The sequence below is a fragment of the Neofelis nebulosa genome, chromosome 11, assembly GCF_028018385.1.
Source record: "Neofelis nebulosa isolate mNeoNeb1 chromosome 11, mNeoNeb1.pri, whole genome shotgun sequence".
Taxonomy (NCBI): Eukaryota; Metazoa; Chordata; class Mammalia; order Carnivora; family Felidae; genus Neofelis; species Neofelis nebulosa.
The window spans coordinates 21,010,378-21,082,466 of record NC_080792.1 but is presented as its reverse complement, the minus strand read 5'-3'; the positions used below and the strand labels follow the sequence as shown (position 1 = coordinate 21,082,466).

The following is a 72,089-nucleotide window of genomic DNA, read 5'->3' as shown; positions in this document are numbered from 1 at the left end:
TACAAGCTGCTGCCATTGCCTCAAATGGTCAGGTTTTCAGGATGCCAAGTCCCAGCTCCTCTGGAGTTGACATAAATATTATGGAAGCAAAAAATTATAGTCATTTGCAGGGAAATCATGTGTTTAATTGCCAAGCGAAGCAGAGGAAAAATAGCAGAAGCACGCATCATGTATCAGTTAATGTGAGCGCATTATTGCATGTTGCAAAGGGGTCTAAAAGGACTTTTCAATAGCAAAATGAAAACAAAACTATTCTAAAAAATGCCATCTGTGAAGCCTCCAGATATATCTGACTGGCTCATTTCCTTTCAAAAATAGTCCCTGCATTCCAAAAGCTGTTAATAATGAATGGAAATAACCACGGAATAAAAATGGACCATGGCTGATGGAGTGGGACTTCACGTAAGAAGTTGCTGTGGAAATAAACATGGGGAGGAATATTCTGCAGACACCTTTTGTGCAGATATTTCAATGTTTGCTGTAGGTGGCACTTTAACACAGCATAAGACTCCTCAGATCTTACACACAGGTAGATTATTTAACAATTAATATCAAACTCAGAATTTTATTTTCAAAAATTTACTTCTAAATAAATATTATTTACTAAAACATTTATTGATTCCCCCCCTCCTATTTCCCCCTTTTATATTTGGTGGACTTATCATTATGGGAAAGATAATTGATAATCATGTAAAGTTTTATAGGAGGCCAAAAATTAACTTGGAAATACTGTTATTATATTTCTGTATTGGATAGACAACCAATGAGCACAGAAAACTTAATCTAATAATATGTAATGTGTTGTATTCCCCTTTTTAAAAAATTACTAAATCCAGGAGCACCTGGGTGGCTCAGTCGGTTAAGCATCCGTCTCACAGTTGTGAGATTGAGCCCCATGTTAGGCTCTGAGCTAGGCATGGAGCCTGCTTAGGATTCTCTCTCTCTCTCTCTCTCTCTCTCTCTCTCTCTCTCTCTCTCTCTCTCTCTCTCCCCCACCTCCTTCTCTGTCTTCCCTCCCTCTACCCCTTCCCTGCTTGCTTGTGTGTTCTCTCTCTCTAAAAAAAAATTACTAAATTGAATACTTCATCTATTATGCTAAAAGGAAAGATAAAGCTCTTACAGGTTCTATCTCTGCTGAGTGATCAGCATAGTATAGAGGGCAAGGTCACAGACTCTGGAGTCAGATTTTCTGGTTTTGATTTCTGTTCTGCCATTTACACTTGTCCAAGTTCACATGTTGATAATACTTATATATACACCCTAGTGTCTTCGTCTATAAAATAGAGGTAACACCAGTACCCACCTTGTAGGTGTTGGGAATTACATGCATGGAGCCCTTAGTCTGTTCCCTGACATATATGAAGTGCTCAAGAAATATAAGTTCTCACTATTATTTAAATAGCAGCTGCAAATACTAGCACATAGCCAGAGGCTAAGAGATGCTATTTTTTGTTGTATAATGATTTTTAGGTAAGGTGGTAAAAAGAGCTGCTGTATTCTGAGATTCTACTACTGTTTCTGAGTCCCTTATTTTATCTTATATAAGCACCACAAGAAATGTAGGATAGGATGTAGGTATTTTCATCCCATTTTATAGATGAGGAAATTAATGTTATTAAGGCTATCAATCATTCATGCCTTTTGAAGTTAGAGAGGGAGGGAGCCAAACCATAAGAGACTCTTAATAACTGAGAATAAACTGAAGGGTTGATGGGGGGTGGCAGGGAGGGGAAAGTGGGTGATGGGCATTGAGGATGGCACCTGTTGGGATGAGCACTGGGCGTTGTATGGAAACCAATTTGACAATAAATTTCATATAAAAAATCATGCCTTTTGAAACAAAGTAAGAACTAGTGTTTATTGAGTGATGGCTATGTGCCAGGCACTGTTCAAGCAGTTTAAATTATACTCTTTCTCTGTCAGTCCTCACAGTAATTTAGGAGGTAAGTATCAATATCTTAATATCAGTATTTGCATGTGAAGGAACATAGGCTCAGGGAGATTGAGGGACTTGTACAAAAACACATAACTAAAAGGTGGCAGAAGTAGGATTTTATTCCATCAGTTTGACTTCAGAATCCTTGTTCTCAATTAATATGCTGAGAGAAAAAACAAAGGATTCACAGCCATGTAAAAAAGAGTTGGTTACAATAAAAAAATAAGATAAATAAATGACAGAAAAGTGGGCAAAGTATGTAAACAGACGGTTTACACTGGAAGAAATAACAAATGGCCAATATCCCTATGATACTGCTATTACCAGTTTCTCTAAAAAAGACACACACATTTAAATTACAGTGAGATATGTTTTTTCACCTACCAGATTTGCAAAATGTGAAAAGATTAATATCATTGTTGACACAAACTCAAAGAGGTCAGTTTGGTAGAACCCATTAAAAATGGGACTGTACATAACCCTTCAATCTAGCAATTCAACTTAATAGAAATCTACTCTAAAGAAATAGTCACACAAATATATATGGATATTTGTACAAAGATGTTCATTGTATCATTATTCGTAACAGTGAAGAATCCAAAACAACCAAAGTGAATGCCTTCATAAATTATCATTTTTCCATACTGCTGAATACTATATATCCACTCAAATACAGGAGTGAAATAGATCTAGATGAAATGTTGTACTATAAAGAAGTCTGCAACATTCCATGCATAGTAAAAACCACGTTGCATTGTGTTATATATTTAGTATAATTAAAATTTGGGAGGGAAAATCCATTCATTTACCTTCTATATATTTATGTTCCTAGAAAAAAATCCTGGAATAAAATACATAAAATATTAACATAGTTATGTATGAGGAGTATTCATGAAAATTTGTGATGAGAGAAAGATTTTAATTTTACTTTAATGCTTTGGTATTATTTAAATACATGATAATGTGCATGCCCCATTATAACATAGATAGTGAAGTAAAAGTATGATGTAAAAATAAAGTAAAAACTAAAAAGGGAAGTAAGAACTATACCAAATGTAGATAGCTTGAAATGGCAGAACTGTAATTCAAACCAAGTCCTGTGTGACTCTGGAGTTGGTGTTCTCCACTTATGTCATTATTCAGGAAAACACGGAGCATTACTGAACACCACTACTGCTTTTCTGTATATTATATGTCGTTATACATAATTTGTTTTCCTAGAGACTCACATATTACAGCTTGTCAAGAAGGAGATAAAACTTTCTTTTCCACCATATTTTCAATTCTAGGTTCATATGAGATTTTGACCATGCAATGGAGTCGGACAGGGTAACTCTTTTAAGTGAGGGCTGAAACAATTCTCCTTCTTTCTGATGTGCACTCAGGTAATGACAAGTTTATTGATCTTTACTGAGTACTTACCTATACTTTGCCTCAATTTATGAATTAGATAATTGAGGTAATAATTCTCACTGTGACTTCCTCACAAAGATAGAACTAAAAATGGAAGCGGCAGCCAAGACTTAAAGGTGAAGCGAAATGGATGTTATGGGGTGAATTCTGTCCTCCCTCAATATGTATGTTGAAGTCAGTACCTCAGAATATGATCTTATTTGCAACTAGGGTTGTTGCGGGTGCAATTCGTTAAGATAAAGTCATACTGGTATAGGGTGAGCCTCTCTAATCCATTATGACTGATGCCCTTATACAAAGGGGATATTTGCATGCGCGCGTGCACACCCACACGCACACACACCAGCATGTGAAGATGGAAGCCGAGACTAGGTGATGCCAACCTAAGGAAAACCAAGGATTGCCAGCACACAACTGGAAGCTAGGAGAGGGGCATGGAACAGTTTTTTCCTCACATCACTAAGAAGGAACAAGCCCTGCCAACACGTTGATCTCAAAGAAACTCCCAGCCTCAAGAACTGTAAGAATACATTTCTCTTGTTTCAGCCACTCAGTTTGTAGTACTTTGTCATGGCAGTCCTGAAAAAGGTACATTGGTTTCAAAGTAAGTTGTGGGAAAGGCGCCCGGGTGGCTCAGTGGGTTGAGCGTCAACTCTTGATTTCAGCTCCGGACATGATCCCAGGATTGTGGGATGGAGCCCTGTGTCTGGCTCCGCCCTAAGCGTGGAGCCTGCTTAAGAGTCTCTCCCTCTCTCTCTCTGCCCCTCTCTTCTGTCACACGCTCTCTCCCTCTCTCTCTCTCTCTCTAAATATGAAACACAAACAAACAAAAAAACAAAGTAAGTTGTGAGAGAAATCAAGCAGAGTGGAGATTCGTTTACTGGATCCAGTGGGTGGTATAGGTTGAGATGTCCCAGAAATGTGGGCGGCGGAATGTGGGCAGAGCCCCTGCTGATTGTCACAGAGGGAAGGTGTCAGGTTCCATTACGTGCCAGCTTAAGAAGCGTGAAGCCATTCTGTAGCAGTGTCGGTCAAGAATTCTTTGCCCTCCTGCGTTGCCTTCTCCCAGACGGGTGGAAAAAGAAACAGCTGACCCCATTCTACCTCCACGCTGCTGCCCTCCTCTTCAGCCAACCTTGTCTGGGGGTGAGAAAAGGATTTAACTTTGCATCACATTTAGAGTTTGTATCACAAGTATCCTGATTTCTGAATTGCAACAGTATTTGGCAAGTGAACTTAATTCTGGGACAACTTATTAATTACTTAAAAGTAGTAAAAAAAAAAAAGTCTTTAAGACTGCTTGAACTGTCACATAGGGGCAGAGAAAGGACTATGTTCCTCCCAAGAAATGTCAAAAGGCAGAGGGAAACAAAATGAGGTTATGATATGATTATATCCCACAAGTTGTGCTTATTCAAATACTAATTATCTCAATATACAGATACTTTGAAATGAATATCCTTTGGGGGCGCCTGGGTGGCTCAGTGGGTTGAGCGGCCGACTTTGGCTCAGGTCATGATCTCACGGATCACGGGTTCGAGCCCCGCATTGGCTCTGTGCTGGCAGCTCGGAGCCTGGAGCCTGCTTCCGATTCTGTGTCTCCCTCTCTCTCTGCCCCTCCCCTGCTTGCTCTCTGTCTCTCTCCCTTAAAAATAATAAACATTAAAAAAATGAATATCCTTTAGTAATTTTAGATATTAGGATGAATTATTATCAATGTGATTAGAGTTCTAATTCAAGTCCAAAAATTGTTAATTGCTTACTCTTTGTTCAGCTTTTTTTAGAATTTTCCATGAATAATATAAATATTTTGGGGGTGGCTTATACTTGGGCATCTATTATATGTTTAAGCTTTTCAAACTTAAACTTTACCTTCCGTGCTTTGTGTACATTTGAAGTAGTATTTAATCTTGAGACAGAGAGAAAATGACATTTTAAATCTTTTCTTTGGGGGGGAAGGAGGTTGAGTCCCCAAATAGCATGGAGTCTAAGGAGGTAAAAACCAGCAGATCTGTTTTGTAGGGGTGTATGCAGTGTATGGGATGATGTCTGGTCCACTTAATCTGCTCACTTAATCCATACCTGTTTAGATCCTTTGTGACAATTGATATCCAATTAAATGCAGCTCTTTGCACATACAAACCTATAAATTCCAGTGTAAAATGACAAATGCTAGAGTTTCTTTCCACATATTCAGGACCTGAGCATGGACAAGAAATACAGAGAAAGTTCCATGGGTATGAAACAAGCAAAAGACTGCCAGTAAGTTTTTGAAGAAATATTTAAATCTTTTATGTACATATGATAGTCTGCCATTTTTGTTTTTAATTGCATTCTCTTCTCTTGCTGTTTCTGTTTTTCTTTCCACTTAAGCAACAATTCATTACTAGTACAAATGTGGTAGAATAAAATTTATTATACAGTTTTTCCCCCCACACAAATGGGTAGCAGAGAGAGAGAGTCACAAAAACCCTTTCGAAGTGGTCATAAATGCTAATTGCAGATTGTTTTAATGTTGCCATAGCTCACCTAAGGATATAGTACATTAAATCTTAAAATAATAAAGAGCGTATGGCTGTATTTTATAAAACACCTTTAGAAATATTTTAAAGATCTTAAGCATTAAATATTAACGGGTGAAATAAAATTATTGATTATCTGATGGAATAAAATTGTGTAGTGTTAACAGGTACAGGGTTTGCAATCTTACATGTCTGGTGTAAATCCAGGATTATCACTCTTTCATCATGTAGAGAAGTACCTCAAATTTCTGGAAGGAAACCCTAGTTTCCTTATCTGTCACCATTTGGTAATAAAACCTCTTCAATGCATTGTTATGAAAAGCAAATTAAACAACGTACACAAGATGTTTATGAGGCATGTAATAGGTACTCAATAAGTGATAACTATATTAGTAATGTGTCCTAGCTAAACAGAAAAAGATGGAGGTCTCCACAGACTGAGTACTCTAAACACGGTTATATGTAAATTGAAAAAAAACTCAAGCCAGTTGTACTGTAATCCAACCTTCTCATGTAAATACATCCATGTATAAAACCTTTAAAATTCCTGCCTTTTTTTTTTTTTTTTAAATCTCTTTTCCTTGTTAGGTATATAGACTCATGTTAGAACTTGGCGTGTGAAGTTGGCCCCTAATTAGCCCTGTGTAATCGTACAGGCACAGCTCATCTTACTGTGCTCATCTTACACTTTGCAGATCTTTCATTTTTTACAAAGTGAAGGTTTGTGGCAACCTTAGGTTACGCAAGTCTTTAGGCACCATTTGTCCATCAGCATTTGCTTATTTGCAGCTCTGTGTCACATTTTGGGAATTCTCACGACTGTTCAAACTTTTCATTATTATTATATTTGTTACGATGATCTGTGATCAGTGATCTTTGATGTTACTGTTCTGATTATTTTGAGGGGCACGTGGGTGGCTCCGTTGGCTAAACCTCCAACTCTTGATCTTGGCTCAGGTCACGATCTCACAGTTCATGAGATCAAGCCTGGCATTGAGCCCTGCATTAGGCTCCGTGCTGACAGCGTGGAGCCTGCTTTGGGTTCTCTCCTCTCTCTGCCCCTCTCCCACACCCCCTCTCTTTCTCGCTCACGCTCTCAAAAGAAATAAACACTTTAAAAAATCGTTTTGGGGTACCACAGATGGCACCATATGACAGGAAACTTAATCTATAAATGTCGTGTGTGTTCTGACTGCTCTACCATGAGACCCTTCCCCCTTGTCTGTCTGTCCCCTCGGGCCTCCCTATTCCCTGGGACACAACAATATTGAAATTAGGCCAGTGAATAACCCTACACTGGCCTCCAAGTGTTCAAGTGAAAGACGGGTCACATAGCTCTCCCTTTAAATCAAAAGCTGGCAGTGATTCACCTTAGTGAGGAAGGCAGGTTGCAAGCCAAGATAGACCAAAAGCTAGGCTTCTTGCACCAAACAGCCAAGTTGTCAATGCAGAGAAAAAGTTCTCGAAGGAAATTAAAGTGCTACTCCAAAGAACAGATGGATGATAAGAAAGTGAAACAGCCTTAAAGCTGATATGGAGAAAGTTCTCTTGATCTGGATAGAATATCAAATCAACCACAACGTTCCCTAAATCAAAGCCTAATCCAGAGGAGGGCCCTAAGTGCCTTCTATCCTGTGAAGGCTGAGAGGGGTGAGGAAGCTGCAGGAGAGTTGCTCCAGAGGTTGGTACATGAGGCTTATGGAGAGAAGCCATGTCCATAATAGCAAAGTGCAAGATGAAGCAGGTGTTGACCTAGAAGCCATAGCAAATTATCCAGAAGATCCGGCTAAGATCATTAGTGAAGGTGGCTACACCAAATAATAATCCTCAAAACAAGGATTGTTATCCACATTTTACTGATAAAGCCCCAGCCTAAGATACACAGAAATTCCCAAGTAAGGTGTTGCAGAGCAGGGAATCGGGAGTTCTTTCTTGTCCAGCAAGAGAGCAGACACAGAATTGAATATGACAGAGACTGATGTCCAGGAGGAGACAAGAGCCATGGACAGCGGCTTCAGCTCCGTATTTATTGAGCTCACAAAATGTTACCCACCTGGTGAACGTGGGGAAAACAAGATCTTACACACGTGAACGCAGAGAAAACAGTTACATGGTAATCATTAACTGGTGTAAGAAGCAAAGGGTCTGGGGGCAAGTGGAGTGTGTGATCAAGGTACGGTGTCGCCAGATGGAAAGTAATTTCCTGCAGGTGATGTAACAAGTTACTCGTGATCCCGTTACAATATCGCGCTAGCTAACCTCCGGCGCTTTCGCCCCCTGGTTTCTGCCCTAAGCTTTCTTTCTAACCCATTTATGTAAGGAGAACCTATTTTCCCACAGCAAGATACGGAGAAATCCACACCTACACACATTATAGTGAAACTATCAAAATTCAAGAGGGAATTAAGAAAGAATCTTAAAAGCAGCCAGAGAAAAAAGATAGCAAAATAATGACATTAAAGACAAACTAAAAGTGAGAGCATTGGTCACCCACATTTGCTTGTGAAAGCAAATACTAAAGGATTTTCCTTCAGGCAGAAGGAAAGTGATCTCAGAGGAAAAGTTTGAGTCCAGGAAAGGATGAAAAACGAAGAGCCTGGTAAATATACAGCAAATGTAAATAAACATTGATTGTACAAAGCAATAATATATAAAATAAAGCATATTTTAAAAATATAGAAAATAATATATAAACAATGATATACAATGGGATTAAGAAATACCTCCAACAAGACAGAATTGAAATACCAGGAAACAATAGTGTATATGTCAGAAGAGGGAGAAAGAAAACGAATGGATTCTAATATTCTTGCCTTTTTTTATATAGAAGGGTAAGGGTTTCAATATGCTTAGATTTTGACAAGTTGTGAATTCTAGGATAAATATAAACGTTTCACACTTGTGGAGACTAAAAAGTGGAGTAATAGAACTTGTTTAGACTTGCGTATGCCTAAGTAACACTACAAAAAAGACCCAAGGAAATAATTACTATAAACACCAGAATAGCTGTTGCCTCCAGGCAGGAGGCAATCCTTGAGGTCTGGAAGGGGTGCAGAGGGTTTCTGGAATACTGGTAAATTTTCACATCTCAACTTGGAATGCTGCTGAGGTGGCTATTAATTCTATCATTAGTTAATACATACATGTATATTTAATGCAGTTTTATGCATGCATGCTATATATTTTTAAACAACTTATTAGTTAATTTTTAAAAGTTTTAATGAAAAACCGAACAAGTAAACCCGAGGTGGACATATGCAGATACCAGGAACATTCCTGAGGTAACAATAGGCAAGAAAATATATTAAGGTAGTTGAAAACAAAGTTATCTACATTTAGCAACAAGTCTTTGCTGAATGCCTATAGTTTGCTGGGTGTTTTCCTAGGACCTGAGAGGCATTAGTAAACAAAACCAACAAATATCCTTGACCTGTGGATTCTGAACGGGGGTGTGTGGGGGGGGAGGGGGAGGACAGACTGTAAACAGCAGGCATAAAAATGCTAAATCACATTTTTCCTGTTTTCTGTGACAATCACTGAATATAAGAGGGAAATGAGGTTTTGGGGGTGATAGTGGGGTTTGTGGGGTCCAGAGCCGATGGCCAAGAAAGAGTTCTTAAAGACGTCTTTGGTGCGGAAAGGTGATTTTATTAAAGCAGGGGGACAGGACCTGCAGGAAGAGCTGCCCAGGGACCATGAGAGGAGACTGGTTATATACTATGGGTTGGAGGGGGTAAAGTCCAGGGGAAGTTTTCAGTGAGATTTCCATATGCTAAAGAAGATTCCCTGGATCCTGGAGGCCTAGCTGTTGTCAAGCTAAGGTTGTTTTCCCTCTAGCAAAGCATCAGCATTGAGACATAGGGAGTTCCTGGAATAACAAGTTTTGCTCTGCTAGCCTCAAGGATGTGTCAATGGGCTGCAGGTTCTAAGGAAATTGAGTTCTGTCTGCCATTTCATTCTGCCTTTGTTTCCCACATCACTATGGAGGGGTGATGTTGGGACTCCAGGAAAGAGTCTATAGGTTTCTATAGATTAGGCTATTGATAAGATCACCTTTTTCTTGTGATTTACTAAGATATTTGTATATAGATGGAGACTCAGGTCCTGCAGGACTATGAGCTGTATCAGTTAACCATTTGTTTTCCCCCTTTCCTTTCTTCTTGGGCAGCCAGGAGTGCCCAAGGAATATCACACATATCCCACCCAGTGGTGGGGTAGGGGTGGGAGGATGTTTGCAGCCCCTCCGCTTGCTTTATGCTCCCTCGTCAGGAAAGCATACAGTTTTTTAATAGTTCAGTCACTACTAGGCCGATTGTGAACTGAGGCAGACTTGTTTTCAGTGCATTTGTGCTGAGGGAGCATAAGAAGAGGATACCCAGAAAGCACTCCCCCTACCCCTCCCACACTCCCACTCAGAAACTGCAGGTCAGGGATCTTTGTTGGTTTTGTTTATTACTACATCTGGGGGGGCGGGCGGGATATGTGTGATGGTCCTCAGGCTCTTGTGGCTGCCCAGGAACAAAGGAAAGGGAAAAACAAATGGTTAACTGATACGAGATCACAGTCTTGCAGGACCGGAGTCTCCAGCACTTTACAAATATCTAACAGCTTGATCTCCAGAAACCTAGAGACTCAGTTTCCTGGAGCCCCAACCTCCCTCCCATCAAAGTGATGTGAGGAACAAAGGCAAGAAGGGGATGGCAGGCAAAATTGTATTTCTTTATAACCTGGCAGCCCACTGCCAAATACTTGGGGCAAATACAGAGTATAACACATCTCTGGGAACCCCCAGCTGTTCTAATATTAATCCCTTACTTGGGGGAAGACAACCTTAGCTTGACAATAGCAAGGCCTCAGGTCTGTACTGAGTCCTCTTTAGCATATGAAAGTCATTTTGGAGCCTCCCTTTTGTCTCTATTCCAACTCCATAGTTTATAACCTTTCTTTACAACCCCAGTGCAGCTGTTTCTGCCTGCTGGTCCTGCCCCTGTGCTTTAATTAAAATTACCTTTTAAAAAAAAAATTTTTTTTTAATGTTTATTTTTGAGAGAGACAGACCATGAGTAGGGGAGGGGCAGAGAGAGAGGCAGACACAGAATCCAAAGCTTGCTCCAGGCTCTGAGCTGTCAGCACAGAGCCCAATGCAGGGCTCGAACCCATGAACCATGAGATCATGACCTGAGCTGAAGTCAAACGCTTAACCGACTGAGCCACCCAGGCGCCCCTGAAATCATCTTTTTGCACCAAAGACCTCTCAAGAATTCTTTCTTGGCTGTCATCTCAGGCCCGCTCCACTCCAAAACCCCATCATTTTGAGAGAAATAATTCATACCTACCAGTTAGGTATATGGTCAGAATCATAGAGAATTATATCTGTGTAATAATCACTTATTTAAAATACATGATTCTACGATTGGTGTAAAGTTTATGACAAAAAAGCATTGTAATAAGAGCAAGTATCAACCATAACCTCTGATTTCTGAAAATGACTTCGGAATTTTATCTCAGAAAGAACTTGGCAATAAAACAAAGGATGTGTGATCAGAAACTGAAAAAATTGCCAGTAAAAAGTTTTGATTCTCTTTAGCAGGAAGCAATTCTGAGCTGTAGCAGTAAAGAAGTGTTGTTATTAACACAGAAAACAAAGGAGAAAATGTTCCAGTGGAACAGAAACTACATTTCATGTATGTTTAGGAGGATATCAGACTTGCGGTGTGTGTCCCTACTTGGACTGCTAGGATTTGGGTCCCCTGGGTCCCCTGGTGTCCCATGGAGCAGAATGACTGTGGACTTGTGTCTTCCAGGCTTCCTGAGCACATCAGCCTTCGAAAGCAGATCACAGCTGAAAGCCTGTCCTGGAGCTCTCATCCAGCAAATTGTTGAAAGAGGTAATTCAGACAAAGCAAGATTTCCTCCATGTAGTTTACTGGAATGAGAACAATTTAGGGGACAGGAAGCCAGAGCAGTGAGGCAGAAAATAGAGCATGTTTGTAATTCCAGATCCAAAGGAAGACCAAAAATTCAACTCCAGCTTTTAGAACCTACCTGCCCACTTGAGACAAAGCCTATTCATTCATTTTAAATCACATTCTCCCATTATTTGTGCTGTGTTCAAATACCTCTGTGTGCTGGAAATAGCTCTGGGTGATTTGTATAAGTTGCATTTAGAACATGCTGGAAATAAATTACAGTCTATCAGACAACCAAATATGTACTTACTGAGGATGTACTAGAGACTTAAGATTTTATGGCTTTAACAGCAATTGTTTTTTATGAGTATGAAAGCTCTATAATTTTAACTTTTGCCTTAAACACAAAATAAGAAAATAGTCATTAATTAGAGCTTTTTGATATAAACCTTAAGAGAAAATCTGATTCAGAAAATAAGATGTTCTTGAAAGTCTGGACAAGTTTTATCTCTTTTCATTCTGATTAAATTTGTTTGGTGAATGGAAATGACTAATGAAGGAGAAATTCTTGCTACAGCTAAATGCTGAACAAAACAGGCTGATATTCATAACTGGCAAGAATTGCTTGGCAGATTCACAATCAATTCCAATTACATTGATTTTCCTTTTTCAAAAAAAAATATTGAACAAGGAAGAGACTTACAAACTCATTAATTTGAGGAATGAAAACAGTTACTGAATTTGGTTTTAGGGGTTTGAAATGCAAAATTCTGAAATTCACTCATGAATGTGGTACAAAATAGTTTATTTAAATCAGTTATAATTGGGACAGAATCCTTTTTCTCAAACCTGTATTTATTTAGGTGAAAAACTGCAAACAGTATAACCATGATGCATGAATTTGGTTGTTCTTCTGTGGGTGATTTTAGATGTAAGCCTCAGTGGAGGAATGTTTGCTTCCTCCCCCGCTCCCCCAACCTTCCATTCCACACTCCTGTTAAAAAGACTCAATGGTGAGAAATTTCTATTTTACTTAATTCCAAAGTGCAGATTGAAGACGGGGACAGAGGGGCCAGACTTCTGAAGCTGAGAAAAGCATTTCTCAGTCCTTGTGAATCTGTGGAACTGGTGGCTTCGGGTCCATGCTTGCTTAAGTCTTGACATGTTCTTACAATTACCATGATGAATTTGGAGTTGTAAATTTCCAAACTTAAAAAAAAATCCTGAATTAAAACACGGTATCCAAAATTGGGGCATCTGGGTGGCTCATTTGGGTAAGCATCCAACTTCAGCTCAGGTCATGATCTCATGGTTCATGAGTTTGAGCCCCCTTCAGGCTCTGTGCCCACAGCTCAGAGCCTGGAGCCTGCTTCAGATTCTGTGTCCCTCTGTCTCTGTCCCTCTCCTGCTCGCTTGCGCGCTCTCTCTCTCTCTCTCTCTCTCTCAAAAATAAATAAACATTAAAAGAATTAAAAAGTTGCCCTAACGCTTCTGGTATTCACAGCAACTAAGATTCTAGCTGTGTATCTAGATCCAGCAAACTGCTTTAGAGATTTCAGAAAAATAACTCCTCTCTCGAAACAAAGCTTAACTTTATTAAAAAGGTCTGTTTGGCCTTTGTCTCCCTGAGAGCCTTCATCTCTTATTTGGTCAGATTAAGTGAAGAGAGACTGGTGAAGACACTCTCCAGTCCAGTTCTCACTCTCCCATGCGCATTGAAATCACCTGGCAATTTAAAATGCACGGACTCCCTGAGTACCACCTCCAGAGACACTCATGTAACTGGGGTGGGGTGCCACCCCAACAGCTGAAGTTTTCAAAGCTCTTCAGGTGGGTCTAATATGCAGCCAAGGATGAGATCTGCTGGCTTGCAGGCAGCAATGCATTCTATAGTATTTCTAACGTGTATTATAAAGTTATTATATGTTATAAAGTTGTATTCTAAAGTTGTATAGTATTTCTAAGGTTGACAAGTTGAGTTCCAAAGATACAGAAAACGTGGTGCTCAAGTGTCATTTTGATCCCTTCTTGGGCTCACAGGTTTTCTAGAACCATTTTAAGACCTTCTTACCCAAGGGCGTTCGTGCTTTTGGAGTTCCCACCCCACCTCGTATCAAACATATTAAAATGCAGCCACATCTCACATTAACTATAATTGATACGTGATTACATGAGTCATATTGTGCTAATTGTGAGTATATCAATTTTTAAGTGTTGGTTTAAACTGTTGAAGTCATTTAGGGCCTTTGGGACCAGGTCTCAAACATTATTATAGACTCTTGGGATTTCTTGGCATTGTTGGCTAACAGAGTCCAAGCCTTTAGCACAGCAGTCTCCAGGATGAGTGGAGAACAAAGAAGTGACTCTTGTTTACTTGCACCGCCTGGAGGCAGCATAATGAATATGCACCCTGAATCTTTGAGCGAGTTCCTGACTCAATCTCAGATGTTGTGCACATTCAGAGCCCCAGCTAGGTAAGCTGTCAGGCTTAGCTGGAAGGAAATACGCGTGAAGATCTGAGCCTTGTTGCCAGCTCACTTGCAGAGTCAGGCTTAGCTGGTAGGAAATACGCACGAAGAGATGAGCCTTGCCGTCGCCAGCTCACTTGCAGACAAGAGTTCTTTGCTGCAAAGCCGGCCTGGCAGCTACTTACAGAGCTCTGTAACATGTCTGAGCCGGAATAGTAACTGTCTCCCATTGACTGCCAGCCAGTGATGACAGAAGAGCTTCCAATGGAATAGTTGCAAGACACATCTCCCAGCTGCTGGCCCTGGCCACTTGGCCAGGGCAGAGCACTGGCCAAAAGAGCAGAGTCTGAGGATATAGAGGTATGGAGGGATTCCTCTGCCTGGGTCCTTGCTTGCTTTGACTCCCACCCTTAATTTTGTTGGGACCGAGTAGTAATTCAGAAAGCAGCACTTAGGTAAGGAGTTGGGGGTGTCCAGAGAGCATGTATGAAACCAAAGCCTCACAAACTAGGATAGATTTCCTAATTCCACTATCAGTGAGGCTGTTGGGAGTGAGATTGGTTTTTTTCATGCTGTTAAATAGCTCAGTTCCCATGATTTTTTTCCCTTTCAATCCTGTACCTGATCATCACTTTAACGTACTTTCTCGTCAGGTAAATATGCTGGAGAATAGACAGTTTACTAAAGAAGAAACCCCCAGTGTTAATAAGTATATAAAGAGATATTCAAGGTCATGATTAATCAGAGGAAAAAAAGCAAATGAAAACAATACAAACAGTTACAACAATATTAAGAGGTATAAACAATATAAAGAGGTATAAAGAGTTATACCAGAGATCCCCAGCCCCAGCTGTGCATTAGAATCACCTGGAAAGATTTTTAAAAACCCAACACCCAGGCTCTACCCTAAGAGATTCAAATCTAAACTGTGTGGGTAGGGCTTGAGCTTTGGTTTTATTTAAAAGTCCCCGAGGTACTTCTCCCGGTATTGCTTAGCCCAAATGAAAGGCCTGGTGCAGTGGCAAAAAGTACAAAGCTGGGTAAATACTGGCAGGGTGGCATTGATTCTAGAGAGATTCTGGCACTAGTTGACCAAATTAAGGACATACTTATCCGTGCCTCAGCAATTCTGCTTCTAGGTGTGTATGTGTGTGTGTTTGTATCTCAAATAAATTTTTCCTTGTGTCTATCAAGGGACTTAGAGGGGGTGTTGATTGCAACATTATTTGTAGCGAGCAGAAGCTGGAGACAACTTGGATAGTCACCTGGGAGGGGGGATGGCTCCATGGGGTGTCTGCACAAACAGCAGGTCGATTAATGTATGGAGCACACTATCATTGGGTCTTAGAAGCATAGCAAAAACAGCAAGAATTTAAACAATCTTTCTCATTTTGCAAAAACATTCATAAAAACACATTAAAATCTATAAGGTGGAAGCGAATGGGAACAAGTTGTGGAGATAAAAGTGAATGGGGGTGCCTGGCTGGCATCTGACTCTTGATTTTGGCTCAGGTCATGATCTCACACTTCGTGAGTTCAAGCCCCACGTGGGGCTCTGTGCTGACAGCATGGAGCCTGCTTGGGATTCTCTGTCTCTCTCCCCCTCTCTCTGCCCCTTCCTGCTCTCATTGTCTCTGTCTCTCTGAAAATAAATAAACTTAAAAAAAATTTAAAAAATGAAAAAAGGGAAGAGCCACGCAGGAACCAGTAACGATACTGTGCTATGAAATGAGGAGTAGGAGTCACCCAACCCTCCACATCTGTATTAGAAGGAAAGAAATAAAATAAATAAGTGGGGATGGCAGTGAGTAGCGAGAAGAGCAAAGGGAGTGAGAAAGGAGCAGATGAGGAGATTGGACCTCAGGTTTGAGGCTAAATGCAGGAGGCACACTTAGAAGGGGACAAAAAGGAGGAGCCCACAGTTCAAGTCAGAGTTCCTTTGTGCAGAACTGAAAACTGACCGAGGCTCTAAGGTGGAATTCAGGTGGAAGGAGACTCAAAGAAGCTCAGGCTTTGGGGGAAGTCTCCATAGGTGGCCCTTCACCGATGGGTCACTTTTAAATAGGTAGAAGAGGAAGGATATCCCAGGCAGTGCAGAGGAACAACACGAGGGAAGGAACTCAAGTAGGACTAAGAAGAGAGTGGTCCCCATGCACTGAGGAGATGGCTTGACTTGGATGAAAGACACTTGTTACAGGAGAGAGGTCATGAGAAACACACCTGAGCAGAAGAGAAGGGATCGCTGGGCTTTGGAGGCCAGACAGGAGGAGGGAGAACCCAGTCCATCAGGAAATAGGAAACTGTTGATGAAGGGCAGACCAAGAAGTCTGAGTAGGAAGCAATATATTCCCTGCATGGAACATGGAGAAACTGTCAGCAGGGAGGCTGTGGGGGCTGCTGCAGGGAACCCAGAGCGAGGGAAATCTTGAGCTAGGGTGCTGGCAGGGGTGGTGGCAGGGAAGGGCCATTTTATTTTATTTTATTTTATTTTATTTTATTTTATTTATTTAAAAAAATTTTTTTTAACGTTTATTTTTGAGACAGAGAGAGACAGAGCATGAATGGGGGAGGGGCAGAGAGAGAGGGAGACAGAATCGGAAGCAGGCTCCAGGCTCGGAGCCGTCAGCCCAGAGCCCGACGCGGGGCTCGAACTCACGGACCGCGAGATCGTGACCTGAGCCGAAGTTGGACGCTCAACCGACTGAGCCACCCAGGCGCCCCAGGGAAGGGCCATTTTATAGGATCTGGTGAATTGGCTAGATTTAAAGGATTATTAAAATTGTTGCCAACGTTTCAGGAATTTGGGACATTGCTTTAATATGAAAATAATTACGGTTTTAAAACATGAGGCAGCATCGTATAGTGGCTAAAAGTTAGATTCCAAAGCGAAACTTCTTGGGTATATATTTTGGCTTTACTGCTTCCTAGCTTCCACTTCGACCAGTTGTTTATCCTACCTGTGCCTCAGAAATGCTGCCTTGGGGCCCCTGCGTGGTTCAGTCAGTTAAGCATCCAACTCTTGTCACGATCTCACAGTTTGTGAGATCGAGGCCCACATAGGGCTCCGTGCTGAGAGTGAGGAACCTGCTTGTCATTCTCTCCCTCCCTCTCTGTCTCTCAAAATACATAAATAAACTTAAAAAAAAAAGTGCTGCTTGGTCTGTAAAATTGGGAAACTATTAGTATTGCTTTGAGAATTAAATGAACTAATGTTTATAGAGTGCTTAGAACATTTGCTTGGCACTAAGTAAATACTATTTAAAAGCGTTTGTTAAATATAAGTAAAAGACTCTTTTCCTAGGTTTGGGATACCGAAGTCTTTTCTTCCTACTTAACAAATGGTGCTGGAGGGCTTCCATTGTGGGAAGATGTTGGTCTCTGAGCATCATGGGTTAGGGTAATGGCTCCCTGGTCTCCATTTTGGATTTAGGGCCTGGCAGCCACTAAGAGACCGTCTTATTTCTAGGGCCTACAGCCCTAACACCTAAACCTGTGGGAGTTCTTACATCCTCGATTTTCTTCTCTCCACAGCTCCTCCTTTAATCCCTGGAGCAAGCTCTTTTTGTGTGGCTGACATGGATTTTATGGCAAACACACCCACCTGGAGAAAGTGAGCAGCCTTGCCCCTTGAGACACAGGCTCTAAGTCATGAGCAGGGACTAGAAGGCTCTAGATGCCCCAGCCTGTGTGGACTTTGGGTGAGGCAGCACCTGGTGCTCAGGAGAGAAGGGAAGAAGTGACTTGAGGTCATTTCACACTATGCTTGGTGAGGGACTTTCAAACTAGACACGTTTAAACCTGAATTGTTACAGTCAAAAATGGAAGCAAGGAAAAAAAAAATTTCTCTATTACATTTCCTGGCTTTGTGGATGCCAGGTGTTTACACTTTCTTCTTATCTTCAGTTTGGTAATTTTTGTAGCTAAGAGATAAGGATGAAAAGCGAACTCTCTCCACTCTTCCTTTCCCGGAGGATCTCAGATCTTGAAAAGGAAGAGAGATGCGCAGATAATTAGTCACAAACACTGATACCAGAGCCATTTAGAGGCAGGACTGGAGGCGACAGAGAAGCAGAGGGCAGGGGACACTCCTCCTGAGGCCCCGTGGAGACACTGTGCCTCAGTCAAGCTGGGGGTGGAAAGAAGAGGGGGTTTGCCGAGAGGAAACGTGGGGCCCAGGCACTCACCGGGTGTGTGACCTCGGGCAAGTCACTTACCCTTCAGAAGCTCAGTTTCCTCATGGCGACTGCAGTCGCTGGTGCGCATGCTTGTAAATGCAGATGTGAAGATTCAGGGCTCAAGCACTTGAGGGGTGCTTACCACAGGCCTGGGGCCAGGAAGGCTGGCGAGTACTGTCCAGTTCACGCCTGCCCGGGTGCCTGTGGATGCGAGGTCATGAGAGGTCACGGCAAAGCCGGCAGCACAGGGTCACTGCCTACTTGTTGTGTAGGGAATGGACTCTTTCCCAGTACTCTTCATTTAAAAATGCAAATCATGAGGAATCCCTGACATTTTTATCTCTTCCCCTTCACTTAAGAATTAAAGGACGCGGAGATTCTTTCTTGTCCTGCATTTGCATCCCTCTTATCTATGAATAAGCATTGCGATGTTGCTTTGCTCGATTCTGGTGCACGCTTGGATGCTCAGCCCGTTCTGGAAAATGTTTGGTATCCTTCTAGTTGTTTCAAGGAATGAGCTACTACTGAAAAAGGAATTAGTCGCTGAGAGAGAATACCTATCGGTGAGAGTTACCCCCCAGAAGTTCTGCTAAGAAATGGATCATGGCTGACCCAGCCACGGACCAATACAGGGCAGACCTGAGTCTCAGGATCAGATTTTTGGTGTTTAAATTCCAAATCTGCAGCTTAGTCGCTGTGTACCTTGGGTGAATTGTTGAACCTCTCTGAACTTCATTTTTTTTTTTTTCTTACCTGTAAAATATGTCGCAGGCATGTGGAACTCTCTGTGTTTATTCTACAACTATTCATTGAAGGGCCATGACGTGCAAAGCACTGGCTGGGTGCTAGAGATGTACAGATGATAAAAGTTGCACACTCCCCATCTTTTCTGGAATTTGAGTCCAAAAGAGATGATAGATATTAAAACAATAATCACAAAAATGAAAAATTACCAACTATGAAAAGTACTAAGGAAGAATACAGTGCTGGGACGATTATAAAAATAGATGAACTAATTTAAATTGGGGAGTGAAATCTAAGCCCAAACCCCAAAACTGGTATATTAGTTTTCTTTGGCTGCTGTAAGAAATATCAAAAATTTAGTAGCTTAAAACAACACAAATTTATCATCTGATGGTTCTAAACCTCAGAGTCCAACATAAGTCTCACTGAGATAAAGTCAGTTGTATTGCCAGGGCTGTATTCCTTCTGGGGGCTCGAAGGGAGAACCTGTTTTCTTGATTTATCCAAATTCTAGAGTTTTCCCATATTTCTTGGCTTGTGAACCCCTTTCTCTTTATTCAAAGCTGGCAAAATTACACCTTTCTGAACATTCTTTCCATAGTCACGTCTCTTTCCCTGCCTTACTTCTGTCTCTGTCTTCTACTTTTAAAGCTCCTATGACTACATTAGGTCTACTTGGATGATCTAGGACAGTCTCCCTATTTTAAGGTCAGCTGATTATCTCAATTCCGTCTATGACCTTACTTCCCCTTTGTCCTGTAACCCGACATACCCATGGGAATTAGGGTGTGAACATCTTTGGTGGGCCAACAGTTTACTTGCCACAGATGGGTAGAAACAAGCGTGGGGTAGGGAGTGAAGGGTGGGGCATGACTTTCCAAGGTGGACACAGGTGGTATGACATGCTTCCATCCAGTTCATTAAAAAAGAGAATGTGTTTGAAGGGTGGTGAATAAGAGGACTAGTGGTATAAGCTAGGATTTTAGAGATAGATGGGGCTAGATTTTGCATGTCATTTTTGCCTCTCAAAGATTTACATTTTTTCTAAATGCATTGGGAATCCTTTAGAATACTGAGTGGGGTGTGGCATCATATGAGTGGCATTTAAGGATCACTCTAAATCCTTGGAGGAGAGTACAATGGGCTACTGATGAGGCTCCTGTAGAGTTACCGGAGGAAGAGATTTATGAGAATCTTTAATGCAGCGACTTGACGGCTTGTAGGGAGTCTCGTTTCTGTAGTTCTTCTCCACAACCAGGCTATTCTCTGGCATCTCTCTCACAAAACACATTATTTCCCCCCACTGTGCTTCTTTCTCAAGGTCTCTATTTATGATGCCTGCATTCCCTTCCTTTTGCCAACCTCCAATGTCCTTTGAGATCTGGCTCAAGATTCACACCTCCAAGAAGCCTTCAGTGACTGGCTTTATTCTACATCAGCCGTGCCTTTGCTTGATGCATATTTTGAACAACATCACTCACTCTACATGTTTACTGGCATTCCTATTAATGGAGTCTATTCAAGCTCCTCACAGCAGCTTCTGTCCTGCCCAAATTCTAGAGCCACCATGACTGAGACCATATGGTTAAAACTCCAGTTTTGGACATTAGGTACTGGGGCCTTAGATCATCTACTATGCCTTGATATATAATGTTGCAGCCTTGAGATGAGTTGTAATGTCTCCCTGCACCTTTGGAGCCCTGTTTTAGTCTGGATGGGCTAGGTTTTGCTGCAGTAACAAACAACATGGATATTGCAATGGCTTATGGCAACAAAGATTTATTTCTTGGTCATATTACTTGCCTGTTACAGGTCACCTGTAGGCTCGCTTCACTAATCATTATCCTTATTCTGGGACTCAGGGTAATAGAACTTGGCCTCTTGTAGAACACTGCCATTGAGCATGACTTGACTTGTCTCAGCATTAAATGCTCTAGCCTCTGAGTGACACACTTCTCTACTCATAACGCTGGCCAGAATGAACCTTATGTCGAGGAGGCTGAGAAGAGACAGAGGAAGACAGAAAGTACAATTCTATTATATGCTAGAAGGGCTTGAGCTAGAACATTTGACAAACAGCACGAATGATTAGTATTTCCATTGTGAAGTGGGGGTCAGTGCCCATCCCAATTTTCAGTAGTGCCCCAGATCTGATAACCAAATTATGACACTAGAGTTTACAAGTTTATGTCCTCTCTCTATGGCTCATTCTGTAGGCCTGAGATCTTCCTGGGTCTCCCCTTGTTTCCCCTGGTTCCCCAATATAGCTGGAAACCTTGTCTTTTTCTTTTTTAGTTCTCATCTCTAAAGACTGGAGTCTCATCTCTCCAGGTGCTAGAATCCTGCTTACCTGTAGGCAAATCATGACATAGATGGCAACGAATGCTCAAACTCCTGATCCTTCTCCAATTGAATTGCACCTGTTGAGAAGTCCTGATATTTTTGTTTGGATTCTCTCATGCTGATCATTTGCCTGAACCCCAGACAGAGAGGCAGTCTGCAGAGCTAGTAAGTCATAACTTCTGCCCAGGAATTTCTAAATCTTTGATATTTTGGGTGTAAATCCCACCATCCTCTCACAAGTATTAGCACCACTCCTTTCTTGCTGCCAGTGAACAACTGTGCTGCCTTCCTATATTCTGAGGGATGTCACCAGAGTCTCTGGTCATATTTTTTTATCCATTGGAGATTAAGTTTCTAAGTATCTTTCCCTTTCCTCCATCCCCCCAATTTTTTTCAGCATCTAATGTGACATAGTGAATATAGCAAGTATTTAATAACCATTTCTTGGGTGGATGAATGGGAGCCACAAACTTATCTCAGGGCTCATCAGGAAAATGGGGTAATGATACTTAATTCAGGAGGATATTAGGAGGATTAGATAAGATCAGTGTGATATGCACTAGGAGAGGTGCCCCTTCACAAGAAATGTTAATAATATTAATGACCAGATGTGGCTGAATTGGAAGCCACCTAGGTGTGGAGTAGTGGCCATTTAGTGTCCCCAGTGACATGGATGAAATGTTTATTTCTTTGCACTCATCAGTATCTGAGCTACCCTCCTCAGCCTTCTCTTGATGTGAAGGAAAAATAACCCCTGAATTTCTTTGAGTTGTTTCCTGCTGGGCAGGGCAGGAGAGGAAGCTTCTTTTTTTTTTTTTTTTTTTTAAATTTTTTTTTTCAACGTTTTTTATTTATTTTTGGGACAGAGAGAGACAGAGCATGAACGGGGGAGGGGCAGAGAGAGAGGGAGACACAGAATCGGAAACAGGCTCCAGGCTCCGAGCCATCAGCCCAGAGCCCGACGCGGGGCTCGAACTCACGGACCGCGAGATCGTGACCTGGCTGAAGTCGGACACTTAACCGACTGCGCCACCCAGGCGCCCCGAGAGGAAGCTTCTTGAACAAATATGCAGATAGTTTTTAGTTTGTTCATTTTCCCACTTTGATCATTTTTTTTTTTTTTTGCAGTCCTAGCATCGGTTTGATTTTGACTTGATGCTTGAAAATTTCTTTTATAATACTATTTTGAATAATTATCAAGTTAAAATTAATAGGAAATTAAAATCTAAATACTGTACTGAATGAAGTCTTTGAAATGTGGTATCTGTTTGGTTATCATTTTGGCCATTCAGCACCTAATGAACTATAATCATGACCTGGCCTAAAAAAAATTATTAAGATGAGAGAGCTGGAGCCATCATATTGGTCGTCATCACACTGAGAAACCGAAGCAGAAATACGAAAGCATTTTGATTAGTATCAAATTGTAGTGACGTTTCAGTCATGGAAGTGTCTGAAGTGGGTAACTTGATCAATACATTAATTTTGCTGTGAGCCTAAAGACTTGAGCGTGGTTCATTTTATAACAGATGGTGTTTAACAGGCTCTGCATTCTTTGGGCTAAAACAATTTACTGGTTGTTAAAGGACTGTAGACCACTCTCAATTACTATAGATAGACCTCCACATTCTTTTGGCTTAAAATTCTGCAGACATCAAAGAGCTTCAGTAGGAGATGCTCAGCATACCAGGGAGAGTTACCTGTGTTTCTTTGCACGTTGTAATCACCCAGGTGCACTCTACTCTGGCGCTGGTCTAAGCTGTAGTAAAAGAACACAATGTGTTCTTTGGAAATAGAGAAAGTTTGAATTTTATACTGAAAATCTGTACCCAATAAGCTTGTTATTCATTCTTACTTTGGCTTTTGCAACTGTTAATTAACGATAGTGAGGGTAGAACCTTGATACTGTTTTGTCAGTGACTTCTTGATATGTAATGTGGAATTTTATCTGCTTAATGTTTATAGAACTCCACTGAACTATCTAAATATGTGTGTCTTAGTACCACAATGCCACACTAGCTTAAAATTTTTTTATGTTTGTTTACTTTTGAAACAGAGAGAGAGAGAGAGAGAGAGAGAGAACACGCATGAGTGGGGGAGGGGGCAGAGAGAGAGAAAGATAACAAAATCTGAAGCAGGCTCCAGGATCTGAGCTGTCAGCACAGACAGTGGGGCTCAAACTCATGGACCATGAGATCATGACCTGAGCCAAAGTTGGACGCTTAACTGAGCCATACAGGCCTCCCAAGCCACACTAGCTTTGTTAAAAACTCAAGTAACATATGTGTTTTATTCAACTGAAGTATGTGTTCACTAGAGATATTAAATTTATTTTTAAATTCATTGGCTTATTGAGTGGTTATGTTTAGTACTAGTGAGTCTTCTCATTCACATGGATTCCTTATAGCTAAGTGACCACATGTCCTAGTTTGCGTGGAACAGTGTTGTCTTTGTTCAGTTAAATTATTCATATTGCTTCCTTTTGCTCTCAAAAGTATTTTGGTTTGGAGTGTTAAATTATATGAGCACTCTAAGTGTACAGTCTCAGAAGCCACTGTTTCACTGGCTTGGGTTCAGCATGGAGGTATAAAGCACTGTCTCCCACTCCTTCTTAGAACAAAACCTTCCCCTAGATTTTCCACACCTTTTACGTTCTGCAGATTCCAGGGCCATTTTACTTTGCTTCTGTGGATTCCATGGAAACTTATAGCTAAAGGAAGCATTTATAAGAGACCTTTAGAAATTATCAAAAAAATGTTTGAATACATAATATATGTTTTACTATATTCCAGGAGGGGAAGAATTTTGAGTCTTTTATTCGCCATTGAACACTCAGCACATGACAGATGCTTGGGTATAGTAGGGACTCAGTAGTGATTGTTGAATGAATAAGCAATTGACACTCACCCCTTTTTTAATTTAAGAAAACTGGGGTTTCTTCACACACACGCTTTTCTTCCTAAAGATATGAAGATACCCCATGATCACCTTGGGATCATTGTTTAGTAAATTACTTTTCAAACATTGTTTGATAAGGATTACTTGACATTTGGCCAGAAAGTCAGACTCCCAGATCCTGTCCCTGAAAGTCTTGTTTAGTCAGTCTTAGATGGTTCTGGGTCTAGGACAGGCATCCCTTCTAGGATCCTTTCCGACTCCAGGTCTTTGAAATGTCTGTTTTACTTGTTTTCAAAAAGACATTTGGGGCGCCTGGGTGGCTCAGTCGGTTGGGCGTCCGACTTCAGCTCAGGTCACGATCTCGCGGTCCGTGAGTTCGAGCCCCGCGTCGGGCTCTGGGCTGATGGCTCGGAGCCTGGAGCCTGTTTCCGATTCTGTGTCTCCCTCTCTCTCTGTCCCTCCCCCGTTCATGCTCTGTCTCTCTCTGTCTCAAAAAAATAAATAAAACGTTAAAAAAAAAAAGATATTTAAAAAAAAAAAAAAAAAGACATTTGCTTGACTTCCTGGGAGGCTGTCCATCTTTCTACGAAGTTCCTGTTAATAAGCTAGTTATGGAGGGGTTATCAGACCAAAAGGAAACCAGGTGGCACCACGCAGATGGTTGCATCATTTTCCCTCTCTGGACACAAATCTCCTCACCTTTAGAATGACATGGCTGGGGGTCCCTGGGTGGCTCAGTTGGTCGGGCGTCTGACTCTTGATCTTGGCTCGGGTCATGATCTCATGGTTCATGGGTTTGAGCCCCACATTGGTCTCTGTGCTGATAGCACAGAGCCTGCTTGAGATTCTCTCTCTCTCCCCCTTTCTCTGCCCCTCCCCACTCTCTCTCTCTCAAAATAAATAAGTTTTTAAAAATATTTTAAAAAATGATAAGACTGAACTTACAAGATCTCTCAGACCTCTTGCTGCTCTATTATCGAGTAATTGTTATCTTTAAACCTGACATAATCTGTCAGATAAAAAGTGCTATGTGAGACATTTCAACAACAAAAAATGAGTACTTTGTTGCTTTGTTTACAAGAAATTTTCTATGGATTAGTTACTACTGGAGTTATTTGTAGATTTTTAGTTTTTTTAAGCACTATTCTTCACAAACAACTTTCTGTACCAATTTTATTTGGGATTCTGTGGATACGTGTGTTGGGAACTGATTGATAACTTTGCATTTGAGGTTAAAAATTACTGATCTCTTGCCAGTTGTGTTTTAGATCTTGCCAAAGATACTTCTACAATAAGAAAACAAGTCCTTTACGTTTGAGTATAATTTGTAAAAGTTAGAAGAGCCTGTTACTAAATTATAAGCAGAATCAGAAGTAATCTTCTAGGTAAACTATGCCAGATAGTTCCCACAGAAGGGAGGAGAAGGGACCCCATTGAAAACATTTACAGAGATTTGTTCATCAGATTAACTATATTCAATTAGGGTTTAAGGAAGTATTAACCAAGTTGGATTGATTTTTTTTTTCCCAGAAGCAGAGAGAATGGATTGGAAAAATTCAGAGCTCGGGAGAGACCTGTGAAGGTCAAGACTTGAAGAGCAGTGGGTCCTGAGTGCCTAAAAGTTGCTGCCAATAAGAGGAGAAAGACGTTTACTTCTTGTTAGTAAAGAAACAATGGCACCATTCACTTATTTCGGAGTTCTGTCTGGAGCTGTTCGTGAAGTCAGAAGGAAGAGTTCTGTGAAAGATACGATAGAAGAGAGAATTGTATGGTTGCTCTTTCTACTAGATGGGCTGCCTGGTGGAGTAGAACCGAGAGTGTAATTATACAGGTGGATTTTCTTGCATTCTTACGTAATTGCTTAACACCCCACTTCTTCCTTTAAGGTGGATCCCTTATAAAGAAGAAGGATTTGTTATTTAGTCTAATCCACACTGGCAGTGATGTCTCATAGTGGATTTAATATTAATCAACTTAATTATTTCTCAAGGTTGCAGGTATAAAGGGCAGTGAACAGGCAGAAAAATGTTTCTGGTAGCTTGTGACACCGGCAGTTCAAGAATGGACAGAAAACATGGGAAATACATTGTGAATGTCAAACATTCTGAAAACCAGCCGGTGAGTATTGTGGCATCACTGTGATGTGTTCTGATGGCCCAGAGTCTTGTTTCCAATCTGTGTACATCTCTAATATTTCTTTATTACAACATGGTTCTTCCCAAAGTGGAATTCTTACAAGTTTTACATGGGAGCCAATTTTTAGCCATATTGTTACTGCTTAGAAAATAAAACATTTCTGCGTATCAGTACATACATGCTTGAGAAATTTATTTTAATATTTATTAATCTAGGATATTGGTAATTTGGGGGTAACAATTTAATATCCTATTTACATAATCCCTGCAGTTATCATAATTCAAGCATAAGCCAACAAATCTGCATTTGATTGGATTAACGAGTTATATTTGTTAAATGTGGCATATAGATTTTTGTGTTAACTGCCTAAATTTTTAGTGTCATGTATAGATTTGCCATAGCTCAAAGATTTCTATGTGTCTTTGAATGTCAGTGGTAATCCTGTGAGTGAAGTCTAAGCCTGAGCTGCAAACTATCTAGTAAATCTTTCAGATTGGCCTCTTCAATTACTTATGAATTTCTTTTTTTGGTAAAAAACTATATTCAGATGAAATATTTAGAATTCAATTGTATACAATATTATTTGACTATTATTTATGTTTTTAGAAGAAATGGTTCCATACTGTGTGTTTTATGACTGCCTTTTATGTGACTGTGCATGTCTGAGTAGAGACCTTGATAATGGGAACTGCCATGGAAATGTGCTGAGTGAGATCAGTACAAGTTTGAACGGACAGTTACATTTTGTGAGGAATAGCATTTTTGTCCCCATGCCCTAACAAGGAAATTACAAGGCAGAGAAATTGTTCTCTTGATTCTAGGTCAGCACTTCCACCCGCTGAAGATGTTCTTCATGGTCCTTCTAGCCTTGCAACTCTCTCCCTGTGTCTTCATAGTGTCAAGATACTCAGATAAGAAGGTCCTTGGGGTGCCTGGGGGGCTTAGTCGGTTAAGCCACCTTAACTTGATTTCAGCTCAGGTCATGATCTCATGGTTTGTGGGATCGAGCCTGACATGAGACTCTGTGCAGACAAAGGAGAGCTGGTTTGGGAGTCTCTCTCTGTCCCTTCACCCACTCTTGTGTGCTTGTGCACACTCTCTCAAAATAAATAAATAAACTAAAAAAAAAAAGTCCAATGTTTTTATCTGGAAGCTTGATTGTTTCACTTGCACATTTAGGTTTATGATCCACTTAAAATTCATTTTATATATGGCAGAAAGTAGGATTAAACATTTTTTCAATATGGAGATTTTTTTTTCTGTACAGATAATTGTAAAAATCATCCTGTCTCTACTGAATTGATGCTTTTTTGGTAAATCAAGTGATTTATATTTGTGGGTGTGTTTTAGGACTCTAGTCTGTTCCATTGCTCTATTCGTTCTTGTACCACTACTACATTCTCTTTATTATTCTAGCTTTATAGCCTTGAAATTTTGTAGTACTTAAACATTGCTCTTCGAGTTATCTTGGCTATTCAAGGTCCTTTGCATTTCTATATAAATTTTTAGAATCCGCTTATTGATTTTTACTAAAATACTTTTGCAGTTTTGACTGGGAGATTATTGAATCTTCATTTTAATTTGTGAGACTTTATATCTTAATATCTAAATTTTTCGAATCCATGAACATGGTTTATTTTATCTTTTATATTGGTGTTCTTTAATTTTTGTTGGCAATCATTTGAGATTTTAATGTAGAGATTAAGTATTTTTCTTTTTAGATGTATTTCTAGATGTTTTTGTGTTGTTTTAATTTTTTTTTAATGTTTGTTTATTTTTGAGACAGAGGGAGACAGAGTGCGAGTGGGGAGGGGCAGAGAGAGAGGGAGACACAGAATCTGAAACAGGCTCCAAGCTCGAGCCGTCAGCACAGAGACCGACGGGGGGCTCGAACCCACTAACCGTGAGATCATGACGCTTAACCAACTGAGCCACCCAGGCGCCCCGATTTTTGTGTTGTTTTAAATGGTACATTAAATTCCATTTCAAATGTTTTCTTGCTATTTTACAGAAATCCAGTTGATTTTTGTATTCTTACCACGTATCCGGTGACCTCACTAATTCATTTATTCATTAATATTTTCTTTGTAGATTCTTTTGGATTTTCTATAAACACAGTCATGTCATTATTCTTTTTTTTTTTTTTAATTTTAACACATTTTGTTTTCATAACTAAATGCACTGGCTAAGACCTCCGATGTAATACTGGATGGGAGTGGTAAAAGTGGACATCTTGCATTTTTCCCAGATTCATGGGGGAAAGTATGAAATAGTTCACCATTAATTATGACATTAGCTTTAGGTTTCATGGAGCTACTGTTTATCATATTATGGAAAGTCCCTTCTATTACTAGCTTGCCCAGAAATTTCATCATAAATGGTCATTAAATTTTTGGAATTTTATACATTTTTGGATTTTATTTACTCCTGTTTTCTTTAAAGAATATTTGTACCTATATTTTTGAGAGACTGATCTTCAGAGGATTCAAGATAACTCTTTAGCTTCCTGTTTCCAGAAGCCTCAAAGTCTGACAAATGTCCTGAGGGGGGAAACCAGTCTTGTGTTTGTGGTTAAGTCTCTTTCTCCTACAGCGATTTTATCTTCTATTTACTATGATACTGCTGTAGACTTGACTCTGCCTTTCTGTCCCAGGCCTCTAGCGTCTGGAGCTATCCTGGAACATTAAAGATACTTTACATTGGGGCTCCTTTATTTTCAAATAAGTCCGGTCAGCCTCACATGAATACCAAAAGTTTTGCTGACTTCTTTTGGCAGTCAGAACCACAGGCTCATGCTCAGGCTCCACAAATGTCCCTAGAAAAGATGGCCTATGATGTAAGATTCAACTTTGGAAAAGCTTCTTCTTTTAAGTTTTAAATAATCTAACTTCTGTTTTTTCAAAGCTCTTCATTTGTTTGTTTGTTTATTGTAGTGGGAGAAGTGGCTTTTTGCAATTTGCTAAATCCAGAACCTCACTTCACCTCTTTAGATCTCGGTTTTCTCATTTTGAATATAACCCAAAAGAGTTGTTCTTGATAAGCCTTAAGGTCTCTAGAATTTTCATAGTGGCACTTTTTTTTTTTAATATGATCTCCCTACACCAGCTTGCAATGTAATGATATTTAACAAATGTATTAAATGTGAAGAGGATGAAAGATAGTGCGTATTCCTGGATTTTAACCTCAATAATTGTATAAAATAATTAAATTTAACTTAGGATGATATCACTAGATTTCCATGTTTTGAGAATAACTATAATGAATGTGTTCTTTTATTCCTTTAATCAGGGTTCACATGATCTTATTTGAATAGATATGTCATGATATTTAACAGTATGATTTATATTTGTCATAATATATTACTTCAGGCATCAAATACAATAGCTTCTTTTTTTCCCCATTCTTTTCTTTGCACAGTCATTCCTGAACCTAAGAAACCATGAAGCTCACAGATCAGCATGTCAATTTCCAACATCAACTGATGTGACTGGTGATGTAACTGTGACTGGTACTGATTTAACTGGTGCCTGCACTGACACAGGGACCCTTGGACACTCAGCATTTCCAAACAGAGAATTCCAACATTGTCAGGTAATGTTTGGGGCAACACTGTTTCTCTGGGTTATGATGTAACCCATATGATATTGATCTAATAGTTTGAAGGAGAAACATCCAATCAATTAACATTACTGTTGTTCTTTTGAAAATGTACATCATCTTTTGAACATGTCAAGTCACTGAGAGAGAATGCGAAAGACGTAGATTTATGGGGGTCATCATTTAAGGAGCTAATGATCTTGATAGAACAAAAGAGAGACAATATATAAGGTCAAAGGAAATAAAGCAAAGTTTTGAGGTCCCTTTGTTTGGAGGGCTGAGTAGATGGTGACAGCAACTGCATTGGCAGTGAATAACATTGTAACCCTCGCTCAATGGAAGATAAAGTCATGTGCTAAGGCCCTGGGGCTCTAGTCTGCAGGTCTCACTCTCCTTCCCTTCCTTCCTCTCAGCCTGACTGTGGAGCTGCTGTTGACCTCCTGGTTGTGACCTCATGTGTTTTCAGCCTTGACTCAGAAACCATTTAGAACCATCTTGGTTTGGTGTTCAGAAGCAGATTTCCTATATTCCTTACTGTTACTTGTTATTCTCTTTTCTTCACCTTAAGGTCTGAAATTTTCCAGCAAGGGAAGAACTTGATTTTGCTGGTGATCTTGGCAATTTGGTTCAGTGCTTCTAGCTCTGGACTACACCCTTCCTCTGATTAATCCTGCTGTGGAAATAGTTTGAAGAGACCGTGACAAATTAAGAGAAGACAAACTCTATGTTAAGAGACATTGTGGAAGACTAATTTTGATGAGAATTATTTAGGGAATATGACTCTGATGATTCAGAGAACTGAGTTATGTTAGCTGCCTTTACTTAGCCACACATGGGAAACAATGTGGAAGTTTAGAATGTTTTTGTAAGAATTCACAAAGCCGGTTGGTGGCAATTAATGACACTGGAGCACAGGTCTGAAGTCTGCTTTAGATGAGTTTCCATTGATCTTGTTCCTTTTTTTTGGAAGATTCAAACAGAAAATTATGGTAATTGCCTTTTTAATCTAAGAAATGAGCATAGGCCTTCCTCTCCTTCACCTCTAACTTCCTTTCTAAGGCCTAGATGACATGGGACAGGAGGTACCATTTATCTCTGGGCTCTCTTATTTGGTGCCCTGAATTCCTTTGGCCTTGGTACCCAGTGCCTTTGCACTGCTCCTGATTGCCTAGTAAGCACCACTCACAACACCCAAACTGAGGTTTATCATCTGAAACAGTGTCCCATATTTGGGACATTCAGGAGCTGCTTGGCATGCTCCAGAGGTGTCTATTCTGTTTGCTTCCTTTAGTGATCTATTTTCAGTCATGAGAAAAGGGATAAGAATGGGCTAGTTAGTGAAACCAAATGTTTCTTTGAATATTTAGTAAATGTTAGGAAAATGTTATGCACTCAGTTTTACTATTTACTGTTTATATCAACCCTATGAAATAGGTGATGTTATCCATGTGAGGGCATCGAGGCTTTGCATGATAATGCAACTTTCCACATATCTCCATCCATCCAGTGAAAGGTGGCATTAAAATTTAAACTTAGACTCCAATGCCTATGCTCTTAATTACTGCAGTGTACTACCTTCTGCAAAGGTAGAATTATGGAGGATATTCCTTATTCTAATTTTCTTTTTTTTTAATTTAATTGTATTCAATTTTTTAAAAAGTTTATTTTGAGAGAGACAGAGACAGTATGAATGGGGGAGGGGGAGAGAGAGAGGGAGAGAGAGAGAATCCCAAGCAGGCTCTGTGCTGCTGGTGCAGAGCCTGACGTGGGGCTCAAACTCACGAAACCATGAGATCATGACCTGAGCTGAAACCAAGAGTCAGATGCTCAACTGACTGAGCCACCCAGGTGCCCCTCTTGTTCTAATTTTCTCAACACGTTGAGGTAGATATTATTATCCCCAATTTTGATATAAGTCCAGCTGATAGGCAAATTAAGAAACATGCTCAGAATATTAGAGGTATGGCGTTTAAATTAAAGACTCTCTTATCTCAAGACTTACGTGTTTTACACTACGCAGTGTTTCCTCTACAATAACAAAGTATGTATGCATAGTACTTTAGAATTTACAAAGTAAATTTACTGATGTTAATCCTGATGCTAATTTTATTATATAAATTTTTATAGAGGAATGAAAGAATAGGGTCACAGAAACATCTTACCAAATGAAAGTAGCTGGTGGTAGCAGAAAGTGGATTTCACAAATGTTTTCAGACTCTGAATTTCATGCTGCCAAATACTAACCTGTGTGAAAAGTTAGCCAGGAAATTGGATAAGGCATTAATTAATGCTGTTAAAGTAGAAGGCTCCAAAGCTGACAAATTTAGGAAATGCCCAAAGGGGTAGAAAACTTAATTAGATCTTTGGGGTCCCTCAAGTCACAGTATACAGGAGCCACCAACATGTATAGAGACTTCTTTTGATAGTGGAAAGAAAAAGGAATTTCCAGGAAGACATTTATTTGTTTTCTTACTTTGAGATGCAGATATATGAAAAGAAAGCATGAAAGTCAGTGGAAGTTTCTTTGTTCCTATATTAAACACAGTATAAAGACAAAGTCTTTCCTAAATACAAACTTAAAATTAAGTCAGTATATATCACTGACACCATTAAGAATAGTATCTTATGGGGGCGCCTGGGTGGCGCAGTCGGTTAAGCGTCCGACTTCAGCCAGGTCACGATCTCGCGGTCCGTGAGTTCGAGCCCCGCGCCGGGCTCTGGGCCGATGGCTCGGAGCCTGGAGCCTGTTTCCGATTCTGTGTCTCCCTCTCTCTCTGCCCCTCCCCCGTTCATGCTCTGTCTCTCTCTGTCCCAAAAATAAATAAAAAACGTTGAAAAAAAAATTAAAAAAAAAAAAAAAAAAAAAGAATAGTATCTTATGTTTGTACATCCTTTCAATGAAGTAATCTATATATACAAAGGATTATCGAAGGCATTAGTTTTTCTTGAAACATCTGGTTTCATCTGCAGTAATTTATTTAAATCCTTTCCAGGTGACACAAAATTTCTTCACCGACTGGTCTCTTTGGAAGATCTTCCTGGCTTGTCTCTTAGCCTGTGCTATAACAACAACAATTGGAGTACTCATAGAGTGCCTGGTGTATAATGGGAAGAATAATAATACCTCCGTTGTTATTCAGCTTCCTCAAAACCACGGGACAACCTCATCTACTAGTTCTGAAACTACAGTTCCTACTGCGATAACAGATTCTACCAGCACATCCGATTCAACTACCATCACTATGACCACTGCTAGCACTTCAAGAGAACCAACTAGTACAAAAACCATTGCTTCTACTGACACTCTCATAGCAACAGCCACCACTGCAACTTCTCCCACTTTTACTGAACTTAAAACGACGGCAGGAACAAGCAATTCAACTAAACCGAAAACTACAATGACTGCCAGCAATGCTACTGAGGCAAACACAACAAAGACCACTCCTCCTGCTTCTGCTGAACCTGCAGCCACAGCAACAGTCACCGATTCACTTCAACCCACTACCACAAAGATTACCAGCACAACCACTGAGCTTACAACCACCACAGCCACGACTACTGCCTCTACAGAGCCTACAACCACCACAGTCACCAGCACTCTCTCTGTCAAACCCACAATTACCACAGCAGCCACTGCCTCATCTGAACTGACCACTACAGAAACTTCCAGCACTAACACTGAGGCTAGAATCACCACAGCTGCCATTATAATGTCTGCGGTACCTACAACCCCCGAGGCCACTGCTATAACTTCTACTAAACCTACCACCTCCAAGGCTACCTCTACAACTTCTACTGAAACTGCTATCACCATGGCCACCACGACTTCTAACAACCCTATGACCACTGCAGCTACCATTACAACCTACTGAACCTACAACTACTAGAGCAGTTGCCACCTCATCAGTACCAACTATCACAACTTCCAGTGGTACCACTGAAGCCACAGCTGCCACAGCCACCACTGTAACTTCTGTGGAACCTGAAACCACCATGGTCACACCTGCAACTTCTATGGAACCTACAACTACAATGGCCGCCGTTACAACCACTTCTGAGCCTACAATCGCCCAGCCACCACTGTTGTCTCTACTGAACCTATAACCACCACAACAGCCACCGTGGCATCTGAACCCACTACCACAATAACTGTTAGCACTACCACTAATGCCACCACCACCATAGATAACCATTAAAACTTCTCTTGAACCTACAACCACCATGGCCGCCACTATATCTAGTGAACCTACAACCAACACAGCTATCACTGTTATCTCTACCAAACTTCACCACCACCACAGCAGGCACCACAGCGTGTGAACCAACCACCATAGTAACTGCCAGCACTACACTGAAGCTACAACCACCACAGATACCACTACAACTTCTACTGAACCTACAACCACCACGGCCATGATTACAACTTCTACCAAATTTACAACCCCTACAGCCACCACTGTTGTTTCTACTGAACTTAAAGCCACAACTGCAGCCACCACAGCATCTGAACTGACCACCGCAGTAACTGCCAGCAATACCACTGAGGCTACAACCGTCACGGCCACTGCTACCACTTCTACCTAACCCACAACCTCCATGGCCCACACTATAACATTTACCAAACCTACAACCGCTATGGCCACCACCACTGTTGTCTCTACTGAACCTAGAGCCACCACACCAGCCACCTCAGCATCTGAACTGACTACCACAATAATTGCCAGTACTACCTCTGAGGCCACAACCACCATAGACACCACTATAACTTCTACTGAACCTACAACCACTATGGCCACCACCACAATTTCCACCAAAACCCACAGCCACTAGTACTTCTACCAAACCTATAACCACCATGGCCACCGATGTAACTTCTACTGAGCCTACAACCCCCATGGCCACCACTATAACTTCCTCCGAAAGTACAACCACCACAGCCCTCACCACAACCTCTACCGAACCCACAACTGCCATAGCCACCACTATGTCTCTACTGAACTTACTGCCACAACATTAGCCACCACTTCATCTGAACGGACCATCACAATAACTGCCAGCACTACCACTGAGGCTACAACCACCACAAATACCAGTATAACTTCTGCTGAACCTGAAACCACCACAGCCACCACTATAATTTCTACCAAACTTACAACCGGCAGGGCCACCACTACCATTTCTACTGAACCTACAACCACCAGCCACCACAGCCGTCATTTCATCTGAACTGGCTACCCCAACCATTGCCAGCACTACCACTGAGGGTACAACCACCACAGCCACCAGTACCACTTCTACTGAACCTATAATCACCATCGCACCCACAGTTGTGTCTATTGAGCCTACAACCACCACGGCCACTACTATAATTTCTACCAAACCTACAATCACCATAGCCACCACTACAACCTCTAATGAACCCACAACTGCCACAGCCACCACTATTGCCTCTACCAAACTTAGCACCGTAACAGCAGTCACTGTAGCATCTGAACTGACTACCACAGTAACTGCCAGCACTACCACTGAGGCTACAGCCACCACTGTAACTTCTACCAAAATTACAACCACCACGGCCACCACTACCACTTCTGCATTTACAACCACCACAGCCACCAATCCTGCCTCTACTCAACCTACAACCACCACTATGGCCACCACATCATCTGAACTGACTACCACGACGACTGCCAGCACTGCCCCTGAGGCTACAACCACCATGGTTGCCACTACAACTTCTACTGAACCTGTGACCACCATGGCCACTGTCAGTGCTTCCGCGAGACCTATGACCCCCACAGCAGCCACCACTTAATCTTAACCAGCTACTACAATGTCTGCCAGCATGACCACGGAAGCTATAATTAGAACAGCCACCACTGCTACTTCTAACGAACCTATGACCACCACAGTCACCGCTACACTTTATACCACTCTCCTGAACCTACAACCCCAGGAACTGCCGCCACTTCCACTGAACTGCTTCTGCAGTGACTGAGAGTGGTACTACCACAGAGGCTGCAACCACAACAGCCAGTACTGCTGCCTCGACTGAACCTACAACCACAGCAATAGCCACTGCTTTTACTGAACCCGCTACCACAATGACTGCCGGTACCGCCACTGAGGCTAGAACCACAGTGGCCAACACTGTTGCTTGTATCGAATCTGTAACCACCACAGCAGTCACTGCTTCATCTTGTCATAAGCACAACGGCAACACCTTTTATTCAGCTGAACCCACCACCGTAATTCCAAGCATTGTCTTTCAACGGAACGTATCACCACAACTGCCGTTATCGTTTTGGTTGTGCCCACGGCCATTTCTACCAGGACTGTATTAACTGAATCTATGACTGTTATAACTTTTACTGAAAATTCTGCTATCAGATTACAGTACCAGTTCAGCTCTTTCCAATCCACCTTGGCAGTCCCTCCCACCACCACTGAAAGTACAGCTACATAAATCATCCAACAACTTTCAGTAAGATCTGAATCATTCCTGTTTCAAATGGACCTATGATGACCATCAGTTTGACAGGATTTCTAGGTACTCCTCCTGGCTTCTCGACTGAATTTACCTCATTTGCCAGAGCCACCTCCACTTCAATGACTGAATCTAGTCTGTTTTCTGACTCCACTAAAACATCACCTTCGATCTCCACTGCCACCACCTCAAGTATAAATAAAATAACTACGCATGCTACCAACTCAACGAACTTTCCCATCACAACACCATAGTGACTTTAGCTGAATGTATGATCTATGACCAACATTACCTGCTAATGGAAAGTACAACCACAAATTTTAAATAATCTATCGCCATACAGCTAGCCATTGCCCCACCCCTTCAAATAAGTCCTTAGCCACAATAATAGCATTACATTAATGAAGCATGCTGGCACCATAACTTCTACTGAAATTTCATGATAGAAGGCACTGCATCAGTCAGTCTTACAGTCATACTACCATTTCTACGCAAACCGTTTCTACAATTCCATTTCTACCGTATGTACTCATACGACAGACAAAACTTCACCAAACCCTTCAGTACCTTTCACCTGAATCTATAAGCACTATAATCTGTATGGGCATGTTACTCAAACTCTCCATTACTTACTCCTCTGAACTAATGCTGCCGGTATTTCCAGTAAATCCAGTAAGTCACACCATCACTCAGAAATGGCAAATTCATAATGACCTCTTCCATTGCAGCTGTAGTTAGGAGACCTGCAAATTAAATCCTAACATCCACTATTATCACCCCCACTTCAGAACCTGTATATATTATTCGTACCATAGGTGGTTCCATGGCCAATAACTGCCAACATATAACTATAACAGTTACCAACATAACTACTTCTAACACAAGATTTTCTTAATGACCAGTTCAACTATCATCATAATGATAATGAATTTCACTCCCAAAACATTAACATTATCATTTATTAGACCTGATCATTTAATGTGGAGAGTCTCTATTTTTTTGAATTTTTAGTACAGTTTTCACACAAAGTAAATCCAATGTATGTATTTATGTTGAAAACCTATTATGATTAAATAAAAGGTTACTGTGAGTATAGTCTTTTATTCTGAAGTTTTAGTCTTTAATACACAAATTCCATATGTAATAGAGAAAGAACATTCTATATGGTAAGGGTATATTAAATACATTTGTGTATTACATTTTATTTTTAAAATGTTTGTTTTGTGAGAGAGAGCACACATGTGCCCACCTAAGAGTGGGGAGGGACAGAAAGAGAGGGAGAGAGAGAATCCCAAGCAGGCTCCATGCTGTCAGCATAGAGCCTGTTGTGGGGCTCGATCCCATGAACCTCGAGATCCATGACCTGAGCTGAAATCAAGAGTTGGACACTTAACTAACTGAGCCACCCAAGTGCCAGTGCCACATTTTCTTTTTAGATTGTGTGAAATGATTTTCCTTTGATTTTCTCTTTATTTAAAAAATTTATGTTAGAGAGAGCACAGCAGGAGAGGGGCAGAGAGAGACAGAGGGAATTGTAGCACGCTCCATGCTTAGTGCAGAGACTCACGTGGGGCTCAGTCTCATGAACCATGAGATCATGACCTGAGCCGAAATCAAGAATTGGACCCTTAACTCACTAAGCCACCCAGGTGCCCCTCATTTTCTATTAAATCATTTTGGTTTTTAAGGAATATTAACAGATGTGTTATCACTGTTTTCAATTAAAAATTTGTTTTCTACTCTTTTTTACAGTGACATTATAAAGACACCCAACTAAATACTTTGAGTAAACATGTACTTAGGCCTATCTGCCGAAATGCTGGAGAAAATTCATAAAAAAGAAAATAGCAATGCAGATGGTAATAAACTTACAAATTTGGATTCTGTTATTTAAATTTTTGGTAATTGATAGGCTTAAGTAAGTGCTGATGGTATTACAGAGAGAAAGTCGCTGAAACTTAACATGCCCCATGAGACCTTAAGTTTAGCCCCTGCTTATCCCTCAGACATCATTGTGTGCTCGCTTATATAACACTTGCTATGTTGTAGCCATGCTGTTTTTCAAACTAGGAAATATTTCAAATCCACAAAGAGACGTAAAGAATTTTACATTGAGCATCTGTGTGCCCATTTCACATTCTAAGAGACAAATCACTACATATGCCCTATTGAGTCCAGATGGCTGATGCAGCAGGTGTCAAGACTCATTTAGGACGTTGTAGTGACACGTTGCAGCAATAGATGGTGCTATGATGCTTTTTTTCAACCTCTCGCACATTAAAAAGAATAATCAGATGACTCCCTTCTGCCTCCTAAGAAGTAGGTTAAACACACACACACGAACGACGAGGGACACGATGCGGTGCCCAAATAACTAAGCTTTATGTGGGAGAAGAATTTGATGTATTTCATCTCTCTCCTTAAAGAAAAGAACCAGGGTAAACAAGTTGAAGTTATTGAGAGGAAGACTTTGACTCAACATAGAGAAGAATGATGTCGCAGGAGAGTCAACCCAGAAAGGAATATTGAACCCTAGAAAATGGCTGGACTCCCTGATCACTGCAAGTGGCACACAGAGAGTGGGGTAAGAGTTCACTTTCATTCACTGGAGTTTGACCTAGATGTCTGGGGTCCTTTTAACTCAAACATAATGTATGCATTTATAAAAGCAGAGTGTTATTCGCAATGAAACACAACTATTACTAAAAAAATTTTTTTAATGTTTATTTATTTTTGAGAGAGAGACACACACACACACACACACACAAAGCATGAGCAGGGGAGGGGCAGAGAGAGAGAGGGAGACACAGAATCTGAAGCAGGCTCCAGGCTCCAAGCTGTCAGCACAGAGCCCGACGCGGGGCTCGAACTCACAAACCAGGGGATCATAACCTGAGCCGAAACTGGATGCTCAACCGACTGAGCCACCCAGGCTCCCCATAAGCACAACTGTTATTTAAATAAACTTTGAAATTTGTGGGGCACCTGGGTGGCTCAGTTGGTTAAGCGTCTGACTTCAGCTCAGGTCATGATCTCGCGATCCGTGAGTTCAAGCCCCGCATCGGGACCTGTGCTGACAGCTCGGGGACTGGAGCCTGCTTCGGGTTCTGTGTCTCCCTCTCTCTCTTTCTGCCCCTCCCCCAGTCATGCTCTGTCTCTCTGTCTCTGAGAAATGAATAAACCTTAAAAAAAATAAATAAACTTTGAAATTTGGAATCACAAGTCAAATGTTACAAGTAGTGCAGGCTGTGATAAGACTAGAAAGGGAACTCTAATAGGACAAGCACTTGTCTGTTTTACTTACTGCTGTATAAATCCCCATCGCCCACAAAAATGTCTGGTAGTAGTACATTCTCTATAAACATTTATTGAATGAACCCTTCTAATATTCTACCAATAAAAATGCATTTGATGTTTTTAAGTAGACTTAGAATGGAATGTAGAGTAATGTAGATTAGAAAAAAAATCACCGATATGGGTCAGACAGTTGCTTGGTTCTATGTTGAGTAGTACTGATAATCTTGTTGGTCCAAGATGTTACTTAACTAACCCTTCATTTAATTCTAATTTGTTGAGATGACATCTGCCATAGATATTGAGAATCAAATTGAGTAAAAGAGAGCTACCCTTATCTTTTATTATAATCACATGAAAGAATACATAAAATTGTTCTTTTTTAAACATCTGCATTTTCTTTTAAAGTAGGCTCCATACTCAGCATGGAGCCCAATGTGGGGCTTGAACTCACGACCCTGAGATCAAGACGTGAACTGAGATCAAGATTAGGATGCTTTACCAACTGAGCCACCCAGGCGTCCCTAACTTCTACATTTAATGACTTTATGCAAAGCACTAATAGACTAAATACCAATTATGAAAGCATTGTTGAAAATGTCTTTGTACCCTTGGTATATGTTTGTAATGATTTTTTTCATACATTTAAATTAGTTGAATAATATGATTCAACTAACTGCACTATATTTTTAAATGTCTTGTCTGGTATGAACTAAAACGATCCTTTTACCTGAAAATTGCCAAAAATAAGAGAATGGACTGGACACAGCCAATTAGTGGACCAAAGATGTTTTAACTGACCTCAGACCAAAGTGGAATTTAAGTTGAGTTTTTCTTGTGGGTGAAAATAAAGCTATCAGACATAGCATTAATAGATGAATTTGAAAGAAACCACCCAGTTCTTTTGTCTAAAGAATGGCCAAATACAAAACACTTTCACTACTGGATTAATTTAGTAAGGTTGCCAAATTCTTGTGGCTGAAAATTCACCGGAGGTTGAAGAATCTTCGTAGGGAATATCCTTTCCTATGAAATATACCCAGTTATAGAAAATATGACTATGAAGATAATTTGAAACCTAATTGCAAGAGCCACCATTTTCACAAGACAAGATGCAAAAGCACCCCTGATGTTGGGCAAAGTGACAATCCTGGATTTACCCATAGGCTCTCTTATATTAAACCAGATGTGTTCTGCTTCTTGAGTAAGGTAGTAAGTAATACCTGCATAAGGAGTGTTCCTTGAGAAGACAGAGATCATATGAATTTCATAGTAACATATCTTTTCACTGTTTTGAAATTAATTTAATTAATTAGGCATTTTGAAACTGGAACATCCCAGTTACACACAAGTATCAGAACTTACTTACTCCTCTGTAGGCTATCCAAATAAGTTATAGATGCACAATTTTGTCTACTCTCTGGTAGAGTAGGGCCAGATCTACTCTAGGCCTACTCCAGGGCCAAATCAAGATATGTCTCCATATCATCGTAAGATAGCGTATTATGAAGGATATAATTCAGCTGTTATAGAAGCTCTCCATATTTACCTATGTTATATAGCTCTCCATTATTAAGGAGTTAGGGGTCCAAGGTTTGTTTCAGCTCGCTGCTCTTCTGGTCATAGACTATTGCCCTAATCTCTATGTTATTGGATGGCTCACTCGCTGATCTATAGTCACACTAAAGGGAAGGGAAATGGGAAAAGAAGGGCATACCCCTTGCTCTTAAGGACACAACCCAGGAGTTGTCTACCTATCTTCTGCTTTCGTGCCTTGGGCCAGAATTCAGTCATAAGGTCACACCTTGTTACGTGGGTAGTTGGGTAGTGTAGCCTCTAGTGTTGGCAGGCATGAACCCAGCTAAAAACTTTGGGGTTTGCCTATTAGGAAAGTGAAAGAGAGAATGGTAATTAGGGGTAACTAGTAGTGTGTCTAACATGTATGCAGCCTGGAAAAAAAGCCTAATTTGTGGTCATTTCAAGTGCAGTATCATTTGTTTGCTGATATTACTATCAATGTTCAGCATGATTGAAATGTTCCAGTCACATGGATTTTTATAGCCTGCAGCCCCAAGATTCATTTTTTGGCAGGCATCGTGTTATACTGATTTTGGGACCAATCTTTCCCCCAGTTTCTCCCCTCTTCCATAATGTTTTCATCGCCAGTATATTTTACAAGTAACGACACTGTTTTGGTTGATTCAAATTAGAACTCGCCAGCTAACAATAGCAAATACATTTATGATAAGGCTTTGAAAAGGTTAAGCCACACACATACACACACATACACATGCACACACGCAAGCACGTGCACACACAGACATGCACATACACACACACACTCATGTACACACACACCCCTCTCTGGTACTGCTTCAAAAGGGCTGAGCCGTTGTTTGTTCACTTAACATCTAGCATAATGCCTGGCATATGTTGAATGAATAAACAAACATTAGCCACATAATTTGAAAACTTAGGGTTATTTTTCACATACACAAACTATTTCTTCCTAAATGTCTCAGGGAATTCTCTTTAAAACATTTTCTAAACTAGATGTTCTCAGACTTGGGTGTATATGAGTTGTCTAAGCAGCATACAGCACCCCTTCGGATTTCCTTAGTCTGGTGTGAGACCCAGGGATGAGCATTCCAAAAATATCCTATCCCTTTCCAACTCTGGGCTTGGATTTACTTGCTTCTCTTTGTTTTCAAAAGGAGATCTAATGGACCCTTTAATGGACTTCTGCCCTCCATCCTGGGCTGGGACAAATAGGTGGCTCCTAGCTTGAAAGACAACAGAGAGCTTCTGACCATGATTATTGTACTGGTTGTGTCACTTCTCTTGGAGCCTAGATGTTTTCAGTTGTGAATGTCAGGGTTAGAATAGATGGTCGCCTACATGTCTGAGCTCTATCATTGGAAGATTGAGCTGTATTAAATTAGATAGATCTCTACCTCCTCAATTAGTGCTAATGATACATCTATCATAAAAGAAAATTACTTTTGAATTAGTTTTTGATTACTCACTGTCTAAGAGTCATTTTTAAAAACTTATGTTATTCATATGTCATTTATTTTTTATTAGTGCATTGTTAATCCCCTTCACCTACTTCACCCATCCCCCCCTTCAGAGACCGTTCTTCACCAAGAACTTTCTGTGCCACTTTTGTGAGATCTCCCTGGGTACTTGTGTTGGATGCTGACTGTTAGCTTTTAAATTGACAGTTATTTCTAAACTCCAGCCCTCGCCACTTAGGTTTTGCTGAGTAACAAGAACACCCCTACTTGTGTAAAGCAGAGGTTGCCTTTGAAGTATGAAGATTAAGTATGAAGATGTTGGAAGATCCTTGCTTAATTAAGTTCCCCTGTACTACATTTCTTAGTGCCCTTCTGAAAGATGGGGGACCTTGGTGGGCATATTAACAGTTATTTGTATATCAAACTCACCAGCTCTCAGAGTTGGGGCCCTGAGGAAGTGAGCTCAGGATAGTGCCACATTTTTCTGGAAGCTGAGGGAGCAGAAAAGCCTTTCCTGCTTTGGAAACCTTTCTTTTCTGGAAAGGTTTAGAGCAAGGGAGGAAAGTCTGAAAATGTGAAAGCCCAATGAACAGAGAACTATGGATCCCTAGAGAAGATGCCAAAAATGGGAGGGAAGGTGGCCATGCTTTGTTGGAAAGAAGGCAGTGGTAAATGCCACCTGCTCCAGAATTTTTCATGGAGATGTCCCCAAAGTTAGAGGGAAAAGTAAATGAGGAATGTTGCTAAAAGGTAGAAGAATATGACCTATAATTTGAGAATTTTACTGTCTGGAGGCCCAGGAGGAAAGTTACAATAGCTCCAGAGACAAGACTGGTTATCTTGTTTTTTGTATTAATTATTGCCTTACTTTTTCCTCTTAGGTGAATATTGGGGAATAACAGCTTATTACTTAATTTAGTTCATCTTAGTTGTGCCATAGTTGATAACATAGTAATATCCATCAACTCAATTATTTCTTAACATTTCAGATATAAAGAGCAATGACCAAATTGAAAAATGTTCCTGGAGTTAAGTATGTGGTAGTCAATGTTCAAGAATGGAGAAAGGACATGGAAAATATATGGTGAATATTGAATCCTCTTGGAAAACAGCCAGTGAATTTGTTTTTCCATTTTGATAGCTTATTTATTTGAGTCTTATATTCAGTCTTTATAGGAAATTCTATTAACTTTTTTAACTTCAAAAAATGAATGGGGACGCCAGGTGGCTCAGTCGGTTGACTGTCTAACTCTTGATTTCGGCTCAGGTCATGATCTCAGGGTTGTAGGATTGAGCCCATGTTGGGCTCCATGCTGAGCATTGAGTCTGCTTAAGATTTTCTCCCTCTCTCTTTCTCTCTCTCTCTCTCCCTGCCACCCCTCTCCCCTGCTCATGAATGTGCTCTCCTTCTTTCAAAAATAAAATAAAACAGGGGTGCTTGGGTGGCTCAGTTGGTTAAGTGTTCTATTTTGGCTCAGGTCATGATCTCATGGTTCATGAGTTCAAGCCCCATGTTGGACTCTGTGCTGACAGCTCAGAGCCTAGAGCCTGCTTTGGATTCTGTCTGTCTGTCTGTCTCTCTGCTCCTCCCCTGCTTGTGCTCTGCTCTCTGTGTCTCAAAAATAAATAAATGTTAAACAAAACACACACAAAGGAATGAATACCTCTAATTATTAAGGAAAACTCATCAACTACTCATTGGCAATTACAAATCTTTTATTTCTATTCATATAGTATGTCCCTGAGTGCTATAGTGTATCATTTTTAACAGTTTAAAAACTATTTCAAATACTTCTTAATTTATAACAGATGCGAGAGACAATTGGACGGCCCGCACTTTTTACACTGTGTCATTAAGGGCAAGTCTCTGAACCACTTTTAGTTTCAGAATTGTTATTTCAAAAATAACTGGCAGAGGTTGCTTTAGGCAAGTTGTTAGTCCCTTTTAGCTCTGATGATCTATAAGCATTTACTTCTATACCTCATAAAAGCTCTGTGGTAGGGCAACTGTATAGGATGCACCTATATGCTTGGAACATGGAGATATTGGGGCACCTGGGTGGCTTGGTTGGTTAAGCATCCCACTTCAGCTCAGGTCATGATCTCACGGTCCGTGAGTTCGAGCCCCGCGTCGGGCTTTGTGTTGACAGCTCAGAGCCTGGAGCCTGTTTCCGATTCTGTGTCTCCCTCTCTCTCTGCCCCTCCCCTGTTCATGCTCTGTCTCTCTCTGTCTCAAAAATAAATAAACGTGAAAAAAGAAAAAAGAAAAAAAGACACATGGAGATATTTAATAAAGAAATGTCATATTATAATCATTTGATGGTGTGTAAACTTGACCCCAAAATATTAATAAAGTATTTAAAATAAGAAAAGGTAATGATGTGACCAGATTTAATTATTTTGAAATGAAATATTATTTGAAAATTTTATTTATTCATAAAATAAAATGTGGCATTGGCTGATTCCGTAAAGAAATCTTGTTTTAAATACTGATCTTCTAATAATCTCATGACGTGTCACAAGCTAGTTTAGAATTTTCAGAATAATTTCACTTCAAAATTCATCACGGTGGCTTCTTTTTCTTTCAGTTTGTCTCATTGTTTTCTTCCTGTAGATATTTCCAGAGTCCAAATGACCATGAAGCCCACAGTTCAGCATATCAGTTTCCACCATCAAGAGAGGTCACCGGTGTGGTTTGTACCATTGTCACTGTTTCTTGCACCAACCCAGAAACCTTTGAATACTTGAAATTCCCCAAAAGGCAGTTCCAACAAGGACAGGTAATGTTTGTGACAACACTGCTTGCTTTTCCAGTGTTGTGCCCATGGCAGTGCCCTTGGTTCAGTATATGTATACTATGTGTATGTATATACACATGGACATATGCAATGTTATAAAGACATAATGATATTTATATGGAATAGAGTATGGCACGTGAACTATGCCCATTTCACAGTGGAGGTGCACAGTCAGCATTCCAGGACTCAGGGCTCTGCTCTGTGGTGACCTGCCTCACTTTCGGACCCCAGTCCAGCCTCTAAGTCTGTCTGGATGCCTTTCCTTCAGGACTCTGGACTCTGACTTCTTTTTTAACAAATAGTTCAAGATTGGATCTAAATAAAATCTACATATTACTTGGATTGTTACGTATCTGTATCTCTTTTAGCCTAAAACATTTTCCCCCTTCTCTCTCTTTTATTTTATTTTATTATTATTTTTTTTTGCTATGTCGATCTTTTTTTTTTTTCCAATATATGAAGTTTATTGTCAACTTGGTTTCCATACAACACCCAGTGCTCATCCCAAAAGATGCCCTCCTCAATACCCATCACCCACCCTCCCCTCCCTCCTGCCCCCCATCAACCCTCAGTTTGTTCTCAGTGTTTAAGAGTCTCTTATGCTTTGGCTCTCTCCTACTCTAACCTCCTTTTTTTTTTTTCCTTCCCCTCCCCCATGGCTTTCTGTTAAGTTTCTCAGGATCCACCTAAGAGTGAAAACATCTCTCTCTCTCTTTTAGATGTCATTAATTTGTTGAAGACACTAGGTCATTTGCTGTGTAGAATATGCCACATTCAGGATTGAGTTGGTTGCTCCTTCATGATATCTTTTGATCTGTTTCTTTATACTCTATTTCCTGCGAACCAGAGACAAGAATAATTTACGTGGCACTGTGTTCATTTTACTGCATGAAATCATGTGTCACATATTAAGTCTGGTTTTGTACTTTTTGTGATGTTAGGTTTATTTATAGATTCAGATGGCATCAAGCTCATACCTCCATTCAAATTTTTCTTCAGCTATTTCACCTAATGGTATTAATATCTATTGGTAATTATTTGCCTAGATCACTTTGTTTTCATTAGAGATTGGAAAATGGTAATTTTCTGATGATATATTTTCATCTACATTCTTTGGAGTTCTTTGGCAAGGATAACCAGCGATTTCATTATCCCGGAATATAGTTCTCAGAGAAAAGATAACAAATATTTTATTTTTTTAATTACTTTTCACAGAAATGAGTTGGTCGTGTATCCTCCGGTTGTGATCAATGGATATTTTTTTTCAGAATTGATTTCAGTCGTTAGTTTTTTGTTGCCTGAATTTTCCTTTGAGGCCAGTTGGGAGCCCTTTCAAGTTGGCTCTGTGTCTTGACAAAGCCTGATTAGTAGTTGGCAGACTTGCTTTCTGGCATAATAAGATGTCCTAGGAGTAGCATTTTGTACTTTCCTTGACCCACACTTAGAATTGCTTATTTCTCCAAGGACCCCTGGTTTCTTTTAGTTAAGAAAGAGACCACAATCTGTCTTTAGCGCTTTGCGTTCTGATCTTAGTTTTTTTTTAACCTTTGCTTAGAAACCTCACTTGGTTTCCCAGTGTTTTCCCTCTTGGTTTGTTGCCAAGGCTCAAATCTCCCATATTTCTGCGCTCTTGTCATGCTTACTGTGTTTACTTCCCCTCATAGCATGACCCTTCAGCCCTCAACCTCGGCATAAAATTGACGTTTCTCCATGGGTGGCATGCTTAATACTTGGACTAGGTTATCCTGGCTCTGAATCTACCTCCACTCTGCATTTTGCTGCTGTGGAGCATCTTTCGGGGGATGGGAGCTCGAGTTCTTGAAATAAAGTAATAAAGTGTCAATTTTGGTGGAGCTGAGGCAATGTGGAAGGAGGGAGATTTTGAAAGGGGAGAGGTAAGAGGATGCTTCTTTTTGTTTGCAAAGGTGAGATAAAGTATTTCAGTTTTTGAGCTGAGAGTGATTTTGGAGACCATTTAACGTTTATTTATTTTTGAGAGACAGAGAGAGACAGGGCAGGAGTGGGGCAGGGTCAGAGAGAGGAGACACAGAATCCGAAGCAGGCTCCAGGCTGCAAGCTGTCAGCACAGAGCCTGACGTGGGGCTCAAAGTCATGACCTGTGAGATCATGACCTGAGCTAAAGTTGCACACTTACCCGACTGAGCCACCCAGGCGCCCCGATTTTGGATACCATTTAATCCAGTCTTCATTTATTGACTCAAAAAAGAACTCAGGAAAGCTGAAACTTTCACTAGAATTTCTACAGCTAGTTATTGGCTGAGATGGGACGAGTATAGGCAAGTTAAGAAGCTTTTACTAGATCTCATAGTTTTGAGACTTAAACCTAGGAATGCTCAATACAAAAATGTATCATTTTCCCACTACCATGTTGCCTGTCCAGTAAGTAGTAACAAAAAATATTTGTTGCAGGATGATGATCATCATCATTGGCAACATAATCACAGGCACTGTTAGAGCATTTACTAAGTGCCAGGAAGTCATACAAGCATTTTACCCATACTATCTCCTTTAAGCTTCACAAAAGACCTCATCAGACAGGTTTTATAATTATCCTCATTTTACAGATGAAGACCATGATCAGAGTTGAATTAACTTACCCAAGGCCACAACGTGAGTGGCAGAGCCCGGCTGTTTTAGCTCAGACTATGTGCCTTCCAGCCACCATGTGTTCAGCCTCTCACTTGCACAGCACTTTATAGTTTACAAAGCAGTTTCACCTCCATTTGCCTTTATGCTAGAACTGTAAGTCACTTGTTCCTGCTACTAGCCTTTTACAGACGAGGACATAACATCAAAGAGGATAAGCCATGTTCCAAGCGACAATAGCTGGTAGCTTGCAGAAGCTGCTCCATCTGAAACATTTCATGCTGATAAGTCCTAATCTGAGTTGGAGACCAGCCAAAGTATGTGTTTGGTTTAATAATTAAAATGTATATCACTGGAAGGTTTCTAGGAAGTCTGATCATTGGGAGAATTTTGGGTATTGACAGGCTTAGATAGGAGGGTATGTTAACCAGGAGAATTTGAGGGGTCCATTTTTTATAATATGGGATCATTAAACTTTCTTTCTTTGGAGATTTGGGATAGGTGTTAATAGTATTTAGCTATTTTTTTTAACCTTTAAGGGATTCAGACATAAGAATTAAAAAAAGTAATAGCTGTGTACATTTCTTTACTCCAGTGATATGCAAAGCACAAGACCAATCCTTTTCCAGGGATGAAAGTGTAGATATTTAGTTTTTATTATGAAAATTTGACAAATAATAATGACATTTATACTTTTCTTTCATGAAGCAAGTTGTAAGTAAGTGAGAAACTATAAATTGCAAGTACAAATTAAAATGAAAATGACCATTATTTTTCTTGAAATATTTGGTTTCACTCTTACTATTGTTTTATTTAAATCCTTTTTAGGTAGCACAGAATCTATCTGATGATTGGTCTTTGCGGAAAACCTTCCTTATTAGTTTTCTTAGCCTGTGTAATAACAACAGCAATCAGTACTCATAGTTTGTCTGGTCAGCATAGGGGGAAATAATACTGTGGCCGCTATTATCCGTATATCCTCAGAAGATAGGGAACCTATAATAATCATTCCGGAAACAACCTCACTGCCTACCTCTCAGCCTACAGTGGCCCCTACACCAGAAGGATCTACTATGACCACAGCAAAGGCACCCACAACCACCCCAGCAGACAACTCCACTTCAACTGAACTTACTACCGTAATGCCCACGACCACCTTGTGACCTGAATATACAACCAACACAGTTTCAACTGAACCTACAAATATAACTACCATAGTGGCGACCATAGTGGCTACCATAGTGGAAGTTACTACCGTAGTGGCGACTCCCAGAATTTCAACTGATCCTGTTACTACCGTGGATGCTACCACCACCCAGACTGAATCTCCCGTTTGAGTTGAGCATAATACCAGCACAATGGTTTATAGCCACATCAACAGAAATTATAAGTAGCATTCCTCCAACAGACTTTGCAACAATAATCACTTCAATAGAACGTATACCCCCTGAACCTATGACCTTTGCAACTTCTTCTGAGCCTGCCTCAACAGCCATCCTTGCTTCACATGAACCTGTAAATATCACCTCTTTGGTTAATCCTGTGACCCGTTTCATGGCAGGTGCTTCACCTCAACTAATGACCACAAGAGAAACAACCACTTCCAGTGAGTGAGGAAACACTGCAATTTCTGCTGAATCTACTGCTGTTATAAATACCATAGCCTTTTCATTTGAAATTATAATACATGCATCCCCTGAACCTAAAAACACTACAATTTCTACTGATCCCGCTACACCTAGAAATAGAACAACCACTTCAGCTGAAACTACAAACGTTAGAAGCCAGACTTCCACTTCTGCTAAACCCTTAGCCGCAGCACCAACTATCCTTGAAGTGAACCTAAACCTTCTACCCGTTCCACTGAGATTGCAACCAGAAAAGTCCTTCCTACTTAAACTGAAGCTATAGATACCACTAAATGTGTAGAGATCCAAATACAAGGACCAGAATTTCAATTACATTTATAGCCACTCACACTTGAAAAAAAAATAACCACTCACACCTTTGTCAGGAGCTCCTATTAAGATAAATGACCCTTCAACAGAATTTATAACCCTTCACGTGAATCTGGAACCCCCGTAAGTGTAATCGCTTCAGTTGAAGCTACATGCACAATGGCAACTAATACTTCAGCTGAATTTACAATCACTGCCATGACAGCCAACACAACCATCACTTCTCAGCTCTCTGTAGCCAGTACTTGAGGCAAACCTATAATTTTCATACTTTGAATTTATAACCATACTGGACATTGCTGATTGCCTTCTCTTCAAGTCATTTCAATCACACACACACACACACACACACACACACACACACTTTTAAAAATGAAGCTGGAGACATAGGTGCTTAATAAATATCTGTTCCATGTTGTTCACCTGCCTAACTACCTACATAACTATGTGTGTAGATAAATGTTAATTGACTTGTGTATTGGTTTCCTATTGCTGCCTTAACAAATTACCAAAAATGTAGTGGCTTAAAACAACACGATTTTACTATCTTAAAATATAGTTAATAAAAATGATTATCTCTACAGGAAGGTGTATTTTCTTGTCTTACTTGGCTTCTAGAGGCTGCTGAATTCCTTGGCTCATGGCCCCTTCTTTGAATCACTTCCATCTTTTGACAACATCTCCTTTTCTTATTCTGACCCTCCTGTCTCCCTTTTATGAGTCCCCTTATGGTTATGTTTGGTTTATCTTGTAAATCTAGATTAATCCCCCCCCCCATCTCAAGATCCTTCACTCAATTACATCTGCAAAATCTCTTCTTTTGCCATGTAAGGTAACATGGGGATTAGGATATATAACTTTGGAGGACATTGTTCAGACTAACGTCCATCTGCTGATTCCAAATATTCATATCCATTCCACATCTAAAATACATTCATTCCATCCTAAGCCCCCCTCACCAAGTCAACCCATTACAGCATCAACTCAAAATATCATTAAGCTTCATGAACTATGAAAAATACAATCAAAACACTTATTTTATGATAATAATCTATATTAACATAACAGAATATGATATATATGATTTTAAGCAATTATATTTTATGCAGCACAGTAATTGTACTGATAATGATTCCAATATCATTCATGAAAGTTTCTTTTGTATCTCCTGTGAATGGTATTCTTATATATTAGAACTATTTAAATGGTATAGCAACTATAGTAAGCTTTTGAAATTTGATAGCTGGCTAGTTAATTACATCAACGACATAAGAAAATGTAATAGATACAATAATCCCTTTGCTTAACTGATTGCCAGATTTCAAAGAGCTTGAGCTCTTAGATTTATGAGAGCTTGATATTAGTTCTCAGCAATAGGGAAAAGGAGGGACACACAGATGTTTTAATTATCAACATGATGCTCATGGTCAAATTTCATCCACAAAAGCATATTATATGGATAAAATGATTTTTTAAAAAGTCAGTGATGACCCAGCATTTAAAACAATATTGATGTTCACTCTATTAATAGAAGAACTCTAAAATGGTCCACTGCTAACAAGCTTGGCTAACAAAAACTGAAATATCAAAGCTCTCAATTGGCCAAAATGCTCACTCAAGTTAATCAGCTTTCAGGGGTGCCTGGGTGGCCCAGTCAGTTAAAAGTCCAACTTTGGCTCAGGCCATGATCTCATGGTTCGTGGGTTTGAGCCCTGTGTAGGGCTCTGTGCTGACAGCTCAGAACTTGGAGCCTGCTTCAGATTCTGTCCTCAATCAATCAAACAATCAATAGAATGTAAAAAAAGAAAACAAAAAACAAGTCTTCATAAGAAAGTATGAGAAATAGTGAGATATATCCAGATACTTTTTGTACATATTCTAATCTAATTACTTTGATCTATGGAATAAGAAATGCATAAGAAATGTGGATTAAAAAACGCTATCATAATGCATGATTGTACACAATAACATTGTCACTTAGGATTTTGACAATGGGCATTAAAAGTTTCTGCACAAGTGATAGAATGATGGATGGAGGTACCACTATCCAGGCTATTAGATAACATTGAGGTACAATCGAATGCTTATGCAATCCCATTTGCTCTATAGTTATGCTGTCTCTGTGCTAAATTAAAATGTGCATCTCAGCATTGTACTAAGGCAGTGTCTTAGGCTGTTCCTGAGTTTTTCTACACAGACTTGGTCCGGGATCCTTCTCACCTCGTCTCGTGTTGTTCCACTATCGTTACGGTGTTGACCTTAAACGTACAGTCTGAGATTGGGCATCGTGTCATCTGCATTCCAGCTAGTAGGAAGTTAAAAAAGAAGGTAAGGTCCTCTCTTTTATTTTTTTTTTTATTTTTTTTTATTATTTTTTTTTTTTAAAAATTTTAACGTTTATTTATTTTTGAGACAGAGACAGAGAGAGCATGAACAGGGGAGGGGCAGAGAGAGAGGGAGACAGAATCGGAAGCAGGCTCCAGGCTCTGAGCCATCAGCACAGAGCCCGACGCGGGGCTCGAACTCACGGACCGCGAGATCGTGACCTGGCTGAAGTCGGACGCTTAACCGACTGCGCCACCCAGGCGCCCCAAGGTCCTCTCTTTTAAATGGCTCACTTTGACTTGACAATGTAACGTTAGGCTAATAGCCCATTAGATAGGATTTAGTCATATGGTGGCACCTAGCATCAAGGGGGACTGGCAAATGAGGTCTTCATTCTATCCATATGCCTGGTTAACCATATGGGGGTTCTCTTACAATAAGAATGAAGGGAAGAATGGTTACTTAGGATAACTTGTGTTTTTAAATATGTAGCCAGATTTTTAAAGAAAGGCCAGTTTAATTTCTGCTCTTTTTAAGGTTCATAAATTTTGTTGGCTAATAATAACATACTGTTTTTCAATGGACTTAGTTAAATTCAGTGTTCATGTTCATTATCATGGAAACTCTCACATGATGTGAGCCCCCCCTCATCCCCTTATAATCTCACAGCAGTTAATTGGCCTAATTTTATTGCTGAGCAGTCATCATGTTTTCATTGCTCCTTGGAAGAATTTTTTTCTTACCTTTTCCTTTCCACAGATTTTTCATGCTCATCATGTTCTAGAGCAGTTTCTCAACCTTGGCATGTTTTGGATTAATAATTCTTTGTTATTAGGGGGTGTTTTGACAGCATGCCTGTCCTCTACCCACCAAATGCCCGTACAACCCTTCCCAGCAGCTGCGACAATCAAAATTGTCTCCCAGCATTGCCAGATGTCCCTTGGGGGGAACTTCCCTCCTTGTGAGAGTTTAAGCTATGTTATTTAGCTTCCATTTGTTCCAGTGGCATTCTATAAGCTAAAGGCAGATTTATGAGACCATTTTTGCAAAGATCATATATTTTGCTTTAAAATCATAATTGATATCTATAAAATTATGTTCCAGCAGGCAAGAACGCTGCCTGTTTACCACTGAACACTTAGCAATTAGTATAAAGCATAGACCCTAAATAATTTTTTTATTAAAAATTTTTTTTCAACGTTTTTTATTTATTTTTGGGACAGAAAGAGACAGAGCATGAATGGGGGAGGGGCAGAGAGAGAGGGAGACACAGAATCGGAAACAGGCTCCAGGCTCCGAGCCATCAGCCCAGAGCCTGACGCGGGGCTCGAACTCACGGACCGCGAGATCGTGACCTGGCTGAAGTCGGACGCTTAACTGACTGTGCCACCCAGGCGCCCGACCCTAAATAATTTTTTAATGAATTACTTGTTTTTAAAAATTTCCTCAGTTTTTGGGTAAATTCCTAGCAGTGTTAGTGCTGGGTCATAGGGTAGATCTATTTTTAATTTTTTAAAAATGTTTTTACATTTATTTATATATTTCTGAGAGATAGAGAGAGACAGAGCACAAGCGGGGAATGGACAGAGAGAGGAGACACAGAATCTGAAGCAGGCTCCGGGCTCTGAGCTGTCAGCACAGAGCCTGATGCGGGGCTCGAACTCACAAACCGCGAGATCGTGACCTGAGCCGAAGTCAGATGCTCAACCGACTGAGCCACCCAGGCACCCCTCTATTTTTAATTTTTTGAGGAACCTCCACACTTTTCCAGAGTGGCTGCACCAGTTTGCATTCCCACCAACAGTGCAAGAGGGTTCCCGTTTCTCCACATCCTCTCCAGCATCTATAGTCTCCTGATTTGTTCATTTTAGCCACTCTGACTGGTGTGAGGTGATATCTCAGTGTGGTTTTGATTTGTTTTCCCTGATGAGGAGTGATGTTGAGCATCTTTTCATGGGCCCATAAGAGACTCTTAAAAACTGAGAATAAACTGAGGGTTGTTGGGGGGTGGGAGGGAGGGGAAAGTGGGTGATGGGCATTAAGGAGGACACCTGTTGGGATGAGCATTGGGTGTTGTATGGAAACCATCTTGACAATAAATTTCATATTAAAAAAATTAAGCATTTTTAAGTTTAAGAAAAATTGGATTTATTAAAATATTTCTCTTGAAAGAGTTTTAAAGGGTATATCTCATGTATTATAAATATCTCCACTTGAGAGTTTCTCAAACACTTAGGTATATAAGTATCATCTAAATTTCTGTCCTAAAACCTCAACTTCAGATCCATTTTATCATTAAGTCTGGGATGAGAGCAGAGCAGAAATCTTTACTTAAGAGCAGTTGCCACGTAGGGTCTTCTCCAATTTTGAGACTTCAGTCTTTGCTTTTCTTTGTGTTTTAAAGGACCTGTTATCTACTAGAATGTCTAGCTTTCTATACAGTCTCTTAGGAGATGGTCAGTGGGCAAGGGCATAAGACTAACAGATGGAGCCGTCAGCATGGGATCCACACTCCATAGGATGTGTGATCCTTCCTAGACTTTAGATTCCTCATCGGGAATTCGCTTTCAGCTCTGTTAATGGTTAATTTTACTTCTTTTCCATTTTATTCAAGGATTGGATTCACAAAGTGTATTGATCTAAAGTGTATAGCTAGAACATTTTTATGTTTTTATACGCATGTGTAACCACCACACCGATCAAGATCTAGAAAGTTTTCTAGTACCTCATAAGGTTCCCTCATGCTCCTTTCCTGTCAACTCGTCTACCCCACCCTGGGATAAACAACAGTTCTGATCTCTATCATCATCTGATTTCTTTAGTTCATTCTTGAACTTCGTATAACAGAATCATACACATGTCTGATTTCCTTTGCTAGATGGAGTAAGTGAACATGTCATGTCTAATAATGGCTGATTTAAAAAATATATGTGTGTGTGTGTATGAGTTTGATATAATGTATAGAATTCCATTGTGAGTATGCCACAATTTATTCATTGTGGGCATTTGGATCATTTCCAGCTTATGGCTATTATGAATAGCTGTATGTATATGAATATTCTTCTATATGCCTCTTTTGGTCATATGCACTCAGTCTCTTGGGGATCTATCTAGGAGGGGAGCTGCTAGTTCATAGGATAGGCATATATATCACTTTAGCAGAAACTGCAGCTTTCCAAAATGGTAGTATCATTTTGTACTCCTACCAGTAATGTGTGAGAGTTCTAGTTGGTCCACTTCTCACCAACACTTGTTAATGTCATTTTTATTTATTTTATTTATTATTATTTTTTATTTATTTTTGAGACAGAGAGAGACAGAGCATGAGCAAGGGAGGGGCAGGGAGAGAGGGAGACACAGAATCTGAAGCAGGCTTCAGGCTCTGAGCTGTCAGCACAGAGCCCGATGTGGGGCTCGAACTCACAGACTGTGAGATCATGACCAGAGCCGAAGTCGGATGCCCAACTGACTGAGCCACCCAGGTGCCCTGGTAATGTCGTTTTTAATGTCTTGGTGATGTCTTTTCATTTTAGCCTGTCAGTGGGTGATTTTGGTCTGACAAATTTGATGGATGTCTAGACAAGGAGGCATTTTTCCCAAAAGAACCAAATTATTTTACCCTGATCGCTTTGTTTGCAAGGGGTTATTTATGATTACTCTAGTCCTTCAGATAAATTTAGTTGAAAACTTTAAAATATTCTAATATAACTCTCACCCCAATTTTTTTCATGCTAGTTTTATGTAGGTAACTTTGGACATATGTGCTTGATTTCTGTTGGGTAGCTTTTCAGTTCAGTAGCTAACTTATTTCTTAACTCCTAAAAATATCTTGATAATAAAGACATTTCTACAAAGAGGAAAAGGGAAGGTTCCCTTTGAGGTAAAATGGAAGGACTAGAATGGAATGCTTACTGTTATACCTCTTAACTATAACTCTTAAGGTGCCAAAAGTGTGCCAACAGCCTAAACAATTATGTTTATCTAGTACTCTGCAAGGAGAAAAGAAACTTGGCAGATGTATTAGTGGTTCCTGATTTATTAGATCATGTTGCTCTCACTTTAGGAAACATGGAGTTGGAACCTAAGCCAAAGTGACCCAGAATTTCATTCTGTCAAATGCAGGGAGCACTATCACAGTGCTGGTTCATAGCACTGGGGACAGCTGGAGAAGGTCAAGGCCAGGTGATCAGGAGGCATGAATGCCATAAAGGTGGTACCAACATAGGGAGAAAGGCTGGTCATTCTAGGTTTGAAAGGAAGCAACTGGAAACTTCTTTTACTTCAGAATCCTATCATAGATTGGCCTTGAACTCTGGACGAAAGACGTCTGAGGTATGCTCACAAATGGGGAGAGAAGGAAGTATTATGTAAGATTATCATAGTTTGCTTCTGCTAGGTGGGTTGCAGAGAGAAAAGCAACAATACCTCTCAGAGGTGGCATTGCTTTTCTTCTTTCCCATCGTTAATTAATATTTTACTTTAAAGGACTCTAAGGTGAGTCCTCTGTTAGGAATGATATTTAATATTTATTTTATCAACACCTGCCAGGTGCATCACAGTCAATCTGCCCTCTGTCAACTACAATATTACACAAGGTTGCAGATGTAAATGTCAGTGGTCGAAAGGAAAAATAGTCCTGGGTTTAAACTGGCAGCTCAAGAATGGAGAAGAAATGTGGAAAATACATAGTAAATGTGGAATCCTCTAGAAACCAGCCTGTGAGTATTTGTTGTTTCATTTGATAACTTGTCTATATGAATTTTATTTCTAGTCTGAATAGAAAACCCTAATGCTTTTCACATAATATCACAGAAACAATGCTTATGTATTCTTTACCAAAAAAACCCATAAACAATTATAATTGGTAAGGAAAGGGCAATTTATTAGCTTTTCAACCAATACCTATAAATCAGAAATCTTGTATTTTTTGTGCTACATGTAAACATAACTTAAAATTTTATTTTCTGTGTTATTAACCTAAAATATTAGTATTTTCCTGGGACTACAATTAAAATATAATATGCTGTTATAACCATGCATAAAGGAGGTTCAGCATTTGTAAAAGCATTTTTTTAAGTTTGATATCTAAGTTTTGGTGTATAATTCATAGATTTTTAAGGCTAATTCTAAAAATTTATGACTCAAATAATTCTAATACTTGGAAAATCAAGAAATTAATCTTAAATGTACTCTAAAACTTCAGTGAAACAACCAAGAAACCCTGGTTCATGTAGACATCATTTTGGCAGTTATGTTTTTCATACCCAAGAGTTAACCCATTGTTTTGTCTTTATATTTGTCTTGGTAATAGAAACAAATGTGGAAATGTAGTTAGAAATAGTTTAAAGAATAATTTGTAAGTGTGTAGAGAAATGTTTTTTTCCACCCATGAGATAGACAAGGAGGTCATGTTGCTCAATAAATATTTTTTGAATGATTAAACATCAAGGAAGATACTCCTGTCTCAAAAGCAAGAGATTTTTAAATAATCTATTGTTCTAGTTCATGTGACTCCCCCCCCGCCAAAGAAAAGGTCTTCAGGTATATCTGAATCCTCAGAACTGGATGTTCGTTATGTTGAAATACTCAGATTAAAACAGAAAGTAGTTGCCTTTAGTGAGGCATTAGTTCATCATTTTGGTGGTTTTTATAGATAACAAAGCAGATGATAACACAGTTAGAAATACTTCAAATTCTATAAAAACAAGGTATAGGATGTATACATATTGCCCTCTGACAATTTCTTTCATGTGGATATTTTGTCACAGTGGTAGAAAAACCTTGTCCATCTGAGGACAATTTCAACCGATGCAATAAAACATCACTTAAAAGTTACATTTTAAAAAGCAATCTAGGTTTTTTTTTTCTCTTGGCAAAATATTACACCTTAAACTTTAACACCATAACTTTTCAATAAATATACCAAGTGCATTTCAGTTGTAGTAAATAACATTAGTGACTAATTCTGATTAGAGTCAAACCAGAGCCAGGATAAAACAATGATGGAAGTTATAATCAGGATTCAGTATTTGTGACAAAATCCAAAATTCTCCCTTGGCGTGGTGTAGCATAGTGGCCCAGCATCATTGGATTTTCACTCCTGACAAGTTACTACCTGTGGGTCTTCCTTTTTAGAAGGGGCTGGGTTTCTAATAGGAGAATGAGATTCAGGAAGCTGACCTGATGAGTGAGTTTTGATTGGATTACAGAGTGTTGTTAAATGTTTAAGTTCATCAACCTCAGGCAAATTGAGTCATGACTGACGACTAAAGCATGGTATCAACACAGTTAAAAAAAGCACAACTGTTTATAGAGCTGAATCCAGATTTCCTAAGTGCTCCTGAGTGATCAGCAGAATGTTGCTAAAATTTATTTATTCCACTGAAATCGTTAACTTCGAAAGTGCACCTCCATGATCTCCATGATCTAACTGGCAAGGTATGCTTGTCCGTGTTTAATCACAGTCATAGTTTTATTTTAGTGGTTGAGTTGCAACGGACTACTGTCCTACCCACACAAATAATTTACCCATTTAACATTGTTGGTCAGCAAATTTAATAACCATATAGGAATAACAAGATTTATTTAAAAAAAAATTTTTTTTTAATGTTTATTTTTGAGACAGAGAGAGACAGAGCATGAACGGGGGAGGGGCAGAGAGAGAGGGAGACACAGAATTGGAAGCAGGCTCCAGGCTCTGAGCCATCAGCCCAGAGCCCGACGCGGGGCTCGAACTCACGGACCGCGAGATTGTGACCTGAGCTGAAGTCGGACGCTTAACCGACTGAGCCACCCAGGCGCCCCAGGAATAACAAGATTTAGAGAGAGAGCGTGCAAATAGCACATTTCTATCCTGTTATGAAGAAAGTCCTAGATAATTCATAGTTTCTAGAGGTCACAAAATGTCCCCCCAGATTCTGATTTCAGTAAGTCTTCTCCTTAGACTAATATATTAGATTTTCCCCTTCTTCTAAGGGGAAGAAACTTCAAAAAAACACTTTCTTCTAGAAGTTTTCTTATGTTTTTCTTTTACAAATCAACTACAAAATATTTCTGATATTCAAAAGATTTAAAGAGGAATTCGGCACCCTGTATCTACCACTCAGCTTAAGAAATGAAACATTACACAGTTCTTTAAAAATCAGTCAAGATTGGGGTATGCTGATGGGTGCCTTGAGCCAGACTTCTTAAAAGGGTGCTCAGGCACCCAGGAGTTTCCCCACGTCCTTCAAGAGCAGGCTTCTTCTGGGAAGAGTGGGCAGGTCTGCAGTGCTGCAGGCCTGACTGTGTTCTTCTGAGCCTCCCTGGTGCTTAGTGCATCCCAGTCCTTCTACACGCTTCTCCTCCATCAGGAGCCTCACACACATTCGCACACAGCTCGAAGCATGTAGGGCAACTGGCGGGCTCCCCCTACATCCTGTTTGCTTTCCTGGGAAGTTTTCTGTCCACCTACCCAGACCAGGTTCCTCAGCTGGGCCCATGAGCTAGCCCCCATGATACTCAGAAGAGAACATTTTCTCATGGATGGGTTTGGGTGAATGGGCCAGAAAAAAACAAAAGCAGACAAAAAAGCAAGTGGGGGGGAGTCGGGAAGGAGTTGGGGAGGGAGGGTACCTGAGTGGCTCAGTTGGTTAAGCCTCGGACTCTTGATTTCAGCTCAGGTCATGATCTCATGGTTTGTGAGTTTGAGCCCTGCGTTGGGCTCTGCACTGACAGTCCTTGGGATTCTCTCTCTTCCTCTCTCTCTGCCCCTCCCCTGCTCATACTCTCTCTCTGTATCTCAACATAAATAAATAAAAACTTAAAAAAAAAAAGCAAGTGGGGACAGTGGCCTGACAGACTCTGAAGATGAACAGGACGTGTTTTATGATGAGCTGGAAGATTGTTTTGATGTGGGTGTATGCTTCGGTGTGTGACCTGGCATGCCGGTCCCTTCTTTACTGCACACTGCGTGGCACAGGTCTCTCAGCTGCATTTGCTCTTATGAATTTGGTTGATATCGAACCTTTTCTAGTCCTTTTTTTATATGAAATTTATTGTCACATTGGTTTCCACACAACTCCCAGTGCTCATCCCAACAGGTGCCCTCCTCAATAACCATCACCCACCCTCCCCTCCCTCCCACCCCCCATCAACCCTCAGTTTATTCTCAGTTTTGAAGAGTCTCTTATGGTTTGCCTCCTTCCCTCTCTGTAAGTTTTTTTTCCCCTTCCCCTCCCCCATGGTCTCTTTTCTAGTCCTTAATTGCCCCTTGCTATTAAGTCTTTTAGTATTATTGTATTTTTATATATAATATGTATTTCTGACTCTTTTTTTTTACTTTTTGAAAGAAAAGACTCACTGACTTTTGTTCTTATAGAAGTGTTTCAATGATTTTCTACTCTCTCATGATACTGAAGGAGGAAAACTTTTTTTTTTTCCATCAAGAGCCATTTGGATCAATGGAATAAAATATAACTTACATGAAAATATAGATTTTATTAGTTAGGATAATTTTACTTAGGAAGTTCAACTCAATGGGTTTCCTGTTTTCCAGGTGATTAGTCCCTGTAGCCACACTCAAGTCCAAGTGATCAGAAACTCACAATTCAGTATGTCAGTTTCCATCATCAACTGATGTCACTGATGATGCTGGCACATATGTCGCTCCTACCTTTGTCAACCTGGGGACTCCTGGACGCTCACAATATCCAAAGAGAGACTTTCATCATGGACAGGTAATGTTTGGGTTACACATGGCCAACATTTCTATGCAAAAAAAAAAATTGATTCGTTGTTAGTACAATACATGGACAGGGAAAACAAGAGAAGGAGATTTGTGAGGGCTTGCCTTCCAAGAACCTATGTTCTTCTTTGGGGAAAAAAATGTACACATGTAGAGAATAATATCAAATTAAAGACGATAAAGCAAATTTGGGAGCCCCTGTTTTATGTGGGTTAAGTAGGTGTGAAGAGAGTCAGTATCTTGGCAGTGAAAGGGCTGTTTTGCAAAAGAGGCTCGGATGGAAAAACGATGTCTTCTGTTTCATGCCCCAGGGCTGCTCTGTGGGTGGTCTTCCTCACCGTCCTTCCCTCTTGGCTCTGAGACTGACTGTGGCCCTTCTTTCAGCCCTCCTGTGTCTAGTCCTCCTATCCATGCTTTGCCCTCTCTGTTTGGTGACTTGATTCACTTCTGTGTTCCTGACTGCGTATTCACCTGGCCTTGTGGCCATAGCTATGTGTCTTACCTCCAGAAATATGATCTTGACTGATCTTGACTACTGCCCTGCTTAGAGGCTCATTAAAGAGGGCCTGAGCTTAACTCTTTTTTTTTTTTAAATATTTATTTTTGAGAAAGAGAGAGAAATGACAGAGTATAAGCGGGGTAGGGGTAGAAAGAGAGGGAGACACAGAATCCGAAGCAGGCTCCAGGCTCTGAGCTGTCAGCACAAAGCCTGACGTGGGGCTCAAACCCATGAACTGCGAGATCATGACCTGAGCCAAAGTCAGATGCTTAGCTGACTGAGCCACGCAGGCATCCCTTAACTCTTTTTTAAATATTAATTTTTAAAATGTTAATTCCAGTATAGTTAACATGCAGTGTTATGTTGGTTTCAAGTATACAATGTAGTGATTCATCAGTTCTATACATAACCAGTGCTCACTCCTTAGTCCCCATCACCTATTTCACCCATCTCCCCCCATCTCCCCTCTGGTAACCATCAGTTTGTTCTCTATAGTTAGGATTCTGTTTCTTGGTTTGTCTCTCTCTGAGATTAACTCTTAACACAAAATAAGAGACTCTTACCTTTTAGGTCTGAGAGCAAAGTGAAGAATGAATGACCTTGATCTGGGGGAGTTACTTAAAATGACTTCTCTTGCTTGCCAATTTATCTATCACTGAACAGAGGAGATTTAGTTACCATCTGGTCTTATATTATTTAACAGACGGGGAAAATATCGTTCTGGAAGGGCCACATTTTTGCAAGAGTTCACATGTTAAGTTAGCGGTGGGCTAGCCTGAATGCTCACTTCTTCTGCAGGGTTCCAATCTGCCTGGCTTCATCCTGCCCCTGGTTTGATTCATCACAAGTAGTGCCTATTCTGAGTTCTGAGGTTAGTCATTTATTTCCTCCTTTTCCAGGCTTCCTTTAGCCAACGCCTGGACCCTGTGGTGCAAGGTGACATTTGGTGACTGCTGGTGCCCTTATTCCCTGGACATCCGAACTGGGGCTTCCTTCCTAAAACTGAAGCCCGCATTTCCTAGCAGTGAGACCTACTCTGTTCTTTTCAAAGATGTGAGTTGTGTTGTGCCTCTCTCCTGCTGCCCCGAGCTCAGTTATGGAAGGGAATGACAGCGAGCTAACCACAGGTTTTAAAATTGAGCAAGTGTCAGGAATTGCACCAAGTATATTATATAATTATCTTCTTTAATGCTTACAATTATCCTTGGATATAGGTATACCTCTTCTTGTGAAGAAATAGAGGCTTAGGACATTAAGGAAATTGCCAGGTATTAGCCTGTTTATAAGAGTCACAGATGAAAGTCAACCAGGAATCTTTAGAATCCAAAGCTCTTAATCACTGTGCTACACTGCTTCTGATAAAAATAAAATAATTAAAAAAAATTGAAATATCTTTTTAATTCTTTCCCTGAAGACTGAATATTATTCACCACCTTAGAGATAAACAAACAACCAAAAACAAAACAAGCAAACCTCAAGACTCAGAGGAGTTAAGAAACTTGCTTTTGATCTCAGGGGTTTGGGATTTATTTATTTATTTATTTATTTTAAATATTTTTTTTTTTAACGTTTATTTATTTTTGAGACAGAGAGAGAGACAGAGCATGAATGGGGGAGGGGCAGAGAGAGAGGGAGACACAGAATCTGAAGCAGGCTCCAGGCTCTGAGCCGTCAGCCCAGAGCCCGACGCGGGGCTCGAACTCATGGACCGCGAGATCGTGACCTGAGCTGAAGTCGGACACTTAACCGACTGAGCCACCCAGGCGCCCCAGGGGTTTGGGATTTAAACTCAAATTTGACTGCAGAGCTTGGATTCTCGTTGTTGTACTGCTTATCCAGCAATATTTGCTGTTGTATCATCATCATTATCACCATCTCATGATCCTTATAGAGCGTTTACTGCGTGACAAGCTGTGTTCTTACAACTTGGCGCATATCATCTTATTCAGGCCTCATAAAAGCCCTGTGAGACAGCTCTATGACCATTCTGGTTATACAATCGAGGACGCACACTGTTGGGGTTTGAATCAAGTGGCCGAGCTCACTGGGGAATCTGGCCCAGGCCCAGCATCCACTGCCTGACTTGCATGGTGCTTCGTAAGTTACAGTGCTATTTGATTTGCGCTAAGCTGTAAGTAAGTCCTGTAAGTCAAGTGTCTTTATTACCAGCATCCTACAGATAAGAAAATGGGTAGTTAGAAAGGATAAGCAATTCTCAAAATGAAAGTAGCCAACAGGAGCTGGGCTCCAACAAGAACAGTGCCGGCCCAAATTTCATGCTGCCAAATAGTAACCTGAGTTGAAATGTTTTAATTTTTTTTTAATGTTCTCTTATTTTTGAGGGGGGGGTGGGAAAGGGGCAGAGAGAGAGAGGGAGACACAGAATCTGTAGCAGGCTCCAGGCTCTGAGCTGTCAGCACAGAGCTCGACGTGGGGCTCAAACCCATGGACTGTGAGATCATGACCTGAGCCAAAGTAGAACGCTTAACCCACTGAGACATCTCAGCCAGCGTTGAAATGTTATCCAGAGAATTGCCAGAATCAATACTGAAACTATAGCTACCAGAAGAACCACTACTTTCACCTGAAGCAACAACTATTACAACGGAACCTACAGGCACAACGGGCGTCACCACAAACGTGCTCTCATAAAGGCTACCACTGCTGTCTCCACCGAACAACGCGTTGCCCCAGCCACTACTACCAGGTCAAATGAACCTGAAACTAGCATAGCCTTGTCTGAAACTACAACTACCACAATTTCTACTGGACTGATAACTAGAACAGCTGCTAAAATTTCAGGGGAACCTATAAATATCTGTTTGTACTGAACCGAGAGCCATGATATTCCTGACGACTCTTTCAGCCGAACCTATGACCATCGCATCCAACGTGGCTTTAACTGGACTAAAAGTCACCAGACTATCCGCCGAACATACGCCCACAATATCAAAAACAGTAACAAGCACCACACCTTAAAGCCCATGACCACAACACTGCCACCACTTGAAGCGAACTACTGTCATAATAGCTTGTGTTTCTGCCTGGCCAAAACCAATACCCAGTTGCCATGAGTTCTGTAAAAACCTGTTACCACAACAGCTACCACCATTTCAATTCAATTTACAGCCGTGACAGGAAACACCACTGCAGCTGACCCTACAGCCACATTAGGAAATACCACTTCAGCTAAATACACAACCGCTTTAATTTCTACTGGTCCTCCTACTACATAGTTACTATTATCACCCCCATTTTAATTCACCCCTACTAACAGTACCTTAAGTGAACAGAGTACCTACCCTACTTCGGCTAAAATGCAGCTATCACGATGTCTACTGAATCCACCATTATAATCATGTCAAATTACATCTACCATTCACCTGAGCCTACAATTTCCACACCTGCCGCCATTTCAACCGGAAATACAACCTACAACAGGTACCAGCACAACCACTGTTTTCACTGCCAGTGAACCTTCTCCGATAAATACTAATATCACACGTCTTATAGCAACTACACTACAGTGGCCCTCTCCACAAAAACCCAGTCTTTAATTGCTACCTTGAGGTTGTGACATACAACCGTCCCCAGAGTTGCTCCTACTCTAAATTTAATGTGCAAATGCTATCACAAGTGATTGTTTGGCTAACAGAAATATTCCACCGGAACCTGTAGCAGTAACACTTAAACTACTCTAACAATAACGGTTACCAATTGCACATTACCAATGCACAACACCAGATCTGCCTCATTTGCTTTCAATGCCAATCAGAGCTCTATTTTATTAGGAATGATACTTTGTTTTGTAAGAGTTTGACCCAGACATCCCAGACATTTTGTTCTTTAGTACGCGAATTCTGTGTATTGAGTCCATATGTTATATGAATATATTAAATAAACTTACATGGGATAATTTTTAAGTACTACATTTTGTTTTCTTCATGTGTAAAATTATGTTGTTTTCATAATTTTTCTTCAGATTGCTTTGTCAAGCAGCATAATTGCTAGCATCGTTTGCTGTTCTTTCATTTACCGAGTGCCTGTCTCCCAAAATATTGAGGAAGATACAGAAGAAACAACAATACTGGCGTGATTATTAAGATAATTAATTTGAACACTGTTCGAATTCTATTCTTTGTTAGAATTCTTAGATAGTGAGATTTAACCTGACTTTGATTTGCTTGGGCTCCATCTCAGCCTGCCGCACCAACAGGAGGGGGCCAGGGTCGCATATTTATAAACACTTTTACAGTTGCTTCTTAAAAAAAGCTTCTTTATTTATTTTGAGAGAGAGACAGAGAGCGTGCATGTGTGTGAGTGGGAGAGGGGCAAGAGAGAGAGGGAGAGAGAGAATCCCAAGCAGGCTCTGTGCTGACTGCACCAGGGCCCAACACGGGGCTTGATCTCATGAACAGTGGGATCATGACCTGAGCTGAAATCAAGAGCCGGACTGAGCCACCCAGGTGCCCCCCCCACCCAACTCTAATCTTAACTTAGGTTTATAAAAGGTCGCTTAAAGCATATGTGTCTCATCACGAAAGTGAGAATAATAATACTTAATTCTTGTAATTCTACTTAATTCTTATAGGTGTTGTTAGGATTAGCTATGAGCAGTGTGGTATACCCACTGGACTAGGCATATCCCTGTAATGTTAATAATATTATGTTAATCAAATCTTAGATCACAGTCTGTCCAACGATGCCGTTGTTTGCTGTAATCCAGCAATAATTGAAACTTTTTATTCTTCTTCTTCTCATCTCCATTTTTAAAATGCCAGTTAGGAGTCATTTTACCAAGTGAAGACTTTATAAACTAGTATTTCAGAGCAATAATAATAAGGAAGGATATATTAGTTATTTTTAAAAATTGTAAAATTTCTACAAACCACATATATAGTCCCTCATATGAAGTGCTTGGGTGAGATGTGTTTTACAATTCAGATTTTTTAAAAATGTTTTATTTATTTTTGAGACACAGAGAGACAGAGCATGATCAGGGGAGGGGCAGAGAGAGAGGGAGACACAGAATCCGAAGCAGGCTCCAGGCTCCGAGCTGTCAGCACAGAGCCCGACGCGGGGCTTGAGCTCACGGACCGTGAGATCATGACCTGAGCCGAAGTCGGATGCTTAACCGACTGAGCCACCCAGGCGCCCCAACAATTCAGATTTTTGAAAATTTTATGACGGCAATACGATACGTTATACAACACCCCCATCAGGACTGTGGCAGTAAACCTGCAATACACATCAATATTTTTGTAGTTAAACATATGAATAATCATGCTAAATTTATTAAACATTAGTTTTGATTAACTTTTGCTGCCAACTAAATTTGTGCCAAATACACAAAATAATTTGTTTCCAAAGCCTTTTGGATTTTGGAATTGTGCATCAGGGATCACAGACCAATATTCTGAAGAAACAATGGTTTAATTTTGGGTGTCCCCAGATGTAGCAGGACCAGCGTTTAAGTCATTTGAAAGAACAAGGAAAATTTTGGCTTGGGAGACAAGAGAACTTCTGAACCCTGAAGGTCACTGTAAAATGGAATATCAGACCCTACAAAAACCATGAATTCCCAGTCCCTGTGGTCAGAGATGAACTATGCCATTGCTGTTTATTCTGTAGAAACTGACATATTGACCATTATGGAACCGGTTTCCCAACATACAAAAAACGTGTACCTTTAACTAAATGAAAAAAAAAACAAACAACATTCTCTTTGTTTAAACAAAAATATTACAATTAAAAAAATTTGAAAGTAAAATCAAAAGCCAAACATTCAATAAACAAAGCGTAGGGGATAAATAAGGGTTTTGTCTGTCTTAATCAATGCTGTCTGGATATCCAGGGTTGAGACATGACTGGGGTGTACGAGGTGTTCAATAAACAGTTGGGGGTAAGTTACTGAAAAACCATGTTCTGTCAGTATAAACATATTTAAAATTTGTAAGTAGACTTCAGATATGTAATTAAGAAATTCAGTGACATGCATCAAAACATGTTTTTCTCCTGAAATTTCTATTTTAAGTGGGGCTAATTATTCAAGTTCCATTGTATTACTGAAATACTTTTTAATTACTTTTGATTCAGTGAAGGAACACCTGCTATAGAGATGGAGTCAGCTTTGAAAATACAATAAAACACCCCGATAGTGTTATGATTACCATATATAAACACATTTGCTGCAACTTTCAGGTTTCATTTTCAACTTTACTTTTAATGATTACTTCTAATTGCTTTGATAATAAATTTGATAGGGCACTTTGAAGATTTATTTTTGTTCTTTTTTTCCTTCCACGATGATCTTTCATACTTTTGAATTAATTGGGTTGCATATCAGTATTTTACTTAGGCTTTGAAATTCTGTGCCTGATTGTTTGCTTGTAATGCCAATAACAGAATGAAAAACTGTAATAATCCCTTTCCCTAAAATGTCTAAGATCAGAGAGCTGCAGCCATCATATTGGCTCTCATATTATTAACTGACCAAAGAAGTCATAATCAAAGCATAGTGAAATTTCAGGCAAGAAAGATTTGTTTGAGTAACATGATTAAAAAAAAAAAAAAGTTTTGACCTAGACTTCCAGATAACGATGCAATTCAATTCTCTGTTAGATGAATGAGAAATAGAACTTTCCCCCTGAAGATTGGCCAGCTATCAAACAGTTCTCTGAACTGCTGTCAGCCAAAAGACTTGCAGGTTTCTTTTTGGCTATAAATCCTGTGAACAAAGACTTTTTATAGGAGATTTTGACAGAACAATGAGAGAGATACCCTTGCTCTCTGTTCTAACAGTCCAGGTGTGTTCTGTTTTTCTGTTGACCTTTGGGTGGAGGTGTTCATGAGAATTGTTACTAGTACATGCTGAAGAATTGTTCTTTGCAAAATAAAGAAGACTCTAATTTTTATATGGGAAATTTAGCCACGGAGCAATGTGTTGGTTAATTTTGTTGCTATTTTAAATAAGTTTAATCAATTTTCTATGTTTTTCTTCCAAACTTTGGGACTGAGTCTTGCAACTCCTAGAGATTGTGAACCTGAGATCAGAGAAAACTTTCACTCTCTCTGTCATTGCTATAATGTTGTGGATGCTGTCAAAAATTATAGAATTCTAGGGGCGCCTGGGTGGCTCAGTCGGTTGAGCTTCCGACTTTGGCTCAGGTCATGATCTCATGGTCCGTGAGCTCAAGCCCCGCGTCGGGCTCTGTGCTGACAGCTCAGAGCCTGGAGCCTGTTTCAGATTCTGTGTCTCCCTCTCTCTCTGACCCTCCCCCATTCATGCTGTCTCTCCCTGTCTCAAAAATAAAGAAACGTTAAAAAAATTTTAAAAAAAAATTATAGAATTCTACCTACCCCATGGCTATGTTGCTTTAGTACCAAATTAAAGTAAATGCCTCTGAAGAATATAAGTGTAGTCATATTTTAAAAGCAAATATATTTAAATACAGTCAAATTAATACCACTTGTTTGGTAATTTTATCATTCTTATTTTCTTTTTTTTTTTTTTTTTTTTTTAATTTTTTTTTCAACGTTTTTAATTTATTTTTGGGACAGAGAGAGACAGAGCATGAACGGGGGAGGGGCAGAGACAGAGGGAGACACAGAAGCGGAAACAGGCTCCAGGCTCTGAGCCATCAGCCCAGAGCCTGACGCGGGGCTCGAACTCACGGACCGCGAGATCGTGACCTGGCTGAAGTCGGACGCTTAACCAACTGCACCACCCAGGCGCCCCTCTTATTTTCAAATAAATCAGTTTATTAGAGGGTCATGTTTAATGTTATGAACACCTTCAACCCATGTATGTCCTTTGTAGTCATGGCCATACCATGGCATCACTGGTTTTGTTTCAACAGGAGTAAGAGTAGTAATTATATGTTTTTACTCCTCTTTAGAACAAATCCCTTCCCAGTTTTTCAATTTTTTTTTTGAAAAAAAAAAATTCAGAATCCAAAAGTGAAAAGATACAAAGAACACGTGGTATGGTCTATTTTGTTTGCCGCTGAACTTTTTGTACCAGGCAAAGTACCTGGCACACTTTAGAAACTCAATATTCTCACCTGTTGAGTGAATAAGTCAATAAAAGTTCATCCTTTTTCAATTTGGGACAAACTAGATTTCTTGACAAAACAACAACAAAACTCGTCCTCCAGATTTTCAATATTCCATCACTCCTTTGGCATTATTGCCTAGGAAATTGATTCTAATCATTTTTAAATGCATGTAAATTCCCAAGCAACTGCCCTAGTAGACTCCCAGACTCCAGCCGTGAGACTGAAAAGGTGAAGCCATCCTAAGGCCATGGGTGACTAAGAGCTGGCAAGAAGGCATTCAGGCTTGGGTAGAGAGAAAGCAAAGGCAAACTTCTAACTCACAATTTTTTCTTGGGTTAGTCCTAAAATAGAAGACAGGTGTCTGAAAGATGGGGCCAAAGGGAAGAAAAAAAAAATTATGTAAGCTTTTCAGAGTTCCTTCCTGTCAGGAGGGTTATTGAGGGAGCAATCACAGTAGCACTCAGAGGCTGTATTGATTTTCTATGATTAACACCTCATTTGCTTCTCTAAGGTGGATTCCATTTTAGTGAATGACTACTTATTACTTAGTTTAATCCTCACCATCACTGATGCATCAGAGTTGATTTTCCACTAGTCATTTAAATTATTTCTCAGAGTTGCAGGTATAAAGGCCACACATGAATTGAAAAATATCCTTGAAGGTAAGCCTATGGCATTATAAGCTCAAGAATGGACAGAAAGCGTGGAAAATATGTAGTCAATATTGAACGCTCTGAAAACCAGCTTGTGAGTATTTGCTTAATTTTAATAATTTGCCTATAGTGCTATCTCATTTTCAGCTTTTAAAATCAATCGAATTTCTTTGCTATTATGTGGTCAATGTCATAATTTTGCATTATTCTCAAAAAGGAAGCATAGCCATGTATTAAATTTTTCTGCTGCAACTTTTCATGTTATATTCTTCTGTATTATACTGTAAAAATTATTTTACGTATTTGCTAATTTAAAGGATTAGCAATTTCTGTTACCACATCATATACAAATAAATCCATTTAACTTTCTATATTCACCATCATGTAAACATATATCTCCAATGATATCTTTGGTTTGGTCTTTAAATAATATTTTTATAATCTGATTCTTCGATTTTATATACTAAACCTGTCAAAACTTGGATTTCTAAATATGCTGGAAATCCAGATATTGATCTTGGATATTGTCTTTAGGCCTAAGAGAGAAATCCTTTAAACATTTGTACTTTGTATAAGAAATATGGTTATTTTGGGGCGCCTGGGTGGCGCAGTCGGTTAAGCGTCCGACTTCAGCCAGGTCACGATCTCGCGGTCCGTGAGTTCGAGCCCCGCGTCAGGCTCTGGGCTGATGGCTCGGAGCCTGGAGCCTGTTTCCGATTCTGTGTCTCCCTCTCTCTCTGCCCCTCCCCCGTTCATGCTCTGTCTCTCTCTGTCCCAAAAATAAATAAAAAATGTTGAAAAATAATTAAAAAAAAAAAAAGAAATATGGTTATTTTATCTATTTAAAAATTTTTTAATGCTTATTTATTTTGAGAGAGAGAAACAGGGCATGAGCAGGGGAGGGCAGAGAGAGAGGGAGACACAGAATCTGAAGCAGGATCCAGGCTCCAAGCTGTCAGCACAGAGCCCGATGCGGGGCTCAAACCCATGAAGCGTGAGATCATGACCTGAGCCGGAGTCGGATGCTTAACTGACTGAGCCACCCAGGTGCCCCTATTTTATCTATTTTTAAATGTTTTTACACCAAGAATCAAGCTTTTACTGTATGTATAGTTCTAAGTGTTTTTTATATCTGAACCTAGCTTAGGTTCAGATAGGTTTTATAATGGCCTAGGTTTTATAACCTGGCCTAGGTGGCTCAGTTGGTTGAGCGTCCGACTCTTGATTTTGGCTCAGGTCATGATCTTGTGGTTTGTGAGAATGAGCACAGAGCTTGCTTGGGAAACTCTCTCTCCCTCTCTTTCTGTACCCCCCTGATTCTCTCACTTTCTCTCAAAGTAAGTAAGAAACTTTAAAATAAATGAATAAAAATAAAGGAGATGATTTCCTTTAAAAAAGAACAAAGGATGGAAGTATGATAAAAATTAAAATAGTAAGTTAAAATTCCTGCGTGAAGAATAAATGAAATATTTTTTCCCTTTGCAATTTGGAGCTGTGGCAATTAGCCCATATTAATTGCCTACAGATA

The 72,089-nt window shown here is 40.1% G+C and overlaps 2 protein-coding genes across 2 annotated transcripts in view; both read left to right on the top strand.

Annotated features, from left to right (window-relative positions):
• The first annotated feature begins 21,414 nt into the window (after window positions 1-21,414).
• Window positions 21,415-37,718, top strand: LOC131489574 (mucin-2-like). The gene is made up of 7 exons (XM_058691606.1): window positions 21,415-21,675; window positions 25,939-26,239; window positions 26,399-26,526; window positions 29,962-30,135; window positions 33,135-34,011; window positions 34,514-34,662; window positions 35,282-37,718. Exons 3-7 carry the CDS (start codon window positions 26,434-26,436, stop codon window positions 35,954-35,956), a joined length of 1,968 nt encoding a protein of 655 aa, XP_058547589.1. The 5' UTR covers window positions 21,415-21,675; window positions 25,939-26,239; window positions 26,399-26,433; the 3' UTR covers window positions 35,957-37,718.
• Window positions 37,719-70,598: 32,880 nt separating this feature from the next.
• The window catches only part of LOC131489767 (dynactin-associated protein-like), a 10,140-nt gene continuing 8,649 nt past the window's right edge, over window positions 70,599-72,089 (top strand). Inside the window, exon 1 of the mRNA XM_058691705.1 lies at window positions 70,599-70,655. Coding sequence (XP_058547688.1) covers window positions 70,599-70,655 — 57 coding nt within the window. The remainder of the gene's footprint in view (window positions 70,656-72,089) is intronic.

What these genes read in the sequence shown, in the direction of transcription:
- LOC131489574 (XM_058691606.1), top strand. Translation starts at nt 26,434, where the DNA reads ATGTTTCTGGTAGCTTGTGACACCGGCAGTTCAAGAATGGACAGAAAA. An exon ending in AACATTCTGAAAACCAGCCG is followed by an intron (nt 26,527 to 29,961) that starts GTGAGTATTGTG and finishes TTCTTTGCACAG; the next exon opens with TCATTCCTGAACCTAAGAAA. An exon ending in AGCTACCATTACAACCTACT is followed by an intron (nt 34,012 to 34,513) that starts GAACCTACAACT and finishes CAACCACCACAG; the next exon opens with ATACCACTACAACTTCTACT.